Below are 72,089 nucleotides of genomic sequence, written 5' to 3' on the forward strand. Positions count from 1 at the left end.
TAGTATCAGATTAATATCAACTGATTTCACTAGTACTGCGTGATACAATAGATATAGTACTCCATCCGTTTCATTAAATAATGCATTTTTTAAATGAAGCCAAGCAAACTTTGATCAAACATTAAGAAACAATTATCAGCAAATATAATATTATATAGACATCATACGAAAATATATTTTATGATTTAGTATCTAATAATATTGATTTTATATTTTACGTGCTGACAATTGTTTTGTAAAACTTGATTAAACATTGCATGGTTTGACTTTTTAAAAAGAATACTCCTCCGTTCCAAAATATAAGGTGCCTAAAATTAGTCAAAAGTCAAACCTACCAACTTTGATAAAGAAAATTAGGAAAAAACATCCATGTCTACAATATAGAACGGATATTTTAAGAAAATATACTTTATGGTCTGTTGATATTTAGTATTGTAGACGTTTATATTTTTTTGTATAAACATAATCAAAGTTAGAAGACCGTTCGTAACTAATCTTAGTTACCTTATAGTAGTATTTTGGAAGGAGAGAGTATAAACCTTATTCATTAGAACGGATGTACTATTAATTATGGGCTTCTTTAATCAGGGTTACACACTTACACTACACATATTCATTATGAAGTTTAACAATCAGATCGGGCATACCATAGACCCTCCAATACGTACGACGATTCGTACATGGTCGGCCGATAAACAAGCGTCAGACAGACACTAGTTCATCGTATGTGTAGGGTTTCATGTCAGAATTGCTCTGCGTCTGATGGATTGCACCATCATACGAAAGCCGGGTGTAAACTGTGAGCAGCAGATCAATTCCAATAGGCTAGTTTTTTTTTTTAAAAAAAAGGAGCACATATTAATATCACGGAGATATCAAATACACATAACCTCTGCAACAAGCACTGTCCAAACGACACTACGGATGCACACAACAACTAAAAAGAACTACAAAAAAAAATCCTGCTACAATGATCTAATCCTTTAAACAGCAGTACTAATACCACCAAGATAACACTAGAATTTCAAAATTTCAAAAGCGACATCTCCAAGAAGGTAACAGTGCACAAGCGTCGTCGTTGCCCGATCATAGATCTTAGGTTATCACCCTGAAGAAAGTCCGCACTCTCAAAACAATGCCTTCAAACCTTCAACAAGGACATCGCCAGGGATAAACAATTAAGCTCAGACCTTGGATTTTCACCCTTCAACGTAAGACTTTGAACTTCTGTGCAGCCGCCCCACTCGCTTGTTGTTGCTCCAAGTCACTGAACACCAAGTCAATCCTCCTCGCCACAAGACCTCATATCTCGGCTTCCATGTCATTCTCCGCCAGCACCACGGAACGAGAACATGCTCCATGATATTAACCGCCATCATAGCTTTAAAGCGCTCCCTCTGGAACCAAACGGCCAGAGAAAAACAAGGGTGCTGATGATGTTGGGACTCCAAGTGCAGCAACAGAGTATTTTTCCCACAAGGGTGACTCATGATTTATGTCAAACTCTCAGGAAGTGGAGCAAAGAGTTGTCTCCCCCTATGTTCTTCTAGCAATCTTGCAAAATAAAATAAAGTCATGTGTCTCCAACTCCACCGTGTGGTTGTCAGACATAAGGTTTCATGTAAGTAAAACTAAATAAATTAGTAACTGAAGTAAAGTAAACTAAATAACTGAAATAAACTAAATAAAAAAGGTAAAAGTTGTTTGTATTGGGGTTTTGAGTGTAAATAAGAAAGAAGATTATTTTGTATTTTCAGATAAAAATAGTGCTGCAAATAAAAAGTAAGATAAAAGCGATGGAAAGGTGTTTTTTATGATTAAAATTGGACCAGGATTCACGGGTTCATTTGACTATTCTCTCTTTTAAGTTGTAGTGAACAATAACAATTCATCAATGAGATATAAAGAAAATAACTTCAACATGTATAAGATGAGCATCCATATGGGCATCACGTCCTAACATAGAGATGATGCAACACATTCCTCTTATACTCCACAAGAGAGGAATAACGTCAAGCAATCTCGTATTAAGATTTAATAGAGTAAAGCTATAAGTACTTTGACATGATGTTGAATATCAAATACGCTACCTTGAACAAACAAGATCATTACTTTTGTCATGTAATGAACATAGCACATGCATTCACTTTATCCCTAGTGAGATAGCAAAAGAAAAAAAGGCAAAGCCATAATAGATCATGAATTTGTTGTCACTATTCAACCACTAAAACCATGATATTCCATCTAACACACACATCACCCCACACACGTTCTTGCATACAAGTTGGGTCAAAACCGATACTTAAGAACGGGGTATATAATATGCATCTATCAATACATCTTACACAAAGTACAGCAAAATCTCATAGAATAAAGATCCACCACATAGGTATTACAAATATGACCATAATCATGTTTGGGCAGCTCATATGGTACTAAGAACTATGAAGAATATGAGAGAAATAGATCAAGCTACGGCCACAAACCAGTACCCAGAGGTGGACTACTCCACCTTGATCATGGTGATGACGAGGAAGACGTTGGAGAAGGTGGAGATCCCTCCGACGGAGGTTCCCCCAATCTTCTTTGTTGCAGCCTCTGTTTTCGTGTTTCTGCGGCGCTCTCCTCCCGAGAACACTTGGGGGCCATATATACATAGTGTTTTAGTTCAAAATACGTCGGTGGGCGAAAGAATCAAGCGATTTTCACGATCGACAGCCAAAAGAGCCTGGGTGGCGCGACCTACTTGTCTGGGCGCGCCACCTAATCTCTTTTGGGCCTCAGGCTCTCCAGGTGTGTTCCAGGGCCTAGTTTGCTTCTCTCGATGAAAAAATGATGCTCCAGAAATCCTAGCTCAATTTGACTCCGTATAGGTCTTTGAAAGTGAAAATACACAAAACATGAAATTCATGTTCTGCAGAGTTATAAACCAAATAAAGTGGATCATTGGTAAATCCCCATAAATCAATGTAAAACATGATATTATCATCATATATGTTGCAAATACATGGGAATTCATTCTAACAAAGGAAAAAGTTCATGTATGCATTTTGCATGCATCAACATCCCAAGCTTAACATATGCTCGTCCCGAGCATAAAGGTGATAAAACTAACATGAACTTTGGAATTTATTATATTGCTTCTAAGTAATCATGCAAAGTATTATAATGTTCAGTCAATAAAGAATGACAATAAGTAACATGAACTCATAAAGTGATAACTCTTACATTCTACAAAGCATGCATAATAGTAAATAGCATTGTAAGCAAATGAATGATAAGTATTATGAATCATAAAGCATTCTTGGGAAAGTCCTATAGAGATTTTTTGGAAGACTCTTTTGTTTCTTTTTGATACTCTTGACTTTTGACCATAAGAAAATAAATAGAGAATATATGTACTAGACCTCCAACAAATAAAAAGTAAAGAGAGCATAAAACAAGTTTTTAAGATATGCAATTCATGTCAACTAAACTCATAAGGGTGGGGTACCATGTATCTCTTTGTTTTAGAGACACCTAAGATTCATGTGTTTGACCTCTTATAAGCAAGTACCGCCTCATGCCCCAGCACTTAGAAGACCACACCTCGTATTACTCAGCTTTAGATTATCACAAACCACATATTTGTCTTAACCAAGAATAACACAAAGGGGTACCTCCATGCAGCCTGTACAAAAGGAAAAATCAACTAAAAAAGCATTATTTTAATCCATCCATACCGGGACAACAAGGACAACAGTCTTGTGAGCATCCTCTCTAACTTTTTTCTCCATGGATATTTTTTTCTTTTACTTCTTTTTTAAAATGTAAAATATTCTTTTTTCATTTCTTCCTATTTTGAGGATGCTCATGCTGAAACTTTCACCATGTAAGCATGGCTTGTACTTAGTACCCCAATGCATTTCTCTAACAAATATGCATACTCTAGTCGTTATTATGATAATACACCTTTATTTCATCCGAGATAGCCACCAGTAACTTAGTACATGATGATCAACTTAAATGTAAGTTCAATGTTGAAATATGTTTCCCATGCATGCCAGCACGGTTCCAACCTAGCTCATTACTCATAATCAGTCAAACCCATGGCATGCATAGTGTTCTTTTTCCCTTCCACACGTTACTTTCCTATGAGCTTTAAAATTATACAAAAAGGAATATTTTGAAATGGTTGGAGGCATAACACACATACTTACTTGGAATTGCAAGTGCGATATAGGTAGATATGATATACTTTTGGGTTTGAGTGGAATTGGAAACAAGTCTATACTTGTGTGAGAATTCATTTCTTTTGGCTAGCAAGAGATCTAGAAGCATGCAATAGTATCCATGGAGCTATTCATTCATCATTAAACAATGATACTTAAAATTAAACATCTATGTATACTAGTGAGAAGTAGCACTGAATAAGGCACATATCACATCATCACTGAATAAAGCATTTGAAACTAGCAATACTATACACAATATAAATTCCAACTTTGAATTTTGCATCCCTCTTCAAATTTTAATAGTATGCAGCTTATTTTAAATGAAGAATTCATGAAAAGAGAGTTGGGTCCAGTAGATCATTCACATGCATTAAAAATATTAATATGATGGTCTTCTTAAACAAAAACAAAACTAGACACAAAATAAAACAAAACAAAACAAAACAAAGACATTCCAAGTTTTAGCAAGAATTCTATGTTGCTAAAAAAAAGTTTAGAAGTGTGCAAACTGATAGATTTAATATGGGTCCAGTGGAGTGCCTTGGACATCTCCAATCTTATGGTCTTTACCATTTTTGGATTGCTCTTCCTGTGGTGTTCTTCTATTCCCTATGAAAAAACTTCAACACAAAACTTTCTTTCCATTCTTTTCTACGGGGTGACATTAGTGGTACAAAGATATCATGCTTGCTGATATTTTGGTCATAAATAAAATTATGTCTTCATGAACCAGAGAGAGCATAATTTTCTACTCATTTTGTTATATCAAAATTTTCAAAAGAAATCATTTTGATAGTCAAAAGAACGGATCTAACATTAAGAAACAGAATCTGTCCAGAATTGTTTCTGCAGCAAAACTGAATTGTGTCGACAACTTAGACATGTCAGAAATTTTAGACAATTTTTTTGAATATATAGTGATGCGGGGTGGCCTTTGGACACCTACGCCTCAAGACCAACAAGTGCAGCCCCGCCTATCATCGACGCTACACCATGGCCAAGGAGTCCCCCAAGTGGACCAACAACACAAACCCCCGCCATATATGTCAAGGTGTACTCCTTCCTCTCGACACTCGACCTCGTCAATACCTTGGATGGAATGCTACCTCATGTCGGTGTGTTACATGTCATTAGGTACAAGAGTCATCGAGGAACCGGAGAGAAGGAACCCCCATGGTGCAAGGAAGAGAGAAGAAGAAGAATGAAGGAAGAAGGAGGGAAGAGGAAGAAGAGGCGAGAGGAGGAAGGCCGGCCGGTCCCAGGGCCGGTCTGACCGGGCTCCTGACCGGCCCACCCGGTCACAGGCCCGGTCTGACCGGGCTCCTGACCGGCCTGGCTGGTTTTCGACCGGAACGTCGACCGGTGCCATCCGGAACCAATCCCGGGGCTCCCGAAGCCCCGCCCGGTCACCGTCCGGTCCAGGATCCGGTTTGGACCGGATGGGCCGGTCCCAGACCCGGTCCAACCGGCCCTGTGACCGGATTTCACGGGTTTGACCCTACCAACTTGTACCCGTTCGACCTGAGCTGCCTTGTATGCCTATATAAGCACCCCGGTCGCCCCCTTACCTCTTTAGACAAGATTTAGGCTTAGATATGACTTTGAGCTTTGTCTCCCTAGGGTTTCATCCCCTTTGTATCCAAGGCAACCCTTGATGGATGTATGGATTTGTGAGTGTGAGATTCTTGTGCTACCCACTCTCTCTCCCACTCCTTGATTCATCTCCCTCACCGATCTCTCACTCCGGGATTCTACTTCGCGTCTCTCCCGGGTTGATTCTATTGGCGTGGTCCATCGAGCCACGAGGGTAAGTATCGGTTGTATCGGGTTGGTGTGCGTGCGTGAGTTCCCCGTGTTCTTCGTGTTCATCGTGTTCTTCGCGTTCTCCCTCTCTCCCTCCTTGGATTTCGGGTCAACCGCAAGATCGGGCCACAAACGGGGTCTTAGACCTCATCATATGGTATCAGCAGCCTTTGGTTTCCGCGGATTTGACCCCCCACCCATCCAATTTCGTCTCTAAAATTTTTTCCCCAAAAATCCCCAAAAATAGCCCTAATTTGCCTCTTGACCGATCTGCGATTTGGTTGCGTTTTGAGTGGTTTTGGTCCATGGATTTGGTGTTGGAGTGCTTGATCTACTATCTCCCCAACTTTTAGCCCCCAATTCCATCTTTTCCCTTCGTTTTGGTCGATTTGGCTTGATTTCGCTCAAGAACAGGAGAGAGAAAAACTATGCCCCGCGAAATCCGGTCGACCGGGCGCCAATCGGGCCAGTGACCGGACAGCCTGGCGCCAGGGCCGGTCAACCGGGCGCCAGACCGGGCGCCAACCGGGCGCCAACCGGGCCAGAACCCGGTCAACCAGGCTATAGACCGGGCAGGCCGGTCCAGGGCCTGGTCAACCGGGCGCCAACCGGGCGCCACCTCCACCACCACCTCCGTCAACCACCGCCACCCTCTCCGCCGCCGGCAAGCACCGCCACCCTCCCCAAACCACCGGGAAACATCACCGCGGCCCCATAACCTCCGCCGCAACCGCAAGGGCATCGACAACACCCACCACCGGCATACCACCGCCACCACCGCCAAGCTACTTTGACCCATTTCTTCCGCTAACTTGTGTTTGCTTGTTCCGGTTTGAGTGCCTTGTTTGTGAAACTAACCCGCAGCTCCGAAGCAAGCAACGACATCCTCGGCACCCCGGACTTGCAACCGTGCTCTTGACATCACCGCCATCATCGCAAGTTGTGTGTTCATCACCGCCTAACATCTTAGGTATAACTTGCATTCCCCTTGTAACCCCTCTTCTTTTGCGATCTATCCTATCGAGCATTGCTTATTGAGTGTTGCGAGACATTGCACGTGGCCCCGATTGTGAGGTGTGTGTGTAGTGTGGAGTCAAGCTTCTAAACAAAACTCGTGTGGCAAGATAGCAAGAGCGAGCTAACGCTAACATAGAGCGTGAAAAAGAAAGAAAAGCACAAAAAGAGTGCAAGTGCCATCATACATACAAAAGAGTGCAAGTGCCACCATAGATACAAAAGAGTGCAAGTGCCACCAAATACAAAAAGAGAAAAAGCTTTTAAGCAAAAGAGAGAAAAGAGAAGAGAGGTCGCGTGCGAATCTAGTTGTCTCTCCATTTGCAACCAAAGCTTTGCCTCTCTTTGTGTTAGTGTGACACCGAGCATCCTTACATACACTTTTCCGCTCACTTTTGGTTGCACTAACCCCGCTTATCCCGTGTGTGTGTTCCACATCTTTTCCGTGTTTATAGTGATCATCGCTTTGACATTTGAATTTTTGGATTTCCACCACTCTTGACAATACACTTGATTTCGGATTTCGTCTTTTGGCTTTCCACCACACTCACCTACCACCATATTTGCTAGCTTTTGCGTGTGTCTTTGTGTGAGTGCCCGATACAATTGTTCTAACTCTCGGTTTGTTGGATCACCCCAATCTTGTCATACCACGGTAAGATTGCGAGGTAGTGTTCTTCCACTAACATACACCATATAGATACCATCGTGCTAACATGGATAGCGAAGATGAAGATACGGAGGAGTACACGGAGCACTTCGAGGCGGATTCCTCTTCAAGCACCGCGGATGTGGAGGACCATGTGGAGCTCTACTCCGACTATGGCTCCGAAAGCATCACCGACATCTCCAACATCGAGGAGCTCGACAACGACCATGGCTCCCCAAGCATCATCGACATGGACGACATGGTGGACACCACCTTGAGGACGACTTCGACGAGCTCTACATCGAAAATGGCTCATCAAGCATGGACGACATGGTGGAGCAACGCCACGCCTACGACATCGACACCATGGCGGAGCCTCACCTAGTCACCTACTTGGCCAATGGAGCTACATATGAAGATAGCGTACTTCCACGATGGCACCATCATATGGATCATCAAGAGCGTCCCCATCATGAGCGTCATAGACACACTTCTCCGAGCTCCACAAGGCGCCACCACGAGAGTGCTTATGCACAAAATCGTCGACTTCAAGCACATCATGTGGAGCATCAAGAGCGTCCCCAACATGATCGTCCTCGACACTCTTCTCCAAGCTCCACAAGGCGCCACAAGCAATATGCCAAGCCACATGAGCTATCCTCTAGGCATGTCAAGGATCGTCATCGACATACACCTTCTCATGATCATCGTCGACCACCACCGTCGCATGGCTCCCATCGACATATGTCACCCCATGAGCATCACCGACACAAGCCACCCCATGAGCGCCATCGACCAACATCTTCCACGGATCTTCGACGACACCACTCAAGCCATGGTGATGAGGCACGAAGACGAGATCCTCGACATGAAGATGACAAACACCATCATACGGTGTCCACCACTACAAGGACGGCAAGTGCACATCGCGCATACCTTCCTCATGAGGCGACTTCCACCTCTTGTGCCACCACCACAATGGCCCCTGCCTCGTCACATGCCTATGGACTCCGATGCTACAAGTGCAAGCAACAAGGCCACCCTCCACGGGAATGTCCCAATCTCCTATGTGAGGTGTGCAAGACCAAGGGTCACGTGGCATGGCAATGCACAACGCCAAGTGCCAAGACGCTATACTTCGACAAGCCACAAGCCCAAGCCACCAAGAAGCCTTTAGCGCCCACACTTCAAGATGAAGATCAACAAGGCCAACTCAAGGATGATGTGGATCCGAGCCTAGCTCTCCACGACACTACGGCGACCACGATGGAGGACGACTTGGGAGGTGATGGAGTTGAGATGGTTGAGCATGGGAACTTCCCTTCAACCAAGGAGGCGCATGGAGATGAGAAAGTCGAGCCTACTCCTATATGCTTGATCGATGAGTTGGTACCAATCCCATGTGAGCATGAGAGCCACTTAGCCCACTTGAGTGAGAGTGATAGTGAGTTGAGTGACTTCCACCCCATATGTGAGTTTGAGTGCTTCCGTTTGGAGGACATGAGTGATACACTAAGTGAGTTGAGAGAGGTAGATGATAGGTCCATGGAGGATATCGCATTTGCTAACACATTAACCTCTCCCTCGTTTGTGTCTTCTTATGTTGCACTAGGTTCCACGGAGGACGAGTTCCCGCTCATGGAGACGATGTACATGGTGCATGAAGATGATGATATCTCACCATGCTTGCTCCAAGATGGACATGTCGACCACATGGATCCTCCTACTTCCACAACACCTACTTCAAATGAGTCGGCCAACAAAGGTAACAACATAGGTGTTGATGATGCCATGATCCCACTAGTGGACATGATGATTTATGAGTGCATGCATGATCTTGATGATACATTTGCTACGTCACATGCTACTTTCACTTTCCCATGTGATGCTTTGCTTGATAACATTGTTGATCATGTGGAATTGATTGCTTGTGATACCATGACCATGCCATGCTACGAGAGTTTCACTTTTTCCACGCTTGCTTGCCATAATGATCATGCTTGTGTTGTGACACCCTTGATGAACACTTGTTCTTCCCATAGGGTTGTCGCCAACAATAATAACATGTTCCGCATGCTTTGCCCCAAATGTTTACACCATTCCATGACCCTTGCATCCAAGATTGTGAACAATTGCTCTTTCTTATGCTTGGTATGCAAGAATGCTTATTTCGTTGTCCATGAGATGGCCCCCATAGCCTTCTCAATCTTTGATGATCATGAAGTACCACATGCCATGAATGCACCTTCTTACCATATGCACCATCGCCATGCATTTCATACTATCTAGATTGACACTAATGGCGATGTGCACAAGACATGGAACATCATGATGGATGATGTGTTCCTCTACCATGCACACACGCTTTTTGTTTTCTCTTTTGTGTGTATAGGTACCCGAATGACAACTTCCACCGCTACGGAGCATGAGCTCATGAAACGCGCAATTGAGAGCTACCCCAACAAGGACCCAACCCGCGGGAATCACACCAAAGGGTATGTTCCCACAAGCCTTCGCCCTCGTGTGTTTCCGACTTGCCTTGTCGAGTTTCCGGTTTGGTCCAACTCCTCGTCAACTCTTTTGCCTCTTATGCAACATATCTTGACACATCTTGTTGGCACAATGGTTGTTGTATGTCTTGATGTTATCATCATACACTCCGAGAATCTCAAGGACCATGTCATACATGTGAGAGACACCTTATGCATCTTGTGCCACATGTCACACAAAAAGTTGCTCTTCTTTGGATTTCTAAGTTCATCTATGGCATTTGCATTGGATTCTTTAACACTTGAGGATACCCATACTCGGCTCACGCCAACCACACTTTCCCAAGCAAGAAGTCTCCATCGCTTTGCCATTGCACATAACAATTTTGCCCACAATTTTGCCGCCGTTACTTGCCTTTTGATTGTTCCATTTGTGTGGGACAATGCTACACATCACATTTTTGACACCTTACAAAGCATACAATTACATGCACAAATTTTTGCCCTACCAAATTTTGGATACATCCACACTCTTTTGGTTCCCATTTTTGCCAAATGCCTCTTGGAGAAACGACTTGATGCTTCGTATTTGATTGAGAGCCTCTTGTTCGCCGATCACAAAATTGGCATCCACAAGCTTTCCATTTGCAAGTTATTTTTCCCCAAGTTCTTCTTCGACCGCGACTTTATCCCTCTACCACAACATGGGAGAACCATCATAAACTACATCATTGATGAGGAGGAACAAGAGTCGAGGACGACTCTTTCCCAAGGGGGGGGAGATGATGCGGGGTGGCCTTTGGACACCTACGCCTCAAGACCAACAAGTGCAGCCCCGCCTATCATCGACGCTACACCATGGCCAAGGAGTCCCCCAAGTGGACCAACAACACAAACCCCCGCCATATATGTCAAGGTGAACTCCTTCCTCTCGACACTCGATCTCGTCAATACCTTGGATGGAATGCTACCTCGTGTCGGTGTGTTACATGTCATTAGGTACAAGAGTCATCGAGGAACCGGAGAGAAGGAACCCCCATGGTGCAAGGAAGAGAGAAGAAGAAGAATGAAGGAAGAAGGAGGGAAGAGGAAGAAGAGGCGAGAGGAGGAAGGCCGGCCGGTCCCAGGGCCGGTCCGACCGGGCTCTCGACCGGCCCACCCGGTCACAGGCCCGGTCTGACCGGGCTCCTGACCGGCCTGGACGGTTTTCGACCGGAACGTCGACCGGTGCCATCCGGAAGCAATCCCGGGGCTCCCGAAGCCCCGACCGGTCACCGTCCGGTCCAGGATCTGGTTTGGACCGGATGGGCCGGTCCCAGACCCGGTCCAACCGGCCCTGTGACCGGATTTCACGGGTTTGACCCTACCAACTTGTACCCGTTCGACCCGAGCTGCCTTGTATGCCTATATAAGCACCCCGGTCGCCCCCTTACCTCTTTAGACAAGATTTAGGCTTAGAGATGACTTTGAGCTTTGTCTCCCTAGGGTTTCATCCCCTTTGTATCCAAGGCAACCCTTGATGGATGTATGGATTTGTGAGTGTGAGATTCTAGTGCTACCCACTCTCTCTCCCACTCCTTGATTCATCTCCCTCACCGATCTCTCACTCCGGGATTCTACGTCGCGTCTCTCCCGGGTTGATTCTATTGGCGTGGTCCATCGAGCCACGAGGGTAAGTATCGGTTGTATCGGGTTGGTGTGCGTGCGTGAGTTCCCCGTGTTCTTCGTGTTCATCGTGTTCTTCGCGTTCTCCCTCTCTCCCTCCTTGGATTTCGGGTCAACCGCAAGATCGGGCCACAAACGGGGTCTTAGACCTCATCATATAGGATGAAGATCTATAGCTACTGTGAATTTATGAAGATTTTAAGAGTTACCAAAAAAATCATAAAAATCGTGCACTAAAAAGTGCAGCTTAGGAATCAGCAACTCCATATTTTGTTTGCAACTTTTATCACCCAAATAGGTAAAAACTTGGTTTAGGGCTTTATTTAGAAACCATAGATTAAACTAAAATAAAACTAGCATGCTACAACAATGACTCAAAATAAAAACCAAATATAAAAATTTCTTGGGTTGGCTCCCGTAAAGTGTTTCCTTTATAGCCATATAGCTAGGATTACTTACTTAATTTAACAGGAACAATTATGTTGTAGGAGTGATGTTTCTTGATAATCTCCTTCTCATCATTAGAAATAATATATGACACCAATATGCCAGGATCCCATGGTGTGATAATACCAATAAATATTTTAACACTTTAAATCACATTAGCACACAACATGAAATATGCAACAAGTAGTAACAAAGTCTTACTTTTTCCCTATGCATTGGGATTTTATATATGAATGAATCATAGCCAATAGGAGTATACCAAAGCATATCTATGGTAGGTAAATGCAACTTATAATTATCATTAGCATAGAGAGGGTGCTTATATCCCCCTCTTTCATAATAATTGCAATTACTAGAAGAAAAGTTAATAGTACGACTATTTGAATCATGCATCTTAGAGAATTGTGGCATATAAAGAGGATCATTAAAATTATTAAGATATTCATAATCATGCTTTACTCTTTCAAAATAATTATTAGTGCCACTTTTAATCATGACATCATTGCTGCAAGAATATTTTCCATAGGCATAAGATAGCCTCAAACAATACAAGTATTTCTCAACATAAGCATATTTCTCCTATATTGTGTGAATATGAGATTTTAATAATAGCATGTGATTCTCATGGATGAGAACATTATCACAAACAACAAGTTTATCATTTTCATCTTCACATAACATAGTATTTTCTAAGCATGGAGGATTCTCAAGAATAAATAGGCCATCATCTAGAGCATAATGAGTTTTAGAGTTATCATCACATGTTGGTGGTGAAGAAGGTGGAAGATCCCACTCTTCCCCAAGCTTAGATGGAACTATCACTTCATGATTTTCTTCTTTATGTAATAGGCCAGTGTTTTCTCAAGTTGCACGGTATCTTCAGAAAAGTCGCCTATGCAATGATTTAAGATAATAGAGACCTCAAAATCACAATCATGAGTCACACCACTAATTTCATAGACCTCATTAAGGAAAGTTTTAAATTCAAAGGCTGTCATAAAGCTCACAAATTGTTCTACTTCTTCGATCCTATGAGCATAACTATAAGTATGATAGGAGGCAATTGTATGTTGTTCATGGGATCTACATTGAAAATCAAAGTGTTCACCACAACAGTACAAAAGCTACAAGACCTTTCATAATATGCAAGCAACTCAGTAGCAGCTTTATTTAGATGCCTTAAGAAACTTTTTAGTCGTTTTCCTTCACATGATTCTCTATATTTCATAAATATCAAAGCATCTTTATATTCCTCTTTCAATGTGACACTTTTATCTTGACTAGTAGCCATACCACGAGTATTTTTTATATTTTCCATTTTCATTTTTATGGGTTTTTGTGTTTTAAGAAAAGAACAAGAAAGTAAAGACTAAAAACAAGACAAATAAAGTACTTTGCAAAATCTAAAAGAGATAAGAGAGCTCACAGTGGTGCAACCTCCCCAAGCTTAGGTATTTGCACTAAGTTGAAGATGAAGGCAAAGGTGCTAGAAAATGTCCAGCAATTGCCGTGGGAATTGCTTCTCACGCAGCAACCACTGTGATGTAACTCTTTCCACTCCCCGGCAATGGCGCCAGAAAATATCTTGATGACATTGGGACTCCAAGTGCAGAGTGTTGTGTTAGTAGAGTATTTTCCCCACAAGGGTGACTGTTTATATCGCACTCTCGAAGAATGGAGAAAAGAGTTGTCTCCCCCTCTCTTCTTCTAGCAATCCTGCAAAATAGAATAAAGCCTTGTGTCCCCAACTTCACCGTGTGGTTGTCAAGCACAAGGTTTCGTGTAAGTAAAAGTAAATGAAGTAGTAACTGAAGTGAAGTAAACTAAACAACTCAAATAAACTAAATAAAAGCGGTAAAGATTTGTTTATTTTGGGGTTTTGAGTGCAAAGAAAGAAAAGTATTTTTGTATTTTCGGATTAAAATAGTGATGGAAATAAAAAAAAGTAAGATAAAAGTGATGGAAATGTGTTTCTTATGATTAAAATTAGACCGGGGTTCATGGGTTCACATGACTATTAATTCTTTTAAGTTGTGGTGAACAATAACAATTCATCAATGAGATATAAAGAAAATAACCTCAACATGTATAACATAAGCATCCATATGGGCATCACATCCTAACATAGAGATGATGCAACACATCTCTCTTATACTCCACAAGATAGGAATAACTTCATCAAGCAATCTTGTATTAAGAATTAACATAGTATAGCCATAAGTACTTTGACATGATGTTTGAATATCAAATATGCCACCTTGAACAAACAAGATCATTACTTTTGCCACGTAATGAACATAGCACAAGCATTCACTTTATCCCTAGTGAGATAGCAAAATAAAAAAAGGGAAAGCCATAATAGATCATGAATTTGTTGTCACAATTCAATCACCAAAACCATGCTATTCCATCTAACACACACATCACCCCACACACATTCTTGCATACAAGTTGGACCAGAACCAATACTTACGAACGGGGTACATAATATGCATCTATTAATACATCTTACATAAAGTATAGCAAAATCTCATAGTATCATATCATAGAATAAAGATCCACCACATAGGTATTACAAATATGACCATAATCATGTTAGGTGGCTCATATGGTACTAAGAACTCTGAAAAAAACATGAGAGAAATAGATCAAGCTACTGCCACAAACCCGTAGTCCAGAGGTGGAATACTTCCCCTTGATCATGGTGATGATGAGGAAGATGTTGGAGAAGGTGGAGATCCCTCCGACGGCGGCTCCGGCGGAGTTTCCCCCTCCAATATTCGTTGTTGCAGCCTCTATTTTTTTGTTTCTGCGTCGCTCTCCTCCCGAGTACCCTTGGGGGCCATATATACAACGGTTTTTAGATCAAAATACGTCGGTGGGCAAAAGAATCAAGTGATTTGGACGATCGACGACCAAAAGAGCCTAGGTGGCGCGCCCTACTTGTTCGGGCGCGCCACCTGACATCATTTGGGCCTGAGGACTCTCTAGGTGTGCTTCCAGTGCCCAGGTTGCTTCTCCCGATGAAAAATTTACCCTCCAGAAGTTCTAGCTCAATTTGACTCCGCATAGGTCTTCTGAAAGTGAAAAATATACAAAAGAGGGAATTCCTGTTCTGTAGAGTTATAAACCAAATAAAGGGGATCACTGGTAAATCCCCATAAATCAATGTAAAACATGGTATTATCATCATATATGTTTCAAATATGTGGGAATTAATTCTAATAAAGGACAAAGTTCATGTATGCATTTTACATGCATCAGGTGCGCAAGACCGAATTCCACCCGATCAGCAATCTCCGGGTTTGATTCACCCAATGGAGCATCGGTGGAGCCTTCCGGAACACGACTCATCCGCCAGTTTGATGAGGACAAGCACCGGGAGATCTACATCTTGGCGCGAGAAGAAATCTTAGGACCGCCGCCATTGTTCGCAAGACTAGCAGGTCCCCACACCGTTGGTCGTCTCCAATGCAAAATAGGTGATAGGGCAAAGGTGGCCGATCTTTTGATGAGACGTGGATAGATCGATTTGTTGGTGGAGTTCGTGCTTGACGATCCGACTACACGTGCAAAGCTCGTGCGCCAATGCAATCGCTAGGACAATCTCCGGGAGTTACTGATCTTGCGGATGCGCGATCAGCCTGACCAGCGAGGGTCATAATTCCTACCTAAAATCGAGAACAAGTAAGAACTAATATTGCAATCAGAATATTGCGGATGAAAGATGAAAGCTTTATAGAAAAAGGTGGGATTCCGAATAGTCGGTCTTGTTCTGGGCGTTGGCCTCAAAAGAAGTACACGAGAGTTGCAGCAATGGCTAACTTTTAGTCTAATCAAAATCTGAGTCTAAAAGTGACGACTATGGGGGTATTTAAAGGAGGAAAAGGTGGGGTTTCGGCCAGCCATACGTATGGTGGCCGAACCAAACCCTAGAAGGCCTTTCCCCCTTCAATATGGACTCTAAAAAGTGGCTGACTTAATTCCTGCGAAAATGACATGGGCCTGGCCCAAAACTAAAGGTGACGCAGCACCATATAATGCTATGGACGAAATTATGAAGTGGTAAACTCTATATTTCGTCCATGTCTTCATCTCTTCTTATGGTGGCTTCAAAGTTCTGAAATCTCCACTTGCGGCGTAATCTTCAATCCTCAAATGCTTGCTGCCATCTCCTCCATGTGTGATCATGCTCCAATGCTTGTCCTCCTCATCCATGCTTGGTCCATCATTCCTAAAAGTAACAAACATATCTGATTTAGGCAACATCATATTCTCATGTATGTGAGGAATAGTTCCAAGAAACGAAAGTACCTGATAGTTAAGTTGTTTGGCACGAGTTCGAGTGATTGGTCCTTGTATTTGTGTGGCTATAGGTACAGCGCGCGGTTGTATCAATAGATGGGATGTCCTCATCATGCCCCCTTCTTGAAATGAAGTCGTCCTCGACGAAAGCTCCTCTTCTTCACCAAAGTAAGGCTTCAAATCTGCAATGTTAAATGTAAGACTAACCTGACCCAATTCTGCAGGAAGCTCAAGTTTATATGCATTATCATTTATTTTCTCTAACACCTTAAAAGGACCAGCAGCGCGTGGCATTAGTTTAGACTTGCGCAATTCAGGAAAACGATCTTTGCGCAAATGCAACCAAACAAGATCACCAACATCAAACACAACATGCTTTCTTCCTCTATCCCCAACAATTTTATACTTAGCATTCATGCGTGCTATGTTGTCTTTAGTAGTCTCATGCAATTTTAGTATCAATTCAGCACGTTCTGTAGCATCCAAAATATTTTGCACCGAAGATGGTAAAGACAACAAATCAATAGGTGCACGTGGTATAAAACCATACACAATCTCAAAAGGGCACATCTTAGTGGTAGAATGCAGTGAACGATTGTAAGAAAATTCAATATGAGGTAAGCATTCTTCCCACAATTTTAAGTTCTTCTTCAAAACAGCCCGCAACATAGTAGACAATGTTCTATTTACTACTTCAGTTTGTCCATCAGTTTGGGGATGACATGTAGTACTAAACAGCAATTTAGTCCCCAACTTAGCCCATAAACATCTCCAAAAGTGGCTAAGAAACTTAGTATCACAATCAGAAACAATAGTATTTGGCACACCATGTAAACGCACAATTTCGCGAAAGAACAAATCAACAACATGTGTAGCATCATCAGTTTTGTGACATGGAATAAAGTGTGCCATCTTAGAAAACCTATCCACAACAACAAAGATACTATCCCTCCCCTTCTGTGTACGAGGCAAACCCAAAAGGAAATCCATAGAAATATCCTCCCAAGGTACACTAGGAAGAGGAAGAGGCATATATAAACCATGTGGATTAAGTCGAGACTTAGCTTTTTGACATGTAGTGCAGCATGCCACAAATCTCTCAACATCTCGACGCATATGTGGCCAAAAGAAGTGTGCATCAAGTACATCCTCCATCTTCTTCACACCAAAGTGACCCATCAATCCTCCTCCATGCGCCTCCTGCAACAACAAAAGACGAACGGAACTATCTGGGATGCATAGCTTGTTAGCACGGAACACAAATCCATCATTGAGGACGAATTTGTTCCATGTTCTACCATCTTTACAATTCAGCAACACATCTTTAAAATCAGGATCATGCAAGTATTGTTCCTTTATGGTTTCTAATCCAAAAATCTTGAAGTCAAGTTGAGATGGCATAGTATAACGGCGCAACAAAGCATCAGCAATAACAATCTTTACCCTTCTTGTGTTTGATAGCATAAGGAAAAGACTCAATAAATTCAACCCACTTTGCATGGCGACGATTCAACTTAGCTTGACTACGAATATGCTTCAAAGATTCATGATCAGAATGTATAACAAATTCTTTAGGCCATAAATAATGTTGCCAAGTTTCTAATGTCCGAACCAACGCATATAATTCTTTATCATATGTAGAATAGTTCAGACTAGGCCCACTCAATTTTTCACTAAAATATGCAACAGGTTTGCCCTCTTGTAATAACACACCTCCCAAACCAATTCCACTAGCATCACATTCAAGCTCAAAAGTCTTATTGAAATCACAAAGTTGGAGTAATGGAGCATGTGTTAACTTATCTTTCAGAATCATGAAGGCTTCTTGTTGTGCATCGCCCCACACAAAGGGCACATCCTTCTTGGTAAGCTCATTCAGCGGCGCAGCAATGGATCCAAAATCTTTCACAAAGCGCCTATAGAAACCAGCGAGGCCAAGAAAACTCCTCACTTGTGTGACCGTCTTTGGCTGCGGCCAACTCTCAATTGCCTCAATCTTGGCTGGATCAACTTCAATTCCCTGCGCAGTAACAACATAGCCAAGAAACGCAACTCGATTGGTGCAAAAGGTGCACTTCTCAAGATTACCATACAAACGTGCATCACGTACAACATTGAAAACAACACGTAAATGATCCAAATGTTTCTCCAAAGATTTGCTATACATCAGAATATCATCAAAGTATACCACCACAAAACGTCCAATAAAAGCACGTAAAACTTCGTTCATCGGTCTCATGAAAGTACTAGGTGCATCAGTTAGACCAAAAGGCATTACTAACCACGCATATAAGCCAAACTTAGTTTTAAACGATGTTTTCCATTCATCTCCTAATTGCATACGAATCTGGTGGTAACCACTACGCAAATCAACTTTAGAGAACATAATAGAACCACTCAATTCATCAAGCATATCATCTAAACGAGGTATTGGATGACAGTATCGAATGGTAATATTATTAATAGCTCTACAATCAGTACACATGCGTGAAGAACCATCTTTCTTAGGTACCAAAATAATAGGAACAACACATGGGCTAAGAGACTCACGAATGTAACCTTTATCTTGAAGAACCTGAATTTGTCGTTGAATCTCTTTCGTCTCTTCAGGATTGGTACGGTATGGTGCACGGTTGGGCAGTGAAGCTCCTGGAATCAAGTCAATCTGGTGTTCTATGCCACGAACAGGTGGTAGTCCAGGGGGAACATCTTGTGGGAACACATCAATGAATTCCTGCAAAAGGTTAGCAACCGCGGGTGGCAAAGAAGGAGGCATATCCTCAAATGAAAACAGAACTTCTTTGCAAATGATAGCATAGCATTGAGTACTGTTCACATTAAGTTCAGCAATATCAGATTTGCTAGCAAGCAAACAAGGATTTTTCAAACGAATTTCGGTAGCATGGTTCGAATCAGATTTAGTATTAGTCTTATGTGGTACAAAATCTGCAGCAACAATCTGATTTTCACTCTTATGTTTCTCCTCGTTTTTTACTCTACTAGCTCTAGCAAGATCATCTTTTACTATTTGTTCAGAAGTCATAGGTTTGAGACCAATTTTCTTTCCATCATGCATAAGAGAATACTGATTAGTTCTACCATTATGAACATATTCTCTATCAAATTGCCAAGGTCTACCAAGTAACAAAGAACAAGCTTGCATAGGTACAACATCACAATCAACAAAATCAGAATATGTACCAATAGTAAAATGCACACGTCTAGTTCTTGTTACCTTGAGCTTCCGAGAGCTCTCAAACCATTGAATGTAGTATGGATGTGTGCGCTGTCTTATAGGGAGAGAAAGCTTCTCCACCATGTTAACGCTAGCCAGATTATTGCAGCTCCCTCCAGCAATGATGATCCGTATAGCTCGCTCTTTTACAACGCCTCGTGTTTGGAACAGATTGTGGCGTTGATCATGCTCAGCTTTGCTCAATTGCACGCTCAACACACGCTGTGCAAGTAAGCTCCTGTACTGATCAGCAGTGTCAACTTCCATTACCTCCATCTCTCTCTCCGAATCAGAATTGGCACCATCACGTGCAGCAATAAGGGCCAATGTATCTTCATCAAAGTCACTTGCAGAATCATATTCTCCATCTTCACGCACCAACATCACACGCTTGGTTCTGCATTCTCTCTCTATGTGTCCAAATCCCAAGCATTTGCGACATTGGATGTCGTGCGTCTTCCCCGTGGAGGCCATGGAAGATGAAGACCGAGGAGGACCAGCAGATGGTGGTGGAGCAGCAGCAGGTGGTGCTCGTGATGCAGGCGGGTGTACTTGGAGGTAGTAGGTGCTGGTGCAGTCCCACGAGATGGTGGCGCTGATTGTCGCGGAGACCACGACGATGTACGACCTGCAGAAACATTAGCTCTTCTCCATGGTGGTTGACGATCCTGCACTTCACGTTCAGCTTTGCAAGCAAGATGAAACAAGCGAGTAATAGTGTTGTACTCCTTATAATATAAAATATGCTGAATCTCTTTATTCAAACCACCAAAGAAACGTGCAAGCATAGCCTCATTATCCTCTACAATACCACAGCGAATCATGCCAGTTTGCAATTCTTGATAATAGTCTTCTACATAATTTTTTCCTTGTTCTAAGCGAGACAATTTTTTCAGAATCACGTTGATAATGTGGAGGAACAAATAGCAAGTTTTAAACCAACCCAAGTAGTAGGAATATTTACTGGATGTGCTCTACAATATTCAGACCACCAAATAGAAGCAAAATCTTTGAACTCACAAGTAGCAGCACTAACACGCAAGTGATCAGGATAATTTAAACATGCAAAGCGTTGTTCTACTTCCAATTCCCATGTAAGATATGCATCAGGATTATATCTACCCTCGAATGGCGGAATATTCAGTTTTAGCTTAGCAACATGATCATCATCATTACGTACCGGGCGTGGAGGTGGACGAGCGTTGTGGTTCAGTTGTCGTGGACGACCCGGAGCAGGTTGTTCGACTTCCTCGCCGTCCAGCACGTTCTCCTCGACCTGCTCGTCCGCGTCCCCTTCATAGTCTTTGTATCCCTCATCAGAAGGCGCGTCAGGTGCGGCTGCTGCAGCAGGAGCGGTACCCGCAGGCACATCGTCGCACGTTGTCGCGAGGTGGCGGCAACTGAGTCAAGAGCTCCTGGAACTTGGCGTCGAGCTTGGAGTTGAAAGCTGCCTCGAGGCCATCCAGCTTGTCCAGCGTGTCGGTGAGTTTGGCATCCACGTCACCAATGCGCGCATCGGTGTCGCGTGCATGCCCGCTGATAACGCGTGAAGCACACGTCCGTCGGGAACCCCAAGAGGAAGGTGTGATGCGTACAACAGCGAGTTTTCCCTCAGTAAGAAACCAAGGTTATCGAACCAGTAGGAGATGAAGGCCACGTGAAGGTTGTTGGTGAAGGAGTGTAGTGCGGCGCAACACCGGGGATTCCGGCGCCAACGTGGAACCTGCACAACACAATCAAAATACTTTGCCCCAACTTAACGAGTGAGGTTGTCAATCTCACCGGCTTGCTTGTAAACAAAGGATTAAACGTATGGTGTGGAGACTGATGTTTGCTTGCAAAGAACAACAGAGAACAATGATTGCGGTAGGTTGTATTTCAGATGTAAAAGAATGGACCGGGGTCCACAGTTCACTAGTGGTGTCTCTCCAATAAGATAAATAACATGTTGGGTGAACAAATTACGGTTGGGCAATTGACAAATAGAGAGGGCATAACAGTGCACATACATATCATGATGACTACTATGAGATTTACTTAGGGCATTACAACAAAGAACATAGACCGCTATCCAGCATGCATCTATGCTTAAAAAGTCCACCTTCGGGTTAGCATCCGCACCCCTTCTAGTATTAAGTTGCAAACAACAGACAATTGCATTAAGTACTGTGCGTAATGTAAACAATACAAATATGTTTAGACAAAGCATTGATGTTTTATCCCTAGTGGCAACAGCACATCCATAACCTTAGGGGTTGCTGTCACTCCCCCAGATTCAATGGAGACATGAACCCACTATCGAGCATAAATACTCCCTCTTGGAGTTACAAGTATCAACTTGGCCAGAGCCTCTACTAGCAACGAGAGAGCATGCAAGATCATAAACAACACATATATGATAGATCGATAATCAACTTGACATAGTATTCCATATTCATCGGATCCCAACAAACACAACATGTAGCATTACAAATAGATGATCTTGATCATGATAGGAAGCTCACAAGATCTAAACATGATAGCACAAGAGGAGAAGACAACCATCTAGCTATCGCTATGGACCCGTAGTCCAAGGATGAACTACTCACGCATCGGTCCGGAGGCGGGCATGGTGATGTAGAGCCCTCCGGTGATGATTCCCCTCTCCGGCAGGGTGCCGGAGGAGATCTTCAGAACCCCCCGAGATGGGGTTGACGGCGGCGGCGTCTCAGTAACTTTTCTCGTATCGTGGCTCTTGGTACTAGGGTTTTCGCGACGGAAGGATTATATAGGCGAAGGGGCACAGTCGGGGGATGCTCGAGGGGCCCACCCCATATGGCGGCGCGGCCAGGGGTGGGGCCGCGCCCCCCTATGGTGTGGCCGCCTCGTGGCCCCTCTTCGTCTCCTCTTCGGTGTTCTGGAAGACTCCATGGAAAATAAGACCGTGGGCTTTTGTTTCGTCCAATTCCGAGAATATTTCCTGTGTAGGATTTCCGAAACCAAAAATAGCAGAAAACAGGAACTGGCGCTTCGGCATCTTGTTAATAGGTTAGTACCGGAAAATGCATCAAAATGATATAAAGTGTATATAAAACATGTGAGTATTGTCATAAAACTAGCATGGAACTTATAGATACGTTTGATACGTATCAAGCATCCCCAAGCTTAGTTCCTACTCGCCCTCGAGTAGGTAAACGATAAAAAGGATAATTTCTGAAGTGACATGCTACCATCATAATCTTGATCAATACTATTGTAAAGCATATGAGATGAATGAAGTGATTCAAAGCAATGGTCTATAGTTTATTAACAAATAGATAATGACTTAACAACTGAATCATATAGCAAAGACTTTTCATGAATAGTACTTTCAAGACAAGCATCAAAAAGTCTTGCATAAGAGTTAACTCATAAAGCAATTCTTAATAGAAGGTTTTGAAGCAACACAAAGGAAGATTTAAGTTTCAGCAGTTGCTTTCAACTTTCAACATGTATATCTCATGGATAATTGTCAACACAAAGTAATATGATGAGTGCAAATAAGCAAGTATGTAAGAATCAATGCACACAGTTGACACGAGTGTTTGCTTCTAAGATAGAAAGAAGTAGATAAACTGACTCAACATAAAGTAAAAGAAAGGCCCTTCGCAGAGGGAAGCAGGGATTACTCATGTGCTAGAACTTTTTATTTTGAAAACATGGAAACAATTTTGTCAACGGTAGTAATAATTCATATGTGTTATGCATAAAACCTCCTATAAGTTGCAAGCCTCATGCATCAAATACTAATAGTGCCCGCACCTTGTCCTAATTAGCTCGGACTTCCATGGATTATCATTGCATTACATATGTTTCAACCAAATGTCACAAAGGGGTACCTCTATGCCACCTGTACAAAGGTCCAAGGAGATAAATCGCATTTGATTTCTCGATTTTGAGCGATCTCAACTTGAGGACATCCATACCGGGACAACATAGAAAACAGATAATGGACTCCTCTTTAATGCTTTAAGCATTCAACAACAGATAATATTCTCATAAGAGATTTGAGGATTAATGTACAAGCTGAAACTTCCACCATGATACATGGCTTTGGTTGGCGGCCCAATGTTCTTCTCTAACAATATGCATACTCAAACCATTTAAATCATGGCAAATCTCCCTTACTTCAGACAAGACGAACATGCATAGCAACTCACATGATATTCAACAAAGGTGTTACATGTTGATGGCGTCTGATGGCGTGTATTTCACACGTTCATTGGGCAACCCCAAGAGGAAGGTATGATGCGCACAGCAGCAAGTTTTCCCTCAGAAAGAAACCAAGGTTTATCGAACCAGGAGGAGCCAAGAAGCACGTTGAAGGTTGATGGCGGCGGGATGTAGTGCGGCGCAACACCGGGGATTCCGGCGCCAACGTGGAACCTGCACAACACAACCAAAGTACTTTGCCCCAACGAAACGGTGAGGTTGTCAATCTCACCGACTTGCTGTAACAAAGGATTAACCGAATTGTGTGGAAGATGATTGTTTGCAAGAAAACGGTAAAACAAGTATTGCAGCAGATTTGTATTTCGGTATTAAAGAATGGACCGGGGTCCACAGTTCACTAGAGGTGTCTCTCCCATAAGATAAAAGCATGTTGGGTGAACAAATTACGGTCGGGCAATTGACAAATAGAGAGGGCATAACAATGCACATACATGTCATGATAAGTACGGTGAGATTTAATTGGGCATTACGACAAAGTACATAGACCGCCATCCAACTGCATCTATGCCTAAAAAGTCCACCTTCGGGTTATCGTCCGAACCCCTTCCAGTATTAAGTTGCAAAGCAACAGACAATTGCATTAAGTATGGTGCGTAATGTAATCAACAACTACATCCTCGCACATAGCGCCAATGTTTTATCCCTAGTGGCAACAGCATAGCACAACCTTAGAACTTTCTGTCACTTGTCCCGGTGTCAATGCGGGCATGAACCCACTATCGAGCATAAATACTCCCTCTTGGAGTTAAGAGCAAAAACTTGGCCGAGCCTCTACTAGTAACGGAGAGCATGCAAGATCATAAACAACACATATGTAATAACTTGATAATTAACATAACATGGTATTCTCTATCCATCGGATCCCGACAAACACAACATAGAGTATTACGGATAGATGATCTTGATCATGTTAGGCAGCTCACAAGATCCAACAATGAAGCACAATGAGGAGAAGACAACCATCTAGCTACTGCTATGGACCCATAGTCCGGGGGTGAACTACTCACTCATCACTCCGGAGGCGACCATGGCGGTGTAGAGTCCTCCGGGAGATGAATCCCCTCTCCGGCGGGGTGCCGGAGGAGATCTCCAGAATCCCCCGAGATGGGATCGGCGGCGGCGGCGTCTCGGTGAGGTTTTCCGTATCGTGGTTTTTCGCATCGGGGGTTTCGCGACGGAGGCTTTAAGTAGGCGGAAGGGCAGAGTCGGGGGGCTGACGAGGGGCCCACACCACAGGGCGGCGCGGGCCCCCCCTTGGCCGCGCCGCCTTGTGGTTTGGCCACCTCGTGGCCCCACTTCGTATGCTCTTTGGTCTTCTGGAAGGTTCGTGGCGAAATAGGCCCCTGGGTCTTCGTTTCGTCCAATTCCGAGAATATTTCGTTACTAGGATTTCTGAAACCAAAAACGGCAGAAAACGAGAGCGGCACTTCGGCATCTTGTTAATAGGTTAGTTCCGAGAAAATGCACGAATATGACATAAAGTGTGCATAAAACATGTAGGTATCATCAATAATATGGCATAGAACATAAGAAATTATCGATACGTCGGAGACGTATCAAGCATCCCCAAGCTTAGTTACTGCTCGTCCCGAGCAGGTAAAACGATAACAAAGATAATTTACGAAGTGACATGCCATCATAACCTTGATCATACTATTTGTAAACATATGTAGTGGATGCAGCGATCAAAACAATGGTAATGACATGAGTAAACAAGTGAATCATAAAGCAAAGACTTTTCATGAATAGTACTTCAAGACAAGCATCAATAAGTCTTGCATAAGAGTTAACTCAAAGCAATAAATCAAAGTAAATGTATTGAAGCAACACAAAGGAAGATTAAGTTTCAGCGGTTGCTTTCAACTTGTAACATGTATATCTCATGGATAATTGTCAACATAGAGTAATATAACAAGTGCAATATGCAAGTATGTAGGAATCAATGCACAGTTCACACAAGTGTTTGCTTCTTGAGGTGGAGAGAGATAGGTGAACTGACTCAACATAAAAGTAAAAAAGAATGGTCCTTCAAAGAGGAAAGCATTGATTGCTATATTTGTGCTAGAGCTTTTATTTTGAAAACATGAAACAATTTTGTCAACGGTAGTAATAAAGCATATGAGTTATGAAAGTTATATCTTACAAGTTGCAAGTCTCATGCATAGTATACTAATAGTGCCCGCACCTTGTCCTAATTAGCTTGGACTACCGGATCTTTGCAATGCACATGTTTTAACCAAGTGTCACAATGGGGTACCTCCATGCCGCCTGTACAAAGGTCTAAGGAGAAAGCTCGCATTTTGGATTTCTCGCTTTTGATTATTCTCAACTTAGACATCCATACCGGGACAACATGGACAACAGATAATGGACTCCTCTTTAATGCATAAGCATGTGACAACAATTATTATTCTCATATGAGATTGAGGATATGTGTCCAAAAGCTGAAACTTCCACCATGAATCATGGCTTTAGTTAGCGGCCCAATGTTCTTCTCTAACAATATGCATGCTCCAACCATTAAGGTGGTAGATCTCTCTTACTTCGGACAAGACGGACATGCATAGCAACTCACATGATATTCAACAAGGAATAGTTGATGGCGTCCCCGAAACATGGTTATCGCACAACAAGCAACTTAATAAGAGATAAAGTGCATAAGTACATATTCAATACCACAATAGTTTTTAAGCTATTTGTCCCATGAGCTATATATTGCAAAGGTGAATGATGGAATTTTAAAGGTAGCACTCAAGCAATTTACTTTGGAATGGCGGATAAATACCATGTAGTGGGTAGGTATGGTGGACACAAATGGCATAGTGGTTGGCTCAAGTATTTTGGATGCATGAGAAGTATTCCCTCTCGATACAAGGTTTAGGCTAGCAAGGTTATTTGAAACAAACACAAGGATGAATGGTGCAGCAAAACTCACATAAAAGACATATTGTAAACATTATAAGACTCTACACCGTCTTCCTTGTTGTTCAAAACTCAATACTAGATATTATCTAGACTCTAGAGAAACCAAATATGAAAACCAAATTAGCAAGCTCTAAGTGTTTCTTCATTAATGGGTGCAAAGTATATGATGCAAGAGCTTAAACATGAGCACAACAATTGCCAAGTATCACATTATCCAAGACATTATAGCAATTTACTACATGTATCATTTTCCAATTCCAACCATATAACAAATTAACGAAGAAGAAACTTCGCCATGAACATTAAAAGCTAAGAACACATGTGTTCATATGAACCAGCGGAGCGTGTCTCTCTCCCACACAAGCATTTATTCAAACAAAAACAAAAACAAAAGCACACGGACGCTCCAAGTAAAGTACATAAGATGTGACCGAATAAAAATATAGTTTCAAGAGAAGGAACACGATAATTTGTCGATGAAGAAGGGGATGCCTTGGGCATCCCCAAGCTTAGATGCTTGAGTCTTCTTGAAATATGCAGGGATGAACCACCGGGGCATCCCCAAGCTTAGAGCTTTCACTCTCCTTGATCATATTATATCATCCTCCTCTCTTGACCCTTGAAAACTTCCTCCACACCAAACTCGAAACAACTCATTAGAGGGTTAGTGCACAATAAAAATTAACATGTTCAGAGGTGACACAATCATTATTAACACTTCTGGACATTGCATAAAGCTACTGAACATTAATGGATCAAAGAAATTCATCCAACATAGCAAAAGAGGCAATGCGAAATAAAAGGCAGAATCTGTCAAAACAGAACAGTCCGTAAAGATGGATTTTATTAGGCCACCAGACTTACTCAAATGAAAATGCTCAAATTGAATGAAAGTTGCGTACATATCTGAGGATCATGCACGTAAATTGGCTTAATTTTCTGAGCTACCTACGAGAGGTAGACCCAGATTCGTGACAGCAAAGAAATCTGGAACTGCGCAGTAATCCAAATCTAGTACTTACTTTTCTATCAAAGACTTTACTTGGCACAACAAAACATAAAACTAAGATAAGGAGAGGTTTCTACAGTAGTAAACAACTTCCAAGACACAAAAATACTGTAGTAAAAACATGGGTTGTCTCCCATAAGCGCTTTTCTTTAACGCCTTTCAGCTAGGCGCAGAAAGTGTATCTCAAGTGTTGTCGAAGGGTGGTGCACCTACAGCGGGGTTTGGAGTTTTCTCAACCATGCATAGTATATTAGATACATAAGTTTCAGCGTCTCCCTTTTCATTAGTCTTGGGCTTGCTACTCTCATCAAACAAATTTTCAGGAACAAGCCAAGCATAGTTATTTTCTAGTCCATCATTCATAGCTAGGAGTTTACATGGTATTGGTGCTTTGATCTCCCCACCATCATTAGCATTATTAGTGTACCTTATTCTATCCATATCCATTTTTTCAAGGAGACCAACAAAATTAGTATGAGAACCAAGCATATTAAATTTAGCAAAGACCTTTCTAGCCTCTCTTGCTAGACCACCAAATTCTCTAAGAAGGGTTTCTAAAACGAAATCTTTCTTTTCCCCCTCTTCCATATCACCAAGTGTAAGAAACATGTGTTGGATTATAGGATTGAGATTAACAAATTTAGTTTCCAACAGGCGAACTAAATGCTCAGCAGCAATTTCATAAGTAGGAGCAAGTTCTACCAAGTGTCTATCTTCAAAATCTTCAACGGTAATAACATGATTGAAAAATTATTCTATATTGTTTCTCCCAACTATAGACCCGCGTCCTACCGGTATGTCTTTTGTGGTAAAATTAAAAGGAAACATGATGAATCAAGTAAAGTAAATGCAAGTAACTAATTTTTTTGTGTTTTTGATATAGCAAACAAGACAGTAAATAAAGTAAAGCTAGCAACTAATTTTTTTGTGTTTTGATATAATGCAGCAAACAAAGTAGTAAATAAAATAAAGCAAGACAAAAACAAAGTAAAGAGATTGAGAAGTGGAGACTCCCCTTGCAGCGTGTCTTGATCTCCCCGGCAACGGCGCCGAGAAAATATGCTTGATGGCGTGTATTTCACACGTTCGTTGGGCAACCCCAAGAGGAAGGTATGATGCGCACGGCAGCAAGTTTTCCCTCGAAAGAAACCAAGGTTTATCGAACCGAGGAGGAGCCAAGAAGCACGTTGAAGGTTGATGGCGGCGGGATGTAGTGCGGCGCAACACCAGGGATTCCGGCGCCAACGTGGAACCTGCACAACACAACCAAAGTACTTTGCCCCAACGAAACAGTGAGGTTGTCAATCTCACCGGCTTGCTCTAACAAAGGATTAACCGAATTGTGTGGAAGATGATTGTTTGCAAGAAAACGAGTAAAACAAGTATTGCGACAGATTTGTATTTCGAGTATTAAAGAATGGACCGGGGTCCACGGTTCACTAGAGGTGTCTCTCCCATAAGATAAAAGCATGTTGGGTGAACAAATTACGGTCGGGCAATTGACAAATAGAGAGGGCATAACAATGCACATACATGTCATGATAAGTACGGTGAGATTTAATTGGGCATTACGACAAAGTACATAGACCGCCATCCAACTGCATCTATGCCTAAAAAGTCCACCTTCGAGGTTATCGTCCGAACCCCTTCCGGTATTAAGTTGCAAAGCAACGAGACAATTGCATTAAGTATGGTGCGTAATGTAATCAACAACTACATCCTCGGACATAGCGCCAATGTTTTATCCCTAGTGGCAACAGACACGGCACAACCTTAGAACTTTTCGTCACTTGTCCAGGTGTCAATGCAGGCATGAACCCACTATCGAGCATAAATACTCCCTCTTGGAGTTAAGAGCAAAAACTTGGCCATAGCCTCTACTAGTAACGGAGAGCATGCAAGATCATAAACAACACATATGTAATAACTTGATAATTAACATAACATGGTATTCTCTATCCATCGGATCCCGACAAACACAACATAGAGTATTACAGATAGATGATCTTGATCATGTTAGGCAGCTCACAAGATCCAACAATGAAGCACAATAAGGAGAAGACAACCATCTAGCTACCGCTATGGACCCATAGTCCGGGGGTGAACTACTCACTCATCACTCCGGAGGCGACCATGGCGGTGTAGAGTCCTCCGGGAGATGAATCCCCTCTCCGGCAGGGTGCCGGAGGAGATCTCCAGAATCCCCCGAGATGGGATCGGCGGCGGCGGCGTCTCGGTAAGGTTTTCCGTATCGTGGTTTTTCGCATCGGGGGTTTCGCGACGGAGGCTTTAAGTAGGCGGAAGGGCGAGTCGGGGGCGACGAGGGGCCCACACCACGGGGCGGCGCGGGCACCCCTTGGCCGCGCCGCCTTGTGGTTTGGCCACCTCGTGGCCCCACTTCGTATGCTCTTCGGTCTTCCGGAAGGTTCGTGGCGAAATAGGCCCCCGGGTCTTCGTTTCGTCCAATTCCGAGAATATTTCGTTACTAGGATTTCGAAACCAAAAACAGCGAGAAACGAGAGCTGGCACTTCGGCATCTTGTTAATAGGTTAGTTCCAGAAAATGCACGAATATGACATAAAGTGTGCATAAAACATGTAGGTATCATCAATAATATGGCATAGAACATAAGAAATTATCGATACGTCGGAGACGTATCAGCGTCCCCAGAAACATGGTTACCGCTCAACAAGCAACTTATAAGAACTAAGATACATAAGCGACATATTCTTTACTACAATAGTTTTTTAGGCTACTTTCCCATGAGCTATGTATTGCAAAGACAAGGAATAAATTTTTTAAAGGTAGCACGCAAGCAATTTACTTTGGAATGGCAGAAAAATACCACATAGTACGTAGTTATGGTGGACACAAATGGCATAAGTTTTGGCTCAAGGTTTTGGATGCACGAGAAGCATTCCCTCTCAGTACAAGGCTTTGGTTAGCAAGGTTGTTTGAAGCAAACACAAGTATGAACCGGTACAGACAAAACTTACATCGGAGCATATTGCAAGCATTATAAGACTCTACACTTGTCTTCCTTGTTGCTCAAACACTTTTACCGAGAAAATATCTAGACTTTAGAGAGACCAATCATGCAAACCAAATTTCAACAAGCTCTACGGTAGTTCTCCACTAATAGGTTTAAACCACATGATGCAAGAGCTTAAACATGATCTACTTGAGAGCTCAAAACAATTGCCAAGTATCAAATTATTCAAGACAATATACCAATTACCACATGAAGCATTTTCTGTTTCCAACCAAATAGCAATAAATGAAGCGGCTTTCAACTTTCGCCATGAACATTAAAAGTAAAACTAAGAACACCAGTGTTCAATATGAAAAAGCGGAGCGTGTCTTTCGCCCACACAAGGAATGCTAGGATCCGAAATTATTCAAACACAAACAAAAATAAAAACACACAGACGCTCCAAGTAAAGCACATAAGATGTGACAGAATAAAAATATAGTTTCACTACAGGTGACCTGATAAGTTGTTGATGAAGAAGAGGATGCCTTGGGCATCCCCAAGCTTAGATGCTTGAGTCTTCTTGAAATATGCAGGGATGAACCACGGGGGCATCCCCAAGCTTAAACTTTTCACTCTTCTTGATCATATTATATCATCCTCCTCTCTTGATCCTTGAAAACTTCCTTCACACCAAACTCAAAACAATCTCATTAGAGGGTTAGTGCATAATCAAAAATTCACATGTTCAGCGAGGACACAATCATTCCCAACACTTCGGACATTACCCAAGGCTACTGAAATTTAATGGAGCAAAGAAATCCACTCAACACGAGTAAAAGAGGCAATGTGAAATAAAAGGCAGAATCTGTCAAAACGAACGATCCGTCAAGACGAATTTTTTCGAGGCACTTAACATGCTCAGATGAAGAAGCTCAAATTTAATGAAAGTTGCGTACATATCTGAGGATTACTCACGAATGTTTGCAGAATTTTTAGATTCTCCTACAGAGAGAACAGATCAAATTCGTGACAGCTAAAAATCTGTTTCTGCGCAGAAATCCAAATCTAGTATCAACCTTCTATCAAAGACTTTACTTGGCACAACAATGCAATAAAGTAAAGATACAAAGGTATTGCTACAGTAGTAACAAGCACCTTGACTCAAATATAAAACAAAAATTGCAGAAATAAAATAATGAGTTGTCTCCCATAAGCGCTTTTCTTTAACGCCTTTCAGCTAGGCGCAGAAAGTGTAAATCAAGTAACATCAAGAGAAGAAGTATTAACATCATAATTTGTTCTAATAATAGAATCAAAAGGCAACTTTATTCTCTTTCTAGGGAAGTGTTCCATACCTTTCTTAAGAGGGAATTGATATTTAATATTTCCTTCTTTCATATTAATAATAGCACCAACGGTTCGAAGAAAGGGTCTTCCCAAAATAATAGGACAAGATGCATTGCATTCAATATCCAAGACAACCAAATCAACGGGGACAAGGTTATTGTTAACCGTAATGTGAACATTGTCAATCCTCCCCAAAGGTTTCTTTATAGAATTATCAGCAAGATTAACATCCAAATAACAATACTTCAAAGGTGGCAAGTCAAGCATATCATAGAGTTGCTTAGGAATAACAGAAATACTTGCACCAAGATCACATAAAGCATTACAATCAAAATCATTGACCTTCATTTTAATAATGGGCTCCCAACCATCTTCTAACTTCCTAGGAATAGAAGCTTCAAGTTTTAATTCCTCTTCTCTAGCTTTAATGAGAGTATTTGTAATATGTTTTGTAAAGGCCAAGTTTATAGCACTAGCATTAGGACTTCTAGCAAGTTTTTGCAAGAACTTAATAACTTAAGAGATATGACAATTATAAAAATCAAAACCATTATGATCTAAAGAAATGGGATCATTGTCCCCAATACTCCGAAAAATTTCAGCACTTTTATCACAAACAGTTTCAGCAGTTTCAGGCAATTTTGCATGCTTTGTAGTAGAAGTAGAAACATTGCCAACACCAATTACTTTACCATTGATAGTAGGAGGTTTAGCAACATGTGAAACATCAATATTACTAGTGGTGGTAATAGTCCAAACTTTAGCTACATTATTCTCTTTAGCAAGTTTTTCTTCTCTTTCCCACCTAGCATGCAATTCAGCCATCATTCTAATATTGTCATTAATTCGAACTTGGATAGCGTTTGCTGTAGAAAATGACTTAATATCTTTAGTTTCATTAGGCATAACTTTCAGTTTTAAAAGATCAACATCAGCAGCAAGACTATCAACCTTAGAAGCAAGAACATCAATTTTACCAAGCTTTTCCTCAACAGATTTGTTAAAAGCAGTTTGTGTACTAATAAATTCTTTAAGCATGACTTCAAGACCAGAGGGTACACTCCTACTATTGTTGTAAGAATTACCATAAGAATTACCATAACCATTACCAAAATTATTCCTATAAGCATTGTTGTTGAAATTACTATTTTTAATGAAGTTCACATCAACATGCTCTTCTTGAGCAACCAATGAAGCTAAAGGAACATTATTAGGATCAACATTAGATCTACCATTAACAAGCATAGACATAATAACATCAATCTTATCACTCAAGGAGGAGGTTTCTTCAACGAAATTTACCTTCTTACCTTGAGGAGTCCTTTCAGTGTGCCATTCAGAGTAGTTGATCATCATATCATCAAGAAGCTTTGTTGCAGCACCCAAAGTGATGGACATAAAAGTACCTCCAGCAGCTGAATCCAATAGGTTCCTCGAAGAAAAATTTAATCCTGCATAAAAGGTTTGGATGATCATCCAAGTAGTTAGTCCATGGGTAGGGCAATTCTTTACCAAAGATTTCATTCTTTCCCATGCTTGGGCAACATGTTCATTATCCAATTGCTTAAAATTCATTATGCTACTTCTCAAAGATATAATTTTAGCAGGAGGATAATATCTTCCAATGAAAGCATCTTTACATTTAGTCCAAGTATTCTTAGGCAAAGATAGCAACCAATCTTTAGCTCTTCCTCTTAAGGAGAAAGGAAACAATTTCAGTTTTATAATATCCCCATCTACATCCTTATACTTTTGCATTTCACAAAGTTCAACAAAATTATTAAGATGGGCAACGACAGCAGATCGGTACTAACACCAGAAAATTGCTCTCTCATAACAAGATTTAGTAAAGCAGGTTTAATTTCATAAAATTCTGCTGTAGCAGCAGGTGGAGCAATAGGAGTGCATATGAAATCATTATTATTGGTGCTAGTGAAGTCACACAACTTAGTGTTCTCAGGAGTATTCATTTTAACAATAAAAAAATAAGTAAAGCAAAACCGAATTAAATAAAGTAAAACAAGTAACTAATTTTTTTGTGTTTTTGATATAAAGAAAGCAAACAAGATAGAAAATAAAATAAAGCAAGACAATAAACAAAGTAAAGAGATTGGGTGTGAGAGACTCCCTTGCAGCGTGTCTTGATCTCCCCGACAACGGCGCCGTGAAAAATAGCTTGATAACGCGTGAAGCACACGTCCGTTGGGAACCCCAAGAGGAAGGTGTGATGCGTACAGCAGACGAGTTTTCCCTCGATAAGAAACCAAGGTTATCGAACCGAGTAGGAGATGAAGGCCACGTGAAGGTTGTTGGTGAAGGAGTGTAGTGCGGCGCAACACCGGGGATTCCGGCGCCAACGTGGAACCTGCACAACACAATCAAAATACTTTGCCCCAACTTAACGAGTGAGGTTGTCAATCTCACCGGCTTGCTGTAAACAAAGGATTAAACGTATGGTGTGGAGAATGATGTTTGCTTGCAAAGAACAACGAGAGAACAATGATTGCAGTAGGTTGTATTTCAGATGTAAAAGAATGGACCGGGGTCCACAGTTCACTAGTGGTGTCTCTCCAATAAGATAAATAACATGTTGGGTGAACAAATTACAGTTGGGCAATTGACAAATAGAGAGGGCATAACAATGCACATACATATCATGATGACTACTATGAGATTTACTTAGGGCATTACGACAAAGAACATAGACCGCTATCCAGCATGCATCTATGCCTAAAAAGTCCACCTTCGGGTTAGCATCCGCACCCCTTCCAGTATTAAGTTGCAAACAACAGACAATTGCATTAAGTACTGTGCGTAATGTAAACAATACAAATATCCTTAGACAAAGCATTGATGTTTTATCCCTAGTGGCAACAGCACATCCATAACCTTAGGGGTTGCTGTCACTCCCCCAGATTACATGGAGACATGAACCCACTATCGAGCATAAATACTCCCTCTTGGAGTTACAAGTATCAACTTGGCCAGAGCCTCTACTAGCAACGGAGAGCATGCAAGATCATAAACAACACATATATGATAGATCGATAATCAACTTGACATAGTATTCCATATTCATCGGATCCCAACAAACACAACATGTAGCATTACAAATAGATGATCTTGATCATGATAGGCAGCTCACAAGATCTAAACATGATAGCACAAGAGGAGAAGACAACCATCTAGCTACTGCTATGGACCCATAGTCCAAGGATGAACTACTCACGCATCAGTCCGGAGGCGGGCAATGATGATGTAGAGTCCTCCGGTGATGATTCCCCTCTCCGGTAGGGTGCCGGAGGCGATCTTCAGAACCCCCCGAGATGGGGTTGACGGCGGCGGCGTCTCAGTAACTTTTCTCGTATCGTGGCTCTCGGTACTAGGGTTTTCGCGACGGAAGGATTATATAGGCAAAGGGGAAGAGTCGGGGGACGCTCGAGGGGCCCACCCCATATGGTGGCGCGGCCAGGGGTGGGGCCGCGCCCCCCTATGGTGTGGCCGCCTCGTGGCCCCTCTTCGTCTCCTCTTGGTGTTCTGGAAGACTCCGTGTAAAATAAGACCGTGGGCTTTTGTTTCGTCCAATTCCGAGAATATTTCCTTTGTAGGATTTCTGAAACCAAAAACAGCAGAAAACAGGAACTGGCGCTTCGGCATCCTGTTAATAGGTTAGTACCGGAAAATGCATAAAAATGATATAAAGTTTATATAAAACATGTGAGTATTGTCATAAAACTAGCGTGGAACATAAGAAATTATAGATATGTTTGAGACGTATCACCCGCCCAAAAGGTGGGTGAAGTGAGCATGCAACTCGTCACTCGTCATCTTGGCCGGGTCAACAGCGGTCGGTGTAGGTCCTGACATGGTTAATACTCAAAAAGCACAAATGTATATGCCTACAAACTACGGAATATGGTGGTTCACATGCAATTCTTCAAGCAAAATACAAAGCTCTTACACGTTCTTACCAAACAGGAGGAAGGAGATACGGCAACCAACAAGTATCAGCCTCTCCAAAGATTGCCAAAGCGATTACCAGGTGTCGACACAGAGCATGTGGAGACAATATGTAGAGCTGTAGGAAGGCTAATATGGTAGCAAACAACAATTGTCAAAACAGCAATGCAATATTGAAAGTATGCTCAACAACGGTATTGTGCTGGTCCTAGGCTAGACCGTACTAGAGACACGAGCCTAGTTCACCAACGAAGTCACGGCGCGGCACGCAAGCAACGAGCGGCGATGAAGTGATATATGGTGGTGGTTGGCTCCAACAAGCACAAAGGAATAGCTCAAAAGCAAGATATAAGTGAAGAACACAGGAATTTTTGGGTAGTAAACTTAAAGGTCAAAAATCTCAACCTTCTCAACGTTTTTTGGCAATTCTGAGAGTTTGGAAAGCCGCACAACGACGAAGTGGTTGTGGATGGATAGAACTTTTTCTCCCGGTTATTTTGAGTGGTGAAACGTCGAAAACGGAGTTCGTATGCAAAAGTTATGCTCGGTCAAAGTTTGTTGTCGAAAACTGCCCAATTCGGACTAAATTCGACCTGACTAGTGGAAATCGTGGTCAATCCGACTTGGATGCGGATTTGACTTTTTTTTGCAATTTTTTTTTGCTCTTTGCTCTTCTACTCACAAACGGAAGACGGCGATTATCAAGACACGACTATGGACACAGTAATGGTGGTGCGTGTATATGGCAGGTGTATATGGCGATGGCGGAAGTATATGGCAGGTGTATATGGTGATTGCGGAAGTATATGGCAGGTGTATATGGCGATGACGGAAGTGATCTGCGTATGGTGCGAGCGGCGGCAGCGGCGTAACTACTATGACCAGAACTCTAAACTCTAAAGGAACTAGATGCTAAGACCAGCAACTCGACACGAAGATGCAGACACAAATTCAACTATGCAAAACTGAAATGACAATGCAAGACGTGGCAGGGGGTTTATGGGACGATATGATCTAAACCCTAACTATATTTTTTTTCTTTTTCGTGGTTTATGGGTATGATGGCAGATGCAATCTACACTAAAAAAAAGTAAAATCTCACCGAGCAACCTGAAATCTGATACCACTTGATAGGGCAAAGGTGGCCGATCTTTCGATGAGACGTGGATAGATCGATTTGTTGGTGGAGTTCGTGCTTGACAATCCGACTACACGTGCAAAGCTCGTGCGCCAATGCAATCGCTAGGACAATCTCCGGGAGTTACTGATCCTGTGGATGCGCGATCGACCGACCAGGCGAGGGTCTTAATTCCTACTTGAAATCGAGAACAAGTAAGAACTAATATTGCAATCAGAATATTGCGGATGAAAGATGAAAGCTTTATTGAAAAAGGTGGGATTCTGAATAGTCGGTCTTGTTCTGGGCGTTGGCCTCAAAAGAAGTACACGAGAGTTGCAGCAATGGCAAAGTCTAATCAAAATCTGAGTCTAAACGTGACGACTATGGGGGTATTTAAAGGAGAAAAAGGTGAGGTTTCGGCCAGCCATACGTATGGTGGCCGAACCAAACCCTAGAAGGCCTTTCCCCCTTCAATACGGACTCTAAAAAGTGGCTGACTTAATTCCTGCGAAAATGACATGGGCCTGGCCCAAAACTAAAGGTGACGCAGCACCATATTATGCTATGGACGAAATTATGAAGTGGTAAACTCTATATTTCGTCCATGTCTTCATCTCTTCTTATGGTGGCTTCAAAGTTCTGAAATCTCCACTTGCGGCGTCATCTTCAATCCTCAAATGCTTGCTGCCATCTCCTCCATGTGTGATCATGCTCCAATGCTTGTCCTACTCATCCATGCTTGGTCCATCATTACTAAGAGTAAAAAACATATCTGATTTAGGCAGCATCATATTCTCATGTATCTGAGGAATAGTTCCAAGAAACGAAAGTACCTGATAGTTAAGTTGTTTGGCACGAACTCGAGTGATTGGTCCTTGTATTTGTGTGGCTGTATGTACAGCGGTTGTATCAATAGATGGGATGTCCTCATCAATAGGGAGAAGAGGAAAAAAGGGGATCTAGTGCAGGGCATTGATCTAACCCCATTGATCTCCAGATTGGGCCGCAACCCTCCACCAGATCACGTGGGACAGGGCAGCGCCACGACGGCGACTCACCCCTCCTCCTTGACACCTCCCGTCAGAATGCCTCGGGCGCTGGCTGGGATGTCCCAAGTACAAATACTTCATCGGTTCTAAAAAGGATATCCTAACTTTGACTAAATATGCATGTATCTACATGCTAAAATATGTTGTGGGCTCTATCGTAAACCTGGTGTAATGTAACCGCTCGTGGTAATTCCACTGGCATCACGTGTGTGATTCGTCGCGTACGTCGTATCGGAAGGCGTCTCAGAATCGATACGTGTAAATTTTAGCGAAATCACTGGAACTCTCATGGTACCTGTTTTGTGGCATCACAAGTTGGTATCAGATACGTACAAATCTAGATAAGCCATCTTTTTTAGGAAGAGGGGAGTATTATATTTAAATCTTTATAGCCTGTTGACTAAATCTTATTGTACTTGCTCTAAGAAGCCATGGAGGAAGTAGTTGGAGAGAGGGAACTAGAAATATCTATTAAATGTCAAAATGGTAATTACTAGAATGTCAAGTACAATTAAAATATAGGAGAGAGAATATTTTGAGCCTAGGTCCTCATTTCCCCCCTTTCCCCTCTCACTCGTCTACAGTACCTGAGAGCCACCTCGTCGGTGCCGGGCCGATCCGAAGCTCATCTCGTCGGCGCCACCGGTGGAGATGAGTGGAGGAGATGCACTAGGGTAGTTAGCTTAGCTAGGGTTAGCGGCTGTTTGCCGGTAGGGGGCTCTATGCCCAGTAGTGGAGGCGAAGGTCGAGATCTGGCCGCCTGGATCTTGGCCGATCTAGGGTCCTACCTCCTTCTTCTTCTCCTTCGGTGGTCGGAGGGGAGAGGGAAGGAAAGGGCTGGTGCTTCCTTCAATAATGAAGAGGCGGAGCACCACCTGAAGAAATGCGGAAGCGGCGGGCGAAGTCCTTTCCTGGCCGGCCTCGGCGGCGAGGGGGAAAGTGTACGCCCGTTGGTGACAAGCGTCGTCGGCAAGCTCCTGGCCGGCCGTGGAGGCGAGGAGCCCACACAAGCCGACGCCATGTCTTCCGCACCATCCATGAGGTCTTACCTGTACTGGATCCAACTAACGGTGGCCGGCCATCGGCTCAGTTTCTCCCTGGCCTGCCGTGGTGGCGAGGAAGGAGAAGTTGCCGACTCGCCGTCTACCGCCTATCGAAGCCAGTCGCTGCCCAAGTGGTGCTATCGTTCGGCTGCTACAACTGTGCTTCACAAGCGACGACGTCTGGGGCCGCCGCTATTCGTGGCTTCTCACGCCACCTGCAACTCTGGTGTCGAGCTCACCATGAGTTCTTCTTCCGCTTCGCCTGGACGACGCTGTTGCGCGCCAGAGCTCTTGCGGAAGTTCTTCTCCGATCTCAGCTCGGGGCTCTCAGTTGACACCACCCCAAGTGGCATGTTCCCCGGCGGTGGCATCGACTCCCGAGCGGCGAGATCTCCTGACGGCAGTGGAGAAGACCGAGGACTTGATTGCTTTTCCATTTTTAGTCCTAGGGTCTGTTCGGTAAGAGTCGCGGCCTTATCTGTTATTCCCCAATTTGTTAGGGGCCTCGATGTAAGTTGTAACCCACCGACAGATTAATGGAGCAGCCTCTGGGACCTTCGGGTCCTCCTTTGTTAAAAAAAAAAGAATATTTTGAGCCTTCATATAGACAAGAAATTATGACAATACAAATCCAAATCAGCAACATAGGTTCATCAATGGTACTAATTCAAATAACATTGATGCCAGTACAAATTCAAATGACATAGTGATGACAGTACAAATTCAAATGACAGAGTGATGACAGGACAAATTTAAAGGACATTAGGACAATACATATACAGATCAGTAATATAACACTCGGCCTTGTTCTTCTCCTCTTGATCCAATCAAGCGTAACACTAGGCTCCACATCATCTTCTAGACAAGTGAATACATCAGGCCATCAGGGTACTCATTTACATTGCCTCTTATGTTGTGATACAAAGTAATATGCTGTGATACAGATAAAGTATTATGCTGTGATACAGATAAAGTATTATGTCGTGATACAGATACAAGCTGCATAGCACATCTGCCACTTATGTTGTGATACAGATACATAGCCTCTTATGTTGTGAATCTTGTGATACAGACAACTTTTATTTTAGAGCAGAGCCTCACAAAAATCATAGATCAGCAGAATCTATTTTATTCACATGGAAGGAAACCCTAGAGAAACTGACCTAATCTTTTGGGCTTCAGCTGTTTGGGACGTATAAGCTGGGATAGAAGCCCAAAAGAAGTAACCCTAAGATTGCCATGGACTATGGTTGGGGGAATCTTTTTAGACAAAGAGCACAAGCTGCTACAGATGATCTAAGATTGCCACTCTGCCTTGAACAAGAGGACTGATGAAGTGGTTCTACTGACTTCTGTAGAAAGATAATGCTCTGAGATAAACAATACACAAAGTATCCACCAAAACAACTAGCAGAGCAACATTAAAGGACGTAAATACATGTTAGCAGATCTAGACATTTTTACCAGTCAATCTCATAAAGGTTGAAATGTTAGAAACATAGGAAACAATTGATTCCAGTGCATTCAATGGAATGTGCACAGAACATTTGCCCAACAAAGGTTTAGAGCGACATATTACTCAACATTTAACTCTAAATAGTTCTGTTCGATACCCAAAACACTTATCCACCAAAAAATCTGAAACTGCAGCACACGACTTAAAAAAACAAGACTTAGATGATGCCAATTTTGTTGGCCACATCAAGAGCATCGTAGTCTGGCGTGAGCTTCACATAGGCCTTCTTCTTCCCGTCAGGCCTACAAGACCACAATAATCGTTCAGCTCACCAAACAAGATGCAGCTAACACGAATGGATAACAAAAGAGAATAGACAAAGGTAATGACCTGATCAGAGTATTGACTTTCTTAGCTTGGATGTCGTACATCTTCTTGACAGCTGCCTTGATCATCTTCTTGTCAGACTTGAGGTCAACGATAAAGACAAGGGTGTTGTTGTCTTCGATCTTCTTCATCGCAGATTCAGTAGTGAGGGGGTATTTGAGGATCTGGTACTGGTCAAGCTTATTTCTGCCAGGCGCACTCTTTCTTGGGTATTTGGGGTCTCTTGGCTTCTTGAGTGTCCGCGGTCGGTGGAACGTCACGGAGGTGCGGATCTTCTTTGACTTGTTCTTTATACTTCCGGCCTTGACTGCCTTGGCGACCTTTAAGGCTTGTGCCTTTCCATCGGACTTCTTGGCAGGGACCTAACCAAATCAAGATACAGAATACAAGATGTGAGGCTATTTCAGATCAAAGCACAAGCATCTGGATGTTCTACTTACAGTATACAAACTCGCTACACCACAATTTGAATGAATGAACAAAAGAGCAACGATTTTGGCGGTGCATTCTGGGATCAGAAATGGTTAGTTTGATTCGTCACGTGATGATCAGAAACACGGACCAATAGTTCTTCATCATGTCCCGAAAAGCTAAATTCGTCGGCTGACAAGCTAGTAGCTAATACACGATGATAGTATCAAAATTGCAGGACATGAATAAACGATGTGACAAGCGTATCACTACTGTCAGAAAAATAATAATGTGACCGAAAAGAAATAAATAGCAGTGAATATGGCATTCAGAATGAGTAGGAGGATTTGATCATCAAATGTCAGAAATCATAGGTTTTCCTCATCATGCCAACACCGCCAACACCATTATCATAACAAAAAAGAAGAAATCATCAGCAAATAAAACTATTCAGCGTTCTCTCAGACAAATGCCTCGTTTGTCCCCATGGTTTAAAGAATGGATTATATCGGACTCGTCATCTGTGTTTGTTCATCACAGAGAACCACATGATGCAAAAAACAAACAGCATACAAACAATAGCACAAGCAAATCTACTTATCCTACCGAATCAAAAGAAGCACCACTGCCTCCAAATAATACGAGCACGATGCGATGTTGATGGGATCATAAGGCAGAGGTGAGAACCGTGAACAAACCTTGGCCTTCATCACAGCAGTGGCGGCGGAACACGTCTGCTTGGGCGGCGGCGGAGATGGTGATCTTGTTGGACCGGTGGCGGCGGCTGGTACTTATAGGTCTTTGCGGAAAAGGAAAACCCTAAGCGGGCTGGACTGGTCACTGGTGGACGGTTCAGATTTGACCGATGCGCCCATTGGGGCTCTGTTCGGTGGGCCTAGTGGTGGGCATTCGTTACTCTTGTGTGAGGAGACTTTGGCCCATAACTTGGCCCCTCCACCAACCATAGCTAGTTTTTTCTTCTTCTTTGGATCAGAAACATAGCTAGTTAACCTGGCCCAGTCTCCGTTCTTTTTATTTGGGAAAACTATATAAAGAAGACTTTCATTTGGCGCTAAATATATGGAATTTTATTTATAAATCAAGTTTAACAGTACTAGTATATATCAGTACTATATATTGTCTTTATGGTTGCAAGTAGCTCCTTTGGATAAAGGTTTTTTTATTAAACTAAAATGTTCACACCAATGCGATATAAGAAAATAGAGTTCACACAGTGGCGGAGGAGCCCTTGTGGGCTTGTGGCGAGCTATGGCTTCTGACATACCTTAATCTAGCTCAATTCTAAATGCTCATTAGTGAATACCTTAATCTAGCTCAATTCTAAATGCTCATTAGTGAAAAACGGGACTGTACGCTTGTACTATTTTTCTATATACTGCTTTGTACATGAAATCCATGAAGAATTTGCTATTCATGTATGTGTAAATTTTATCGGAACTTGGGGTACCAATTGGACCATGGTCAACCTTCTTGCAGGGCATTCTATGCCGCAGTATGGTGGGGATGCCCTAGCAACTGGGGCAATAGTATCCCTTTTCTGAGGAGCAATTTGATTAAAAAAATGTTAAAAATTGTTCTCTAAGGATGGCATTTTCTAACCACTATCCTTCCATGCCATCAGACCTGCCCAAAATGAATCTACTAGTTTCCAATAAAGTTGGGAGATAGCATCCGAGGCTAACATTTTTTCCTCTTGTCCAATCAATAAACCAAAACTGTGGATGAGGTGTGGAAGGGTAATCGACTTCAATGTTTTTTTACTACTGCTACGATGACACTGTGGTAGAAAATTATAGAAATATCTAGTTCTTAGGTTTTTAATTAGTGATATTTACTCATCTAAATCCATGTGCACCCTGCCACCCTTGTAAATTTTATAGGGGTGTAACCAATTTTTCTTGCAACACTTCGAGGCTTGAAAGTACCACTAGAATCTGAGGAAAAGGGGAATGCCCAAACCTCTAGAACGTGAGCCTTGCAAAGATATAGAATATGTGAATCATCTATTTTCTGAATGCTAGATTGCTTTGGGAGGAAGTTTTTCATGTTCTACCATATTATCATCATGAAACAGGTTGGCAAAGCAATAGACGAACCGATATGTGAGTCTAGGGACAGAGGTGATGAGGAGGCGGCCAAACTAAACCCATCTAGGGTTATCGTCTCCTCGCCGACGATGTTGGCGGTCTACTCCACTTCCCGTGTCTTTGGGGCCTTTGAGGTATGGCGGACCATGATCCCTCACCGGCGGGAGGATTCTTTTAGTGTCTTTCTCGGGATAGTGATACGACAACTACATCCTAAAGTTAGAATAAGGTCCTCCCTGTGCTATCCTCACTCCGGTTGGTGTGTGAAGTCGTGTGTTTTGTCATCTCCTGGGATTCGGTCGGTTTTCGTATTCGTTGGTGTGCTTTCAGTTCAGTCTCTTGCAATCTTCGGCTGCTCTAGTGCACTGGTTTTTTTGGGGCCTTAGCACGAGTGCACGATAACTTACCGTCTATCTACTAAAACAACTCTACTGCAACAAGCTTTGCAGGGCTCGGATGATGGGGTTGGTGTTGGAGATATGCCCAAGAGGCAATAATAAAATGGTTATTATAATATATCTTTGTGTTTATGATAATGTTTACATATCATGCTATAATTGTATTAACCGAAACATTGTTACATGTGTGTTATGTGAACAAACAAAGAGTCCCTAGTAAGCCTCTTGTATAACTAGCTTGTTGATTAATAGATGATCATGGTTTCGTGATCATGAACATTGGATGTTATTAATAACAAGATTATGTCATTATATGAATGATGTAATGGACACACCCAATTAAGCGTAGCATAAGATCACGTCATTAAGTTATTTGCTATAAGCTTTCGATACATAGTTACCTAGTCCTTTCGACCATGAGATCATGTAAATCACTTATACCGGAAAGGTACTTTGATTACATCAAACGCCACCGCGTAAATGGGTGGTTATAAAGGTGGGATTAAGTATCCGGAAAGTATGAGTTGAGGCATATGGATCAACAAGTGGGATTTGTCCATCCCGATGACGGATAGATATACTCGGGCCCTCTCGGTGGAATGTCGTCTAAATAGCTTGCAAGCATATGAATGGTTCATAAGAGACCACATACCACGGTACGAGTAAAGAGTACTTGTCATGAGACGAGGTTGAACAAGGTATAGAGATACCGATGATCAAACCTCGGACAAGTAAAATATCGCGTGACAAAGGGAATCGGTATCATATGTAAATGGTTCAGTCGATCACTAAAGTCATCGTTGAATATGTGGGAGCCATTATGGATCTCCAGATCCCTCTATTGGTTATTGGTCGGAGAGAAGTCTCAACCATGTCTACATAGTTCGCGAACCGTAGGGTGACACACTTAAGGTTTGATTTTGTTTAAGTAGATATGGAATATGGAATGGAGTTCGAAGTTTTGTTCGAAGTCTCGGATGGGATCCAGTGACATCACGAGGAGTTCCGAATGGTCCGGAGAATAAGATTCATATATAGGAAGTCACTTTCCAAGTTTGGAAATGATCCGGTGAATTTATGGAAGGTGGTTTCTAGAATTATCCGGAATAAATCACTATGGTTTATGAACTCGAGCATAATGATCGAGTAGCGCAAAGATCGGAATTTGGTTCCGAAGCGGCCACGAACGATCATGGCTCCCATGTCTACAAAATGTTATAGTCATGAAGATCGAAGTATTTATTGAACCTTGTAGGTATGGTTTACTTTGTGATCAAATAAATGATTTGTGAACAAAGGATTGATTTTGAACAATGATAAACCAACTACAAACAAAGAAGTTATGATGGGCCCCGACTCCGTTAAAATGGCTATACGCCATGAAATCCATGATAGATGAATATTTTTTGAAAGTAAATGGATCTATAAAATTGATGGACTTGGATGGAATATCCTTGAAGTAGCTTGACTTGTCAAAAATTGTTTACGACAAAGTTAAAAGAGTTGACTACGATAAGATTAGATCTTCGTAGCAATGCTTATAGTCTATGTGGATTATTCTAGTAATCGCTACATATTTCTTTTATGATATATGCTAGTAGGATGGCAAAATACATTACTTAACAGAAGTGTGTAGTAAAGGTGTATACAAGATACAACCAAGAGTTTTTGCTAGTTCGTGGAATACTAGATAGGTATACAAACTTCAATTGAGTAAAGTAAGTATCACGGAGTTGGAATCTTCACCGGATGAAATAGTCAAAGAGTTTTTGATTTCATCGGAGACAATGAAGAGGCTTGCATTTGCAAGAAATTAAGTGGGAGCGCTGAGACATATTTATAATACTTATGTATATGACATATAGTTGGTTATAAATGATGTAATTATATACTTGATTAAAAAGGTTTCATTGAGAATTAATTTCAATGAAAGGATATGGACTGAAACAAATTTAGTGTCAAGATCTATGAAGATAGATTGAAATACATTATAAAGTTTAAGTCAAAGTACATAGAATAGATATTGAAGTAGTTCAATATAGAAATATTAAGAAAATGTTCTTATCATGTGAAGTTTTAACAAGACTTGAGTGTATTTTACACTCAATGAGTAAAAACACATGAGTGATTATAGATCACGAATAATATGTACACAATCGGATGTACCGTGCTCTTAAAAATGTTATGAGCATGTACCGGAATGATTCATGTGATGATCATTGAAAAACAGTAAAGAATATTCTTGTGTACTTAAGAAGAACCAAGGATATACATATATATAGTTTTGTATGGAGAAATGACAAACAAATCGCTGTAAGGTGTTGCACCGATATTTGTTTTGTCACATATGAAAATAAAATTTCAATCTCAAATTAGACTAAGTGTTGTTTAAAAGGTAGCACAATGAGCTAGAAGTTGTCTATGCTAGATTTATAAGAGTTCAAAATATTGTGACGGATTCTACAAAAGAAGGCAGAGTATGTCATTGTTTTGACAATGACAGAGGATGTTAAGTCAAGAGGTTCTTTGAGAACTTGGTGTAGTTCCGACAGAGTCAGAATTTTGAAGCTATATTGTGTGTGACAATATTAGAGACATATTTCAGACCGCGGAATTAAGGTTCCACCGTAAGACCAAACATATTTAATGCCGACTCATTTGGAAATGAGTGATGCGTTGAGACGCAAATAAATTGCAAAATACATACGTTTCGAGCGTGTCGATCCGTTGACTAAAACCTCTCTCGTGAGCAAAACATGATAAAGCACCGGAAGGCCAAGGTGTTATATCTTTACAAATGTAAACTAGATTATTGACTCTAGTGCAAGTGGGAGATCTGTTGGAGATATGCCCAAGAGGCAATAATAAAATGGTTATTATAATATATCTTTGTGTTTATGATAATGTTTACATATCATGCTATAATTGTATTAACCGAAACATTGTTACATGTGTGTTATGTGAACAAACAAAGAGTCCCTAGTAAGCCTCTTGTATAACTAGCTTGTTGATTAATAGATGATCATGGTTTCGTGATCATGAACATTGGATGTTATTAATAACAAGATTATGTCATTATATGAATGATGTAATGGACACACCCAATTAAGCGCAAGCATAAGATCACGTCATTAAGTTATTTGCTATAAGCTTTCGATACATAGTTACCTAGTCCTTTCGACCATGAGATCATGTAAATCACTTATACCGGAAAGGTACTTTGATTACATCAAACGCCACCGCGTAAATGGGTGGTTATAAAGGTGGGATTAAGTATCCGGAAAGTATGAGTTGAGGCATATGGATCAACAGTGGGATTTGTCCATCCCGATGACGGATAGATATACTCTGGGCCCTCTCGGTGGAATATCGTCTAAATAGCTTGCAAGCATATGAATGGTTCATAAGAGACCACATACCACGGTACGAGTAAAGAGTACTTGTCATGAGACGAGGTTGAACAAGGTATAGAGATACCGATGATCAAACCTCGGACAAGTAAAATATCGCGTGACAAAGGGAATCAGTATCATATGTAAATGGTTCGACCGATCACTAAAGTCATCGTTGAATATGTGGGAGCCATTATGGATCTCCGGATCCCTCTATTGGTTATTGGTCTGAGAGAAGTCTCAACCATGTCTACATAGTTCGCGAACCGTAGGGTGACACACTTAAGGTTTGATTTCGTTTAAGTAGATATGGAATATGGAATGGAGTTCGAAGTTTTGTTCGAAGTCTCGGATGGGATCCAGGACATCACGAGGAGTTCCGGAATGGTCCGAAGAATAAGATTCATATATAGGAAGTCACTTTCCAAGTTTGGAAATGATCCGGTGAATTTATGGAAGGTGGTTTCTAGAATTATCCAGAATAAATCACTATGGTTTATGAACCTGAGCATAATGATCAGAGTAGCGCAGAGATCGGAATTTGGTTCCGAAGCGGCCACGAACGATCATGGCTCCCATGTCTACAAAATGTTATAGTCATGAAGATCGAAGTATTTATTGAACCTTGTAGGTATGGTTTACTTTGTGATCAAATAAATGATTTGTGAACAAAGGATTGATTTTGAACAATGATAAACCAACTACAAACAAAGAAGTTATGATGGGCCCCGACTCCGTTAAAATGGCTATACGCCATGAAATCCATGATAGATGAATATTTTTTGAAAGTAAATGGATCTATAAAATTGATGGACTTGGATGGAATATCCTTGAAGTAGCTTGACTTGTCAAAAATTGTTTACGACAAAGTTAAAAGAGTTGACTACGATAAGATTAGATCTTCGTAGCAATGCTTATAGTCTATGTGGATTATTCTAGTAATCGCTACATATTTCTTTTATGATATATGCTAGTAGGATGGCAAAATACATTACTTAACAGAAGTGTGTAGTAAAGGTGTATACAAGATACAACCAAGAGTTTTTGCTAGTCCGTGGAATACTAGATAGGTATACAAACTTCAATTGAGTAAAGTAAGTATCACTGGAGTTGGAATCTTCACCTGGATGAAATAGTCAAAGAGTTTTTGATTTCATCGGAGACAATGAAGAGGCTTGCATTTGCAAGAAATTAAGTGGGAGCACTGAGACATATTTATAATACTTATGTATATGACATATAGTTGGTTATAAATGATGTAATTATATACTTGATTAAAAAGGTTTCATTGAGAATTAATTTCAATGAAAGGATATGGACTGAAACAAATTTAGTGTCAAGATCTATGAAGATAGATTGAAATACATTATAAAGTTTAAGTCAAAGTACATAGAATAGATATTGAAGTAGTTCAATATAGAAATATTAAGAAAATGTTCTTATCATGTGAAGTTTTAACAAGACTTGAGTGTATTTTACACTCAATGAGTAAAAACACATGAGTGATTATAGATCACGAATAATATGTACACAATCAGATGTACTGTGCTCTTAAAAATGTTATGAGCATGTACCAGAATGATTCATGTGATGATCATTGAAAAACAGTAAAGAATATTCTTGTGTACTTAAGAAGAACCAAGGATATACATATATATAGTTTTGTATGGAGAAATGACAAACAAATCGCTGTAAGGTGTTGCACTGTAACATCCCAATTTTAAAAATTTCAAGCTTCATGCATGGCATTCATAAGCATCATGACATCGTTGCATTTTAAGAGAAATTCAAAATTCATTTCAAACCCCGAACCCCAAAACGGCACTAATAGCCACTTAGGCGTGTATGCCAACTTTGGTTAGAAAAGTATTTTATTTTGTTTCAAAAATGGTTTCATAGTGAAGGCCTTCTCACAAGGTTTCCACCAATATCTTATTTTCATTTTTCCGATTTATTTTGGCGCCTCAAATGCTTTTTCAAATGAGAGAAAGAGAAATAGAAAAAAAATGAAACAAAAAAAAAGGGTGGCCGACCCAACCGGGCCGACCAACGGCCGAACGGCCCGACCAGTCCTCCCCGACGCCCTGACCCCTTCCTCTCCTTTCTCCCCTGGGCCGACCCATCTGGCCGAAGTGGCCCAGCCGCACAAGGCGCAGCTCCGCTTCGTCTCCAACCGCTGCGCACGCACACGACGCACGCAGCAAACCGCCCGGCCACTAGGAATGGCAACGGGTCTGCCCCCGCGCGGGGATTGCCTTTTCTTCCCCGTCCCCACGTTTGTGAAATTCCCCCATCCCCATCCCCATTCCCCACCTTGGGGACTATTTTTCCCCGTCCCCATCACCCACCGGGTATAGCAGACCCACGGGTTCCCCACCCCCATCACAAATAGTAGACAAATCATGAAAATATCTCAGAAATTCAAGCTCAAAAATAACTTAATACGTGCAGACTGCAGAGTCACACAACCACAACTGACACACATAAGACATAACGAGTACTTATGTTGGACTCACATAGTTCACACAATGACACCACCGAATCACGTGATTACCAGAAGGTAAGCAAGCATTGAGAACAAGCAAGTGCGTGCCCCTTTGCCCTATCTGAGAGCTCTCCACGATAGCCACCAGGTACTCACGGGCTGGGCGCTGCCCCCCCCCCCCCGTCATCTTCAGCGATAGGAAAATGTGTCATAACGTGACTGGCTAAGCTACGAGAGGAAAAAAAGAGATCAGAACGAGGTGGAAAAAGGTCCTGACCCAGCGAAACCCTATCCACATTGCTTCTCGCGTAGGACTGCTGCCGCCGCCGGCCCTGGCTTTCCGTCAACTCTGTGCCGACGGACTCCCAGGTCGTACACCTACTCACATCCCCGCCGCCACCACGCGCTTCTCCTCCCCAACGCGGCTGCCGGTTTCTGCTCCGTCTCCTCCCCCTGCGCTGGCGCCGGGCGTTATTTTCTTCCCCGTCGCGGCCGCCTCAGCCGCAGCCATGGCCGCAGCTGCTGCTGCTGCAGGAGATCGGTGCGGGGCGACGGCGGATGGACGAGCAGGGCCGCGCCTCGAGGTATACGACGCGCCGACGCCGACATCGCTGGCGCGGCGGAGATCTCGCTGCCGATCCAGGATGTGCCACGCACTTCCACGAACTCCCAGTGAGTTTCTCCTCCCCAACCTGCCTATTCTTTTGCACTGTACTGCTGGCGGCGGCGCTCATGCGTGTTCGTTATCCGTTCTCAAAGGTACGCGCTGGATGTGAACGTGGAGAGGGTGGAGGACATGGTGACGCACCAGCGGCTCCTCGAGGAGGCCCGATACCTGCAGCACCGGCTTTCCTTGGAGGTGGGCGTCGTTCAGGTAATGTGGTTTTCGGTAGAGCACATCTCGGCAAGTTGCACTCAACATGTTCCCCTACTTTGCATAGTAAGCAGCTGGATAAATTGATCATAATGTTACTGCCTACTTCTTTTTATAGATTGCAGAGATACTATCCAAGCTACAAATAAAGGATGGAGGCCAAGAGAGATTGTGATGTAGGATGGTTGCAAAATAAGAAGGTTTACAATGTGTTGCAGCAACAGTAGGTGGAACTATTTAGCGGCTGCCATTAGTGAGGTAATCATCATTATGCTCTTACCCCCCCCCCCCCTACAGATGAATACTGGATAGAGTTTACTTTGTCTTATGTTGTAACACAAGTTTGTTAAAGAGGTCCTCTTCCAGCTCTAGACAAATATCTTTTGCATGATGCAAGGATGGCCTCTACGCCTCACGACCTATCACTTTCTTGGGTGAGTTCTTCCTTTTTTTGTCTGTTTGGTAAATTAGATTTCATACATATATGTGATGTCCATGGCCATTGTTGATGTCCCTATTTCTCTCATGTTGTTCTCTCTTCTGCTTATGAATGAAGGGAAAATGGATTGAGCTTGAGAAAGGAAACTAAGATCTCGTCTCAAGAAAGGTATGGATTTGGGTGTAGTTTATGGACGCTTTAGAAATTTGTAGGCTGCTAGCCATTTGACTGGTGTTTGGTTGATAAATTGTTAACTAATTGTGTAGATACGCACTATCTTAGTTTGGTGAAATTGATTTATATTTAATTTTTACAGGGTTCTCTCTCATATTCTTAATTAATCTGGTGGTGGATAATGGCCTACTGCTATTTTAGTTTTATGCCTGTGGGATATGGCAAGAGATGATGGTCTCATGGAGCATTGATTTTACTTGATGAGGTATTCCTTGCCTGCATGCATTTGTAGCGAAGAAACATTTTTTCTGGTTATGATAATTATACATACCATGCATTCATTTTACTCCATGTTATCGTTCAATTTTGATTCTGCAGAAGATTTCAGTAGAACATTGCTCTGCCGTGCCTGCAACATCCTAATAGACATGTGGCTAGAACAGGGCAGTGCATATCGTCTCCCGGATTAGAACAGGCATGTGAGAATTCTGGTGCCTCTATTGTTTATTTCTCAATGTTGTTGTCATACTATGACAGCCATGCAGTTTACTGATACCTTTGTAGAATTATTGAGGTCTTATTGCTATGTACGAGTAGTGAAAGATAATGATCCAGTATTTCTCTCATTTTGTGCCACTAAGGGGGCTGACAGGGGCGGCCATGCCGGAGTGGCAATGGCAGAGTAGCCAAGATGCAGCAGTCGAGGTAATAAATTTCAGGCTTTTGTATCATCCTCCCTGGCTCCTCCTGAATAACCACCCGACCGATTTGGTTGTTCATTTCCATGATTGCACAACCTGTCTGCGATCCACATTGGCCTCTGTCAAAAAGTTTAAGCTCTTGAGCAATGTATGTGGTTCTGAATATACACTTGGTAGTCCACACATATTTAAATCATCTGGAAATGATGGGTTATACTTCCTCATTAAGCTTGCATAATGTTAGGATAGGCATCCACAAGAAAGGACCATGAGCTCTAACTAAAATCAACACTAAACTAGGTAGGTATTCCGAGAACTGATTTACATGACTTATTTTTCCCTTTGTTGGAGATCTGCTCTTATTATTTTCTGTATATTCTATTGATAATTCTGTCTACTAAAAAGGTGGGTACTCGTTAAGCATGTCGTGGCGGAGTGTGTTCGTCCTAAATTACGAATAACGATATAAAATGTGTGACCCTGTCAGTTATCATCATGACACATGCCCTGATCCTTCAAGATTTTCCATTTCTCTTTCCATGAGAATGCATTATAGAAATGGCACATTGATTGATTCATTTTCTAATGCAGTACCACATTTATACACAAGGAGAAGTCCTTAATTTGACACACAAGAAGGTTAAGAAGACCTGCAAATTACGATTGCAGTACAGTTTTATATCCCAGTTAGTTGACCATGCTCTTTTCTGTTTTATTTGCTGATGTTTAGTCAAGATATCTATGATCTCCTAGATTGCTGATGTGAGTTTGCTATTCAGAAATTTATATTTTTTGATACTAACAAAGAATCCAGTTGATGTGTCCATAGTTTTGTTTCTCTTAGCTAGGATCTAGATAATGTAAAAATACAAATCATTTACTTTTGATCTTCCAGGTTCATAGACTTTTGTACTGAGCATCTTGCTACATTTTTTGTATTCAAGGCTTCGGTTATACCTGGTTTCTTTCTGCACTAACATCACGTAGAAATTTATTTACTAGCACATTCAGTGTACCTATCTGGGTTGGTTAACCGTTGCACACGCGCAGTTTTTTCTTTTTCGCTTGACAGCTTTGTGATTCGGTACCGATGTTCTGCTTACTGTCCGTTTATGTTTCACTTATAGAGAAACGCACTGCTAGCATTTCCAGATGTGTACTGATCTGTTTTGCTTAGCTTTTGTAAATTGGGTTGCTTTGCCTCGTGATATTCTGTGATGTGTTTATCATCATTTACCTTTTTGTTGCCCATTAGTGAAAATGATTGCTAGCATCTTTAGAAGATACAATATGTTCAGGTTAGATTAGCTATGTTAGGTTAAGAAATCTCTCCATTATGCCGGCTTATCTCCCTGCAACCTTAACACTTCATATCCTTTTTATTTTTTCACTTTAGCCAGTGATTCATGGATCCTAAACATTCAGATTCAGGTACGGTTTCTTCTTTCCAGTTGTTCTGTTTCACATTGTATATTTGTATCTTTCATGTACAATAGTTGGGCAGATTTTTTTTTTGGATCAAGGGTGGTGGTTTAGTATGACAAAAAAAAAGATGATCTATGGCATTCTAGACTAGGATACATAGATTTCCAGTTAGCATTGCCACTCAACTGAGCTTATATTGACAACATTATGTGGCCCATTCTTTCATGGTAAACATAAAAAGAAAAGAGCTATGTTCACATGTCAAATATGAAAGCTTGCACTGTTACTTCATCAGATGTTATTTCATCAGATGGCCAGTGCAGCAACTCTGAAGTATTCATGATTGGTTGGGTTGTTCAGTTTCTCAAAGGATTTTAAAATTATCACAAAACCTTCAGATTTTTCCTATAAAATCTAGCTAGCTATCCAATCATTTTGAGGTACAACCTTAAAAGGAGACATCAACGATTGATCAAGTTGTCCATTGATTATTTGACAGTGATCATGCTCTCCCTTCTATCACTCTTTTATCAGTTGCAAGGTGCAAGTAATCCAGTTTAACGGAGGCATTACATCCTTGGATGCCGAGGGAGCAGATGACCACCAGAGGAAGTAAAAAAGGAAAAATGGGAGTGTAGCTGGCAAGTTACATCCTTGCTTTTTTTTTTGTATGTATCGATGATGTACTGTATCAAGTCTTAACGTGTCCGATACCAATTTTCTTATTATACAATATATATTGGTCACAACTTGTCAACTTGCACATGAGCAGTGTGGATTTTTTTATTACATTTTATACATTTTTTACTCTGAATTATCTGTCATCTACCTCACATCTGGCTAGCCTCCTGTGGTACCAAAATAATGAGGTTTGTGCTCCTACATACGACGTACTCCTGCCGTCCCAAATTAATTGACTCAACTTTATCTAAGATATAATGGAGTCAATTAATTTGGGACAAAGGGAACATGTCTTTTTGATGCTCCTAGATACTGGATATGGATAAGAAAATGCATTGGCCTGATATATTTTAGCATGAAACTAGATTTGATGGACATCAACTGTCGGGCTCAGGATTTTAAACTTTCAACTGGACAGTATAAAATCTGCTAGGAGCGAGATTAGTCCATGATTGGAGTGCCACTGTACGGTGAGGAGGCGCCCCATGGGGCGCCCCAGCCTCTAGTTAGTAACAGTGTGTAAATACGTGTTAGCTGAAATTAAGCAGGACAAGCTAAATTTGTGGGATATTACCGATACATGCGGGGCTCTGCGGGGTTCGGGTATGGGGACTGCTAGAACGCCACCCGCCCCGCTTTCCCCATCGGGGAGCATGTCTTGCCGTTAATACCCTCATGGGGATAAATTAGATACCACACCCGGCCCCTAATAGAGGAAAACCCCGTCGGGTTTCGGGTAAACGGTCCCCGTTGCCATCCCTACCGGCCACCTCCTGCACGATCTCCCCACGCCGGCCACCCTCCTCCCGCGCCCCCTCCCTCTCCCGTCCGAGGCCGCCCGTATATAACCCCCGTCTCCCTCTTCCAATTCCCCTTTTCCCCGCACCCAATCGCGCCCCCAGGCTGCCCAGATTGCTCGCCGGAGTTCGCGCCGCAGCGCCGCCTCCAGCTACCGCTCACCGCCGGTGAGGGCAAAGCTAGGTCGCGCCGCCGCCGCGCCCTAGCTCCGCCTCGCCAGGCGCACGCCGTCCCGGACTTGGCCGCCGCCGGACCGCCGGGAACGCCGCCGCCGGGAGCCACCTGAGCGCTGGCCGGCCATCTCCTCGCCGCCGCCACGTCATCAGCCTCGTCACCGCCACGTCGCGCCACGTCGCTGCCCTGTCGGCGCCACGTGAGCACCCTTTCTTTTTCTTTTATTTCCCTTCCAAATCTGTCATATAATCTGAGCCGTAGATGGTAAGTAGATCCAACGGTGCTAGAGTCTGATCCGCGACGAAGGGGTACGCACCAATCACGTTGCGCCAAGTGTCAGGGACACACCCTAGTCTGCGTTTAATCTCGGTTTCGATAGTCCGCGCTTTGCAAAATTCATAACCAGAGCTCCGCTTGTCCAAAAATTACAAACTTTATACCTCTGGAATCCTAAAAATATAAGGAACACTATGAACCAATAAAATGTGGACTTACAGAAGTTTGAGATTCATCCATATTTAAATGCCTAATTGGACTACCTCACCCATAAAATGAGATCTACATACCCTTTTCGGGTGATTCCTTTTGCATATGATTGCAAATGTTACCCTCTGACCAGTAGAACCAATACCATCATTTGTCTACTGTACCAAAATACCTTTTGCATTTAATGGTAGTTGCCCTTCGCTAGTGCGACATAGATGGTTCGCAATAATTCAACCGACCATAAAACTTGACCATGGCATCATGCATATAGTGACAACCAGAGATCATTAAATGGAGTGCACTTGTGTAAATATCATATGCATCTCATGTCTATGCTTGTGCATTTGTGTTGTGCATCGTGTTTATCGTGCTATGTATGAATGCTTGTAGATTGCGACCGTGATGACCGCAACCGTTGTGATTGTGAAGATTGCAACTCCTCCCGTTGAAAAAGGCAAGTGACACACACCAAAAGTCTCAGTTTTAATTCTTGCACCGTAGTGTTTTTATAGTAGACATGTCTAGGGTTTATGCTTTGTGCTTGCTAGTAAATCCTAGTAGTTTAGCTACACCACTCCTAGACTCCCTTAGCCGCCATTAAATTTAGTTGTTACCTGCTATGCCATGGAAAAGGTTTTGATAGAGGTTAAGGAAAAATAACTAAGTTTAATGAATTACCCGGGTGAATGGTGGAGTTATGGAGAGGGTGGCTGTATCAGGGGGCGAGACCCTGGTGCTAGTGCACACATGCGGAAAGTCACCCAGGCTTAAAGAGATTGTAGACAAACCTTGCTCATTAGCTTTCCGTACAACCACATGCTACTATGGCCCTGGCTTGACAAAGTATGTTGTATGAACCCGGATCCTAGGGGCCAGGTGGTGGTAGAGGGATACTGTAGGTGGAACGGGGCCCTTAGGGAATGGTTCGGGTGATTACACACAGAAGGTCTCGGCTACGGTCCGCACTCTGTCCTTTGAGCAAAATGTGCATCAAGGTAGAAGGATTGACCCGGCCATGTGGGTAAAGGTGTACAACCTCTCGAGAGTGTAAATCTAAGTACTTAGCCGTGTCCCCGGTTATGGACAACTTGAGCGAACCGACAAGTCCTTGTTCGAAGATCTCCTCATCCCAATTTCTTAAATAAAATTTGATGGGTGAACAAGGGTAGGAAGGTACATTGGGGCTTTACCAATGTTATCGTTAATTGGTACATTGGGGATTTACCAATGTTACTATTAATTAGATTGAAAGAAAATGTTTTGATAAATGATAGGGAAAAATTGGCTTTATGCAAAATGAACTCGAGCTCTACCCGCGGATGTGCACGTAAGTGTAGGATGCCTTTTGAGTCCACAAAAGTGTCCTTGCCAATACAATTCCAAATGTATTGATTCCTTCGGGCTGCAACGTTTGATGTTGCGGGTATCCCTAAGCTGCTGAAGAAGATGTTAGGATCACGAGTCTTTGCCCAACATGTCCGCTCGTGGCATCCGTGAAGGAAGGGGACTCCATGCTATTTGCTTTCCGTTTGATGATGAGCTCTGATTTATGTTTATGCTAGCCCTTGAGCTATGCAAATTGTATCGAACTATTTTATTTCCGCTGGATCTTAGGTTGTAATGAATACCTTTGCTACTTGGTATTTCATCTTAAACCGTGTGTGCTAGCAGTTCGATCCAGGGACTAGCACTAATGCACGAGGACTTGCACTTTTTAAAGTGAGGTCACTACAGATGGTATCAGAGCACTGTGTTGCCCATAGGTTCGTGACCCTAGGTTTGGATTAGAAATAGGAAGACCCTAGGATGAAATTCCATCTTATCTATCTAATCCATTTTCCATTGAAAAGAAATGTTTGCAAATTGGTTTTCTTGTATTCTCGCCTATTTCATCTTCGAAACAAATCTTCATCCCTTAGACGTCCAACCTTTGAAGACCTCAAGGAAGTGGAAGAGAAGCTTGAAGCACCCAAGATGGAAATAGAGTAGACCACCACTTTCTCTCTTTTATCAGACCAACGATATCTTAAAAACGCATTGATCATACCAAATTGTGGTATGACCATACCAGTTTGTTAGTGTTTCAAAATGTTTTCTTTTGCGTGATTTTTATGGATTGCTTTTGTGTGACTTGTGTGTGCATGGGTAGGAAATTTTATTCCCTAGATCTATCTATCTTGTTTCTCATCTATGCTAAACAACCAAAAATGCCGCCAAGACGTGATCCAACCCAACTGGTAATCTTGGAATCCCAAGGTGTGGATGTAATCCTAGGCATGGATTGGATGACCACTTATGGAGGCATAATAGATTGTGCAAAGAGATCAATTACACTCACAACCCCAGAAATGAAGAGGATTCGTTTCAATTCAACCTTTGAGCTTAAAGGTAGTAAGGTCAACTCTCTTAAGGGGGTTAGCATGGAGACTGTGCTCGTTGTGAGAGAATACCCGGATGTGTTCCCGGAAGAGTTGCCAGGAATGCCACCGGACAGAGAAGTTGAATTTCTCATTGAGCCATTGCACTGGAACTCGGACCAATAGCCAAGAGACCATACAAGATGGATGTAGAGGAATTGAAGGAGTTGAAGAAGCGAGCTTAAGGAACAGATGGAAAAGGGTTTCATCCGACCTAGTTCATCGTCATGGGGAGCCCCTGTTTTGTTTGTGATGAAGAAAGATTCTAGCAAGAGATTGGTAATGGATAATCGATCACTCAATGAAGTCACTATCAAGAACAAGTACCCGTTGCCCAATATCAACGACCTATTTGACCAACTCGAAGGGAGCAAAGGTGTTCTCCAAAATTGATCTTCGATCGGGCTACTTCCAAATGAAGATCGGAGATCAAGACATACCTAAGACCGCATTCACTACTAGATACGGTACGTATGAGTATACGATTATGCCATTTGGTCTAACCAATGCTCCGGCATATTTTATGGCCATGATGAACAAAGTGTTCATGGAATATTTGGATAAGTTTGTAGTAGTATTCATCGATGATATATTGATATACTCAAAGGATGAAGCCGAACATGAGAGGCACTTGCGCCTAATCATGGAGAAGCTTAGAGAGCACAAGTTGTATGCCGAGTTCAGCAAGTGTGAGTTCGGTTGGATAGGGTTGGATTCCTTGGACATATAGTTTCAGCAGAAGGAGTCGCAGTCGATCCGAGTAAAGTTGCAGCTGTGACCGAGTGGGAATCACCCAAGAATGCAGGATAGATCCGGAGTTTCCTAGGACTCGCTGGATACTATCGGAGATTTATTGAGAATTTGTCCAAGATTGCAAAGCCCATGACAGAACTGTTGAAGAAGGAGAGGAAATTCATATGGACTGATGAGTGTGAAGCTAGTTTTCAAGAGTTGAAGCAACGCCTAGTAAGTGCACCGGTTCTATGTTTGCCGGATATCAATAAGGATTTCCAAGTGTACTGCGATGCCTCTCGTCAAGGACTTCGAGGTGTTTTAATGCAAGATGGAAAAGTAGTGTGCTATGCTTCGCGACAACTCAAACAGCATGAGAGAAACTACCCAACCCATGACTTAGAGCTAGCATCTGTTGTTCATACCCTGAAGGTATGGAGACACTACTTGATGGGAAAGCATTGTGATGTGTTCACAGACCATAAGAGCCTGAAGTACATATTCACTCAAAAGGAGCTGAACATGAGGCAAAGAAGATGGTTGGAGTTAATAAAAGATTATGATATGAATTTGCAATACCACCCAGGGAAGGCTAACGTTGTAGCCGATGCGCTGAGCCGTAAGAGCTATGTAAACGACCTCACCGCTGGAGAATTACCCGAGGAACTGTGTGAACAGTTTAAGGACCTCAGACTAGAGATTGTGCCCAAAGGTTATTTGGCATCACTTGAAGTTCAGCCAACACTAATGGACAGAATTAGAGAAGCTCAAAAGTTAGACAAAGAAATAGAGGAGATTAAGGCCTTGATGAGCGAAGACAGAGCAAAAGGATTTCATGCAGATGAACAAGGAACCATATGGTTTGAGAAGCGTATCTGTGTACCCCAGGACCCAGAGCTTAGGAAGTTGATTTTCCAGGAAGCCCATGATTCACCATACTCCATTCATCCGGGTAACACCAAGATGTACATGGACGTGAAGGAAAAGTTCGGTGGAGTAATCGAAGAGAGACATCGCTGAGTATATTGCACTGTGTGATGTTTGTAGTAGAGTCAAGGCGGAACATCAGAAACCCGCAGGATTGTTGCAACCACTACCTGTACCAGAATGGAAGTGGGAGAATATTGACATGGATTTTATCACCGGATTGCCAAGGACAAGATCGGGATATGATTCCATTTGGGTTGTAGTTGACCGTCTAACTAAAGTGGCTCACTTCATTCCAGTGAAGACCACCTACACAAGCGCCAAACTAGCCAAGCTATACATGAACAAATTCATATGTTTGCATGGAGTGCCCAAGAGCATTGTTTCAGACAGAGGTACTCAGTTTACATCTCACTTTTGGCGTCAAATACATGAGTCTTTGGGAACTAGACTTGAGTTCAGCACAGCGTTTCACCCGCGATCGATGGACATACCGAAAGAGTGAATCAAATCTTGGAGGATATGTTAAGAGCATGTGCATTGGACTATGGATCAAGTTGGGATGAAAATCTTCCTTATGCGGAGTTTTCATATAATAATAGCCACCAAGCTAGTATTGGTATGGCACCCTTTGAGGCATTGTATGGAAGGAAGTGCACCACCCCATTGCTATGGAGTGGCGTAGGAGAAAGAAGTACTGTTTGGCCCGGACCTAATCAAGGACGCCGAAGAGAAGGTCAGACTGATCAGAGATAGATTGAAGATAGCCCAATCTAGACAGAAGAGCTACGCTGACTCAAAGCGTAGGGAAGTGACCTATGAGATAGGTGATAGAGCATACCTAAGAGTCTCACCCCTACGTGGTGTGAAGAGATTTGGAGTCAAGGGAAAGTTAGCACCCCGCTTTGTAGGACCATTCAAGATCCTGGCTCGCAAAGGTGAAGTAGCATATGAGTTGGAACTGCCAGAATCTCTAGCTGCAGTTCACAATGTATTCCATGTAAGCCAACTGAAGAAGCGTCATCCAGAAATGGCAGAGACCCCGTTGTGAGATACAGTGCCACTTGAGGAAGTTCAGTTGGAGAGCGATCTCACATATGAAGAGAAGCCGATCAAGATACTGGAGACAGCAGAAAGAGTGACCCGTGCGAAGACGATCAAATTCTGCAAGGTCCAGTGGAACCACCACACGGAGGAAGAAGCTACATGGGAACGAGAAGATGACCTCCGTGAAGATCACCCACACCTATTTGCTAGCCACTCCGATTCTCGAGGGCGAGAATCATCTTAAGGGGGGTAGGTTTGTAACATCCCAATTTTCAAAATTTCAAGCTTCATGCATGGCATTCATAAGCATCATGACATCGTTGCATTTTAAGAGAAATTCAAAATTCATTTCAAACCCCGAACCCCAAAACGGCACTAATAGCATGCGTGTATGCCAACCTTGGTTAGAAAAGTATTTTATTTTGTTTCAAAAATGGTTTCATAGTGAAGGCCTTCTCACAAGGTTTCCACCAATATCTTATTTTCATTTTTCCGATTTATTTTGGTGCCTCAAATGCTTTTTCAAATGAGAGAAAGAGATAGAAAAAAAAAACAAAAAAAAAAGGGTGGCCGACCCAACTGGGCCGACCAGCGGCCGAACGGCCCAGCCAGGCCTCCCCGACGCCCCAGCCCCTTCCTCTCCTTTCTCCCCTGGGCCGACCCATCTGGCCGAAGTGGCCCAGCCGCACAAGGCCGCAGCTCCGCTTCGTCTCCAACCGCTGCGCACGCACACGACGCACGCAGCAAACCGCCCGGCCACCTCCTGCACGATCTCCCCACGCCGGCCACCCTCCTCCCGCGCCCCCTCCCTCTCCCGTCCGAGGCCGCCCCTATATAACCCCCGTCTCCCTCTTCCAATTCCCCTTTTCCCCGCACCCAATCGCGCCCCCAGGCTGCCCAGATTGCTCGCCGGAGTTCGTCGCCGCAGCGCCGCCTCCAGCTACCGCTCACCGCCGGTGAGGGCAAAGCTAGGTCGCGCCGCTGCCGCCCCTAGCTCCGCCTCGCCAAGGCGCACGCCGTCCCGGACTTGGCCGCCGCCGGGACCGCCGGGAACGCCGCCGCCGGGAGCCACCTGAGCGCTGGCCGGCCATCTCCTCGCCGCCGCCACGTCATCAGCCTCGTCACCGCCACGTCGCGCCACGTCGCTGCCCAGTCGGCGCCACGTGAGCACCCTTTCTTTTTCTTTTATTTCCTTTCCAAATCTGTCATATAATCTGAGCCGTAGATGGTAAGTAGATCCAACGGTGCTAGAGTCTGATCCGCGACGAAGGGGTACGCACCAATCACGTTGCGCCAAGTGTCAGGGACACACCCTAGTCTGCGTTTAATCTCTGTTTCGATAGTCCGCGCTTTGCAAAATTCATAACCAGAGCTCCGCTTGTCAAAAAATTACAAACTTTATACCTCTGGAATCCTAAAAATATAAGGAACACTATGAACCAATAAAATGTGGACTTACAGAAGTTTGAGATTCATCCATATTTAAATGCCTAATTGGACTACCTCACCCATAAAATGAGATCTACATACCCTTTTCGGGTGATTCCTTTTGCATATGATTGCAAATGTTACCCTCTGACCAGTAGAACCAAAACCATCATTTGTCTACTGTACCAAAATACCTTTTGCATTTAATGGTAGTTGCCCTTCGCTAGTGCGACATAGATGGTTCGCAATAATTCAACCGACCATAAAACTTGACCATGGCATCATGCATATAGTGACAACCAGAGATCATTAAATGGAGTGCACTTGTGTAAATATCATATGCATCTCATGTCTATGCTTGTGCATTTGTGTTGTGCATCGTGTTTATCGTGCTATGTATGAATGCTTGTAGATTGCGACTGTGACAGCTGCAACCGTTGTGAGACAAGTCCTTGTTCGAAGATCTCCTCATCCCAATTTCGTAAATAAAATTTGATGGGTGAACAAGGGTAGGAAGGTACATTGGGGCTTTACCAATGTTACTGTTAATTGGTACATTGGGGATTTACCAATGTTACTATTAATTAGATTGAAAGAAAATGTTTTGATAAATGATAGGGAAAAATTGGCTTTATGCAAAATGAACCTGAGCTCTACCTGCCAGATGTGCACGTAAGTGTAGGATGCCTTTTGAGTCCACAAAAGTGTCCTTGCCAATACAATTCCAAATGTATTGATTCCTTCGGGCTGCAACCTTTATATACTTGATTAAAAAGGTTTCATTGAGAATTAATTTCAATGAAAGGATATGGACTGAAACAAATTTAGTGTCAAGATCTATGAAGATAGATTGAAATACATTATAAAGTTTAAGTCAAAGTACATAGAATAGATATTGAAGTAGTTCAATATAGAAATATTAAGAAAATGTTCTTATAATGTGAAGTTTTAACAAGACTTGAGTGTATTTTACACTCAATGAGTAAAAACACATGAGTGATTATAGATCACGAATAATATGTACACAATCAGATGTACTGGTGCTCTTAAAAATGTTATGAGCATGTACCGGAATGATTCATGTGATTATCATTGAAAAACGATAAAGAATATTCTTGTGTACTTAAGAAGAACCAAGGATATACATATATATAGTTTTGTATGGAGAAATGACAAACAAATCGTTGTAAGGTGTTGCACCGATATTTGTTTTGTCACATATGAAAATAAAATTTCAATCTCAAATTAGACTAAGTGTTGTTTAAAAGGTAGCACAATGAGCTAGAAGTTGTCTATGCTAGATTTAGAAGAGTTCAAAATATTGTGACGGATTCTACAAAAGAAGGCAGAGTATGTCATTGTTTTGACAATGACGAGAGGATGTTAAGTCAAGAGGTTCTTTGAGAACTTGGTGTAGTTCGACGAGTCAGAATTTTGAAGCTATATTGTGTGTGACAATATTAGTGACATATTTCAGACCGCGGAATTAAGGTTCCACCGGAAGACCAAACATATTTAATGCCGACTCATTTGGAAATGAGTGATGCGTTGAGACGCAAATAAATTGCAAAATACATACGTTTCGAGCGTGTCGAATCCGTTGACTAAAACCTCTCTCGTGAGCAAAACATGATAAAGCACGGAAGGCCAAGGTGTTATATCTTTACAAATGTAAACTAGATTATTGACTCTAGTGCAAGTGGGAGAGCTGTTGGAGATATGCCCAAGAGGCAATAATAAAATGGTTATTATAATATATCTTTGTGTTTATGATAATGTTTACATATCATGCTATAATTGTATTAACCGAAACATTGTTACATGTGTGTTATGTAAACAAACAAAGAGTCCCTAGTAAGCCTCTTGTATAACTAGCTTGTTGATTAATAGATGATCATGGTTTCGTGATCATGAACATTGGATGTTATTAATAACAAGATTATGTCATTATATGAATGATGTAATGGACACACCCAATTAAGCGTAGCATAAGATCACGTCATTAAGTTATTTGCTATAAGCTTTCGATACATAGTTACCTAGTCCTTTCGACCATGAGATCATGTAAATCACTTATACCGGAAAGGTACTTTGATTACATCAAACGCCACTTTGCGTAAATGGGTGGTTATAAAGGTGGGATTAAGTATCCGGAAAGTATGAGTTGAGGCATATGGATCAATAGTGGGATTTGTCCATCCCGATGACGGATAGATATACTCTGGGCCCTCTCGGTGGAATGTCGTCTAAATAGCTTGCAAGCATATGAATGGTTCATAAGAGACCACATACCACGGTACGAGTAAAGAATACTTGTCATGAGACGAGGTTGAACGAGGTATAGAGATACCGATGATCAAACCTCGGACAAGTAAAATATCGCGTGACAAAGGGAATCGGTATCATATGTAAATGGTTCAGTCGATCACTAAAGTCATCGTTGAATATGTGGGAGCCATTATGGATCTCCGAGATCCCTCTATTGGTTATTTGTCGGAGAGAAGTCTCAACCATGTCTACATAGTTCGCGAACCGTAGGGTGACACACTTAAGGTTTGATTTCGTTTAAGTAGATATGGAATATGGAATGGAGTTCGAAGTTTTGTTCGAAGTCTCGGATGGGATCCAGGACATCACGAGGAGTTCCGGAATGGTCCGGAGAATAAGATTCATATATAGGAAGTCACTTTCCAAGTTTGGAAATGATCCGGTGAATTTATGGAAGGTGGTTTCTAGAATTATCCAGAATAAATCACTATGGTTTATGAACCTGAGCATAATGATCAGAGTAGCGCAGCATCGGAATTTGGTTCCGGAAGCGGCCACGAACGATCATGGCTCCCATGTCTACAAAATGTTATAGTCATGAAGATCGAAGTATTTATTGAACCTTGTAGGTATGGTTTACTTTGTGATCAAATAAATGATTTGTGAACAAAGGATTGATTTTGAACAATGATAAACCAACTACAAACAAAGAAGTTATGATGGGCCACGACTCGTTAAAATGGCTATACGCCATGAAATCCATGATAGATGAATATTTTTTGAAAGTAAATGGATCTATAAAATTGATGGACTTGGATGGAATATCCTTGAAGTAGCTTGACTTGTCAAAAATTGTTTACGACAAAGTTAAAAGAGTTGACTACGATAAGGTTAGATCTTCCGTAGCAATGCTTATAGTCTATGTGGATTATTCTAGTAATCGCTACATATTTCTTTTATGATATATGCTAGTAGGATGGCAAAATACATTACTTAACAGAAGTGTGTAGTAAAGGTGTATACAAGATACAACCAAGAGTTTTTGCTAGTCCGTGGAATACTAGATAGGTATACAAACTTCAATTGAGTAAAGTAAGTATCACGGAGTTGGAATCTTCACCGGATGAAATAGTCAAAGAGTTTTTGATTTCATCGGAGACAATGAAGAGGCTTGCATTTGCAAGAAATTAAGTGGGAGCGCTGAGACATATTTATAATACTTATGTATATGACATATAGTTGGTTATAAATGATGTAATTATATACTTGATTAAAAAGGTTTCATTGAGAATTAATTTCAATGAAAGGATATGGACTGAAACAAATTTAGTATCAAGATCTATGAAGATAGATTGAAATACATTATAAAGTTTAAGTCAAAGTACATAGAATAGATATTGAAGTAGTTCAATATAGAAATATTAAGAAAATGTTCTTATCATGTGAAGTTTTAACAAGACTTGAGTGTATTTTACACTCAATGAGTAAAAACACATGAGTGATTATAGATCACGAATAATATGTACACAATCAGATGTACTGTGCTCTTAAAAATGTTATGAGCATGTACCAGAATGATTCATGTGATTATCATTGAAAAACAGTAAAGAATATTCTTGTGTACTTAAGAAGAACCAAGGATATACATATATATAGTTTTGTATGGAGAAATGACAAACAAATCGTTGTAAGGTGTTGCACCGATATTTGTTTTGTCACATATGAAAATAAAATTTCAATCTCAAATTAGACTAAGTGTTGTTTAAAAGGTAGCACAATGAGCTAGAAGTTGTCTATGCTAGATTTAGAAGAGTTCAAAATATTGTGACGGATTCTACAAAAGAAGGCAGAGTATGTCATTGTTTTGACAATGACGAGAGGATGTTAAGTCAAGAGGTTCTTTGAGAACTTGGTGTAGTTCCGACGAGTCAGAATTTTGAAGCTATATTGTGTGTGACAATATTAGTGACATATTTCGGACCGCGGAATTAAGGTTCCACCGGAAGACCAAACATATTTAATGCCGACTCATTTGGAAATGAGTGATGCGTTGAGACGCAAATAAATTGCAAAATACATACGTTTCTGAGCGTGTCAGATCCGTTGACTAAAACCTCTCTCGTGAGCAAAACATGATAAAGCACCGGAAGGCCAAGGTGTTATATCTTTACAAATGTAAACTAGATTATTGACTCTAGTGCAAGTGGGAGACTGTTGGAGATATGCCCAAGAGGCAATAACAAAATGGTTATTATAATATATCTTTGTGTTTATGATAATGTTTACATATCATGCTATAATTGTATTAACCGAAACATTGTTACATGTGTGTTATGCGAACAAACAAAGAGTCCCTAGTAAGCCTCTTGTATAACTAGCTTGTTGATTAATAGATGATCATGGTTTCGTGATCATGAACATTGGATGTTATTAATAACAAGATTATGTCATTATATGAATGATGTAATGGACACACCCAATTAAGCGTAGCATAAGATCACGTCATTAAGTTATTTGCTATAAGCTTTCGATACATAGTTACCTAGTCCTTTCGACCATGAGATCATGTAAATCACTTATACCGGAAAGGTACTTTGATTACATCAAACGCCACTGCGTAAATGGGTGGTTATAAAGGTGGGATTAAGTATCTGGAAAGTATGAGTTGAGGCATATGGATCAACAGTGGGATTTGTCCATCCCGATGACGGATAGATATACTCGGGCCCTCTCGGTGGAATGTCGTCTAAATAGCTTGCAAGCATATGAATGGTTCATAAGAGACCACATACCACGGTACGAGTAAAGAGTACTTGTCATGAGACGAGGTTGAACGAGGTATAGAGATACCGATGATCAAACCTCGGACAAGTAAAATATCGCGTGACAAAGGGAATCGGTATCATATGTAAATGGTTCAGTCGATCACTAAAGTCATCGTTGAATATGTGGGAGCCATTATGGATCTCCAGATCCCTCTATTGGTTATTGGTCGGAGAGAAGTCTCAACCATGTCTACATAGTTCGCGAACCGTAGGGTGACACACTTAAGGTTTGATTTCGTTTAAGTAGATATGGAATATGGAATGGAGTTCGAAGTTTTGTTCGAAGTCCCGGATGAGATCCCGAACATCACGAGGAGTTCCGGAATGGTCCGGAGAATAAGATTCATATATAGGAAGTCACTTTCCAAGTTTGGAAATGATCCGGTGAATTTATGGAAGGTGGTTTCTAGAATTATCCAGAATAAATCACTATGGTTTATGAACCTGAGCATAATGATCAGAGTAGCGCAGCATCGGAATTTGGTTCCGGAAGCGGCCACGAACGATCATGGCTCCCATGTCTACAAAATGTTATAGTCATGAAGATCGAAGTATTTATTGAACCTTGTAGGTATGGTTTACTTTGTGATCAAATAAATGATTTGTGAACAAAGGATTGATTTTGAACAATGATAAACCAACTACAAACAAAGAAGTTATGATGGGCCCCGACTCCGTTAAAATGGCTATACGCCATGAAATCCATGATAGATGAATATTTTTTGAAAGTAAATGGATCTATAAAATTGATGGACTTGGATGGAATATCCTTGAAGTAGCTTGACTTGTCAAAAATTGTTTACGACAAAGTTAAAAGAGTTGACTACGATAAGGTTAGATCTTCCGTAGCAATGCTTATAGTCTATGTGGATTATTCTAGTAATCGCTACATATTTCTTTTATGATATATGCTAGTAGGATGGCAAAATACATTACTTAACAGAAGTGTGTAGTAAAGGTGTATACAAGATACAACCAAGAGTTTTTGCTAGTCCGTGGAATACTAGATAGGTATACAAACTTCAATTGAGTAAAGTAAGTATCACGGAGTTGGAATCTTCACCGGATGAAATAGTCAAAGAGTTTTTGATTTCATCGGAGACAATGAAGAGGCTTGCATTTGCAAGAAATTAAGTGGGAGCGCTGAGACATATTTATAATACTTATGTATATGACATATAGTTGGTTATAAATGATGTAATTATATACTTGATTAAAAAGGTTTCATTGAGAATTAATTTCAATGAAAGGATATGGACTGAAACAAATTTAGTGTCAAGATCTATGAAGATAGATTGAAATACATTATAAAGTTTAAGTCAAAGTACATAGAATAGATATTGAAGTAGTTCAATATAGAAATATTAAGAAAATGTTCTTATCATGTGAAGTTTTAACAAGACTTGAGTGTATTTTACACTCAATGAGTAAAAACACATGAGTGATTATAGATCACGAATAATATGTACACAATCAGATGTACTGTGCTCTTAAAAATGTTATGAGCATGTACCAGAATGATTCATGTGATTATCATTGAAAAACAGTAAAGAATATTCTTGTGTACTTAAGAAGAACCAAGGATATACATATATATAGTTTTGTATGGAGAAATGACAAACAAATCGTTGTAAGGTGTTGCACCGATATTTGTTTTGTCACATATAAAAATAAAATTTCAATCTCAAATTAGACTAAGTGTTGTTTAAAAGGTAGCACAATGAGCTAGAAGTTGTCTATGCTAGATTTAGAAGAGTTCAAAATATTGTGACGGATTCTACAAAAGAAGGCAGAGTATGTCATTGTTTTGACAATGACAGAGGATGTTAAGTCAAGAGGTTCTTTGAGAACTTGGTGTAGTTCCGACAGAGTCAGAATTTTGAAGCTATATTGTGTGTGACAATATTAGTGACATATTTCAGACCGCGGAATTAAGGTTCCACCAGAAGACCAAACATATTTAATGCCGACTCATTTGGAAATGAGTGATGCGTTGAGACGCAAATAAATTGCAAAATACATACGTTTACGAGCGTGTCGGATCCGTTGACTAAAACCTCTCTCGTGAGCAAAACATGATAAAGCACCGGAAGGCCAAGGTGTTATATCTTTACAAATGTAAACTAGATTATTGACTCTAGTGCAAGTGGGAGACTGTTGGAGATATGCCCAAGAGGCAATAACAAAATGGTTATTATAATATATCTTTGTGTTTATGATAATGTTTACATATCATGCTATAATTGTATTAACCGAAACATTGTTACATGTGTGTTATGCGAACAAACAAAGAGTCCCTAGTAAGCCTCTTGTATAACTAGCTTGTTGATTAATAGATGATCATGGTTTCGTGATCATGAACATTGGATGTTATTAATAACAAGATTATGTCATTAGGGCATCTCCAACGCACTGACCCAAATGGACGCATCTGGACGTCCGTTTTTTGCTGTTTGGGTCGGCACCCGGACAGGCGGACAGCTCCCGGATGTCCTACTAATTTTGTATTCCCCAACGCACATAGAGACCTAAATTTTGCTCGTACTAGTACTACTCGGAGGCGCACATGCCGGCGAGCTCCTCCTGCCCTGGACCGTGCCGTCGACCACGCCGTAGCCCCGCCGCGAGCTGCGTCACCTCGCCCGTCGCGAGCTGGTGCTCCCGACCCGTGCCGCTGCTCGTCGCCCCGCCGCGGGCGCAGCCGCGGGCGCGGCCCCGTTGCCGCCGGCGCAGCTTCCTGCCCGTGCTGCTGCTCCTCGCCCCGTCGCGGGCGCAGCTCCCGGCCAGTGGCCCAGCTCATCGCCCCGCCGCGGGCGCGGCCCCGTCGTTGTGGGCACAGCTCCCGGCCCGTGCCGATGCTCATCGCCCCGCCGCACGCGTGGCCCCTTTTGCCGCCGCGGGCGTTGCAGCATCGTCGCGGCCGCTACTCCCGGCCCCGCCGCGGCCCGGGCTTCACGGCACCGCTGCTGCTCGTCGCCCCGGGCGCAGCCGCCGGCGTTGCCCCATCGTCGCGGCCGGAGGACGAGGAACTCGAGCGTTCGCGGGTCCCGTGCCGCGACCGCGCGTCGCCGAGGAAGCCCAGGATGAGCAGCAGCAGCGGCTCCGGCGTCCAGGAGCGCGGACGACCCCGCCGCCGCATCCGCCGCGGCGACCTCCACCATGCCGCGGTGTCCGGCAGCCGCGTCCGGCAGATTCTATCGCGGGGGCCGTCCCGTCGCGTGCAGCAGCAGCTGTTGTAGAGAGGACGGCGGATTTGGGCGGAGTGGGGACGAGGCGCACGGGCGGAGCAGCTGCGCGCGCGCGGGCGGAGCGCCAGCTGCAGCAGCGGCGGGCGGCGCGGGAAAAGCTGCAGCGCGCGGGCGGAGTGGCCGGCGCCCTTGGTCGTCGCCATGCGCATCGCCGTCGACGAGCTTCGCCGCCGGAGCTCGTTTCGGCGGCGGCGAACTCCGGCATGGATGAAAAAAAAGGTCTAGCAAAGGGCGGCGGAGGCCTCCATGCGTGGGCGACGGCGGCAGTGCGCCAGGCGAGCCTTCCCGCCGGCAGCTATGGGAGCATCCATTCCATGGGGGAAAAGAAGTCAGAAAGAGGGACAGAGGAGAGAGAGTGGTGGGTTGGTTTTGTCTCTCTGGCAACTGGGCCATACATGGACACAAACGACCATCCGCGCATGTCCTCGTCCGTGACGACGCAAAGTGTCCGCAAATTTAGTTGAGGTTTGGGTCGTCCCGGACCACGCGGACCGTCCGTTTTGCATTTGGGTCTGCGCGTTGGGACGCGTTTTTACCAAAACGGACGAAAGTGGTGTCCGTTTTTGGGTTTGGGTCTCCGCATTGGAGATGCCCTTATATGAATGATGTAATGGACACACCCAATTAAGCGTAGCATAAGATCACGTCATTAAGTTATTTGCTATAAGCTTTCGATACATAGTTACCTAGTCCTTTCGACCATGAGATCATGTAAATCACTTATACCGGAAAGGTACTTTGATTACATCAAACGCCACTGCGTAAATGGGTGGTTATAAAGGTGGGATTAAGTATCCGAAAAGTATGAGTTGAGGCATATGGATCAACGAGTGGGATTTGTCCATCCCGATGACGGATAGATATACTCCGGGCCCTCTCGGTGGAATGTCGTCTAAATAGCTTGCAAGCATATGAATGGTTCATAAGAGACCACATACCACGGTACGAGTAAAGAGTACTTGTCATGAGACGAGGTTGAACGAGGTATAGAGATACCGATGATCAAACCTCGGACAAGTAAAATATCGCGTGACAAAGGGAATCGGTATCATATGTAAATGGTTCAGTCGATCACTAAAGTCATCGTTGAATATGTGGGAGCCATTATGGATCTCCAGATCCCTCTATTGGTTATTGGTCGGAGAGAAGTCTCAACCATGTCTACATAGTTCGCGAACCGTAGGGTGACACACTTAAGGTTTGATTTCGTTTAAGTAGATATGGAATATGGAATGGAGTTCGAAGTTTTGTTCGAAGTCTCGGATGGGATCCAGGACATCACGAGGAGTTCCGGAATGGTCCGGAGAAT

General features: G+C 42.3%; 1 protein-coding gene, 1 long non-coding RNA gene and 3 other non-coding genes across 8 annotated transcripts; 1 reads left to right on the forward strand and 4 right to left on the reverse strand.

Moving 5' to 3' along the window:
• Positions 1–40,987: 40,987 nt before the first annotated feature.
• Positions 40,988–42,539, reverse strand: LOC124652676 (60S ribosomal protein L23a-like). Its single transcript, XM_047191713.1, has 3 exons — positions 42,452–42,539; positions 41,346–41,704; positions 40,988–41,257 (listed from the first exon to the last, which is right to left on the reverse strand). The coding sequence occupies exons 1-3, from the start codon at positions 42,461–42,463 to the stop codon at positions 41,173–41,175; spliced, it is 456 nt and encodes a 151-aa protein (XP_047047669.1). The 5' UTR covers positions 42,464–42,539; the 3' UTR covers positions 40,988–41,172.
• Positions 41,853–41,926, reverse strand: LOC124658633. Its single transcript, XR_006989340.1, has one exon. It is a non-coding gene; the product is annotated as a small nucleolar RNA SNORD18 (small nucleolar RNA).
• LOC124658496 lies at positions 42,082–42,146 on the reverse strand. Its single transcript, XR_006989230.1, has one exon. It is a non-coding gene; the product is annotated as a small nucleolar RNA Z105 (small nucleolar RNA).
• On the reverse strand, positions 42,210–42,296 carry LOC124658605. Its single transcript, XR_006989316.1, has one exon. It is a non-coding gene; the product is annotated as a small nucleolar RNA SNOR75 (small nucleolar RNA).
• An 8,134-nt stretch (positions 42,540–50,673) lies between the features above and the next one.
• On the forward strand, positions 50,674–54,506 carry LOC124653326. 4 transcript variants are annotated; one of them, XR_006987872.1, is made up of 8 exons: positions 50,674–50,808; positions 50,896–51,010; positions 51,129–51,268; positions 51,377–51,444; positions 51,567–51,617; positions 51,766–51,888; positions 52,002–52,328; positions 52,916–54,506. It is a non-coding gene; the product is annotated as an uncharacterized LOC124653326 (long non-coding RNA). The 4 variants fall into 4 exon arrangements; XR_006987873.1 differs by lacking the exon at positions 52,002–52,328 and having other exon boundaries at positions 51,363–51,444; positions 52,329–54,506; XR_006987870.1 differs by lacking the exon at positions 52,002–52,328 and having other exon boundaries at positions 52,329–54,506.
• Positions 54,507–72,089: the final 17,583 nt, after the last annotated feature.

This window comes from Lolium rigidum, chromosome 5, assembly GCF_022539505.1.
Source record: "Lolium rigidum isolate FL_2022 chromosome 5, APGP_CSIRO_Lrig_0.1, whole genome shotgun sequence".
Taxonomy (NCBI): Eukaryota; Viridiplantae; Streptophyta; class Magnoliopsida; order Poales; family Poaceae; genus Lolium; species Lolium rigidum.

What these genes read in the sequence shown, in the direction of transcription:
- LOC124652676 (XM_047191713.1), bottom strand. An exon ending in AAAGTCAATACTCTGATCAG is followed by an intron (nt 41,258 to 41,345) that starts GTCATTACCTTT and finishes GTGGTCTTGTAG; the next exon opens with GCCTGACGGGAAGAAGAAGG.